The following is a 59421-nucleotide window of genomic DNA, read 5'->3' as shown; positions in this document are numbered from 1 at the left end:
AGGTTATTTGCTACGAGTTTGATACTGTCGGGAAGCATTCCCCCCCATGCTTCCCCACAGCGATGGGGTGCACCTGTGTGCCTTCTGGGGTTTCCCTGGCTTTTCTCCGATCTTTCTCAAACCTGCTTAGCTCTGAAGTTTTGGGAAAGATCACTGAAAAGCCTGGGTGGCTGCCATGTGGGTGGGGAAATCCGGATCTTCCTGGTTCCCATCTCCTGCTGGTAGCCAGGGCGGACCAGGCAACCGTAGGGTTGCCAGGTCCCTCTTAGCCACCGATGGGAGGTTTTTGGGGTGGAGCCGGAGGTGGGGGGGTTTGGGGAGAGGGACTTCAATGCCATAGAGTCCAGTTGCCAAAGCGGCCGTTTTCTCCAGGGGAACTAATCTCCATCAGCTGGAGATCCGTTGTAATAGCAGGAGATCTCCAGCTAGTACCTGGAGGTTGGCAACCCTACCAAGGTCCTGCCCGCACAGCAGCCATTTATCCCACAGTAGCCATTTCCTCTCCCTACTGCAAAGGTTTTGTTTTAATCGGCAATGTAATAGCATTATAGCGATATACTGCTATATCAAAATATGTATCAGGTTCCCTGCATTCCCAGTTTTAATTGGGTTTAAAAAGTAATTCTCTAGCCCAAGGGCCCCCAACCTTTTTGAGCGGCACAGGTACACTTGCCAGCTCTGGGTTTGGAAATACTTGGAGATTTGGGGGGGTGGGGTTTGTGGAGGGGAGGGCCTTCAATGCCATAGAGTCCAATGGTCAAAGCAGCCATTTTCTCCAGGGGAACCGATCTCTATCGGCTGGCGATCAGTTGTAATAGCAGGAGATCTCCAGCTGGGACCTGGAGGTTCAAACTGCAAAAAAGGCTAGGTACTTTAGTAATTACTTGGAGGTTGGCAACCCTACTCCAGGTAGTGGCTGGAGATCTCCTGCTATTACAACTGATCTCCAGCCGATAGAGATCAGCTCACCTGGAGAAAATGGCCGCTTTGGCAATTGGACTCTATGGCATTGAAGTCCCTCCCCTCCCCAAACCCCACCCTCCTTAGGCTTCCGGGCCATTTCTGTGTCCTTTGCCCTCTTCTCTCCTTACTGCCTTTCCTGCCCCAAGGCCTGTACAAATGCTCTCTCCCCGTCATACCTAACACTCACTTCCCGCACAGAACTTGCACAAAAGGATCCACCTTCTGGTACCAACAGATCCACACGCAGCGAGTGGAAGATTCATGCATTCCCAGGCCTCACAGAGCTCCAGTGAGTGGAAGGGAGAGACAGATATTGTATCGCAGGCAAGACCCTGTTTTTAACCATGCGTGCATACACACATGTGCGCGCATGAGCGCGCACGCACAAACCTACACAGAGGACTTTTTAAATTCATCCGTGCTACTGAGTGCATTGTGAGGAGTCTTTTTTTCTAACAACATGGTTTTCCTCAAAGTTATGCTTTCCTCTTTGTATTGTTTTTGTTTTGGGGAAAAAAGCCTATTTTCTATATTTGTGTATGTTTACGTCCTGATCTTTCTTATGCATTTACTGCTAAGGGTGGCTGGGTTGGGTTTCTAGCGGGATATTGCCTGAGGGGTAAAATTCCGTCATCCAAACGCGTCCTGCATTTTGGCATACGTTTAGACATTTCAATGCATACCTTCTCCGGGGTTGCCGAAGGATAGGGTTACCAGGTCCCTCTTTGCACTGGCGGGAGGGTTTGGAGAAAGGAGGGGCTTCAATGCCACTGAGTCCAATGGCCAAAGCAGCCATATTCTCCAGGGGAACTGATCTCTATCGGCTGGAGACCAGTTGTAATAGCAGGAGATCTCCAGTTAGCACCTGGAGGTTGGCAACCCTATGGCCAGAAAAGGCATGCATAATCAAAAGGAATCCCCGAAGCAGTTGGAGTCGCCAGCGTTCTTGTTCACAGAGGCCTTTTATGCAGGGACGTTTCTCCGCGGTCACCCCTGCAGAGCGGGATGTCCTGATCTTATTTATGACTAGGATTGCCAGGTCCCTCTTCGCCACCGGCAGGAGGTTCTGGGGGCGGAGCCTGAGGAAGGTGGGGTTTGGGGAGGCGCTTCAGTGCCATAGAGTCCAATGGCCCAAGCAGCCATTTTCTCCAGGTGAACTGATCTCTATCGGCTGGAGGTCAGTCGTAATAGCAGGAGATCTCCAGCTAGTACCTGGAGGTTGTTAACAAAGCAAAATAACACTACAGCCACAAATCCCTTAGTTGCTGGTAAATATTTATACCACAATCAGTGTACATGCAATACACAACATATAGAAGGAGTGACTCGCAGTTAACGCAATAGCAATTTCAACTCACAGTTGAAGCAGCAAAATACTTTGAATAGCATCAGACTGTGTATTCTAAATTGTCCTCCAGATCCCAAAAAAACAACTATGGGTTTCTGGTAAAAAATCCCGTTTCGCTCCAGCTTCATCAAAATTGGAAACCCTGAGACGATGAGAAAGCTTGAAGCGTACTCATTTTCAAGCGTCAGGTATATGCCTTCTACATAGAAGCGGATGGCTGGCAACCCTATTTATGACAGCCCACTCCCAAACTCCTGATGGCCCCTCCTCTTGGGGAGAGTATGGACCGTGGGGCGGGGCGGGGACCACCCAGAGTTTCCAGCCAGAAAAACAGCCCCACAGCACCCCCTGGTGGGAGCAAGGGAAGAGCAGGACCATGACAACATGCGGCTCCCGGTCACTGTAGAAAAGGGGTCCCCACGGTGGCGATTTTTTTGCTCTGCGCCGTCTGACACAGGCTATTTGCCCTGGGTTCTCCGCAGCATTGTGGGGCAACACACTGGGGGTGGGTGGTGGCGCCAGCGCTCCAAGCCATTCTCCAGGGACATGCTCTGCTGATATCGTACTGCCCTTGTACAGCTCTATGGTGAGACCACACTTGGAATACTGTGTACAGCTCTGGTCACCACAACTCAAAAAGGATGTTGCAGAGCTTGGGAAGGTGCAGAAAAGAGCCACCAAAATGATCGGGGGGGGGCTAGAGCAACGGCCCTGTGAGGAGCGGTAAAAACGCTTAGGGCTGCTTAGCTTGGAAAGAAGGTGGTTAGGGGAGACATGATAGAGGTTTATAAAATTATGCATGGTTTGGAGAGAGTGGACAGGGATAGGTTTTTCTCCCTCTCCCGTAATACTAGAACGCGAGGTCATCTATTGAAGCTGGAGGGTGACAGATTCAAAACAGATAAAAGGAAGTATTTTTTCACACAACGCATAGTTAAATTGTGGAACACCCTGCCCCAGGATGTGATGGCTGCCAACTTGGGAGGCTTTAAGAGGGGAGTGGACATATTCATGGAGGAAAGGGGTATTCATGGCTACTAGTCCAAATGGATACTGGTCATGATGCACCCCTATTATCTGCAGGATCAGAGGAGCAGGTCCATCATATTAGATGCAGTGGATCACAGGCAGGATAAATGTTGCTGCAGCCGTCTTGTTTGGGGGCTTCCTGGAGGCACCAGGTTGGCCGCTGTGTGAACAGACTGCTGGACTTGATGGGCCTGGGTCTGATCCAGCAGGGCTTTTCTTATGTTCTTATGAGGTGGTCCATCCAAGTCCATAGAAAGGGGGGTTCTAATGATGAGAAATCTCAGAGACGGATTAAAAAAAAAATAGCTCCAGAAACGGTTTCGCCACGAAGCGGGGAGGGGGAAAAGGTGCACTCGTTTTGTTATAACACATAGCAAGATGCTTCAATACCACGCCGCAAACGATGAGAGCCAAAGCTGCAGCTCAGCAAGCTCTGAAGCAGAGAAGTCTCCGGAAGGGATCCTGGCCTCTTAGTTGGTTACACAGTAGGATAGCTTGCTTGGTTGGCCACGCCGCAATGATTGCCAGCCCCCTTCACCAATCGCATGTAACCTTGCTCGCCCCAATTTTCTGACCAGCTGTAGGAGAGTTAATAGAAAAAGAGAGAGTGAGCATCTATGTATTTATTTAGGAACAGAGGAAGCCGCCTCGGACCGAATCAGACCCTCGGTCCACCCTGCTCAGCACTGTCAACAGAAAACATCCAAATCGCAATATATTAGGTGCTGTGAAACACAGGCAGGATGGTGCTGCTGCAGCCGTCTAGTTTGTGGGCTTCCTGGAGGCACCTGGTTGGCCGCTGTGTGAACAGACTGCTGGACTTGATGGACCTTGATCTGATCCAGCATGGCCTTCCTTATGCTCTTATGGAGGAGAGGGCTTTCCAAGGCTACTGGCCAAAATGGATACTAGTTATGATGCACATCTATTCTCTCCAGGATCAGAGGAGCAGGCCTATTATATTGGGTGCTGTGGAACACAGGCAGGATAAATGCTGCTGCAGCCGTCTTGTTTGGGGGCTTCCAGGAGGTACCTGGTTGGCCGCTGTGTGAACGGACTGCTGGACTTGATGGACCTGGGTCTGATCCAGCAGGGCTTTTCTTATATTCTTATGCAAGATGTCATAGTACTGCTGTACACTGCATTGGTCAGGGTGCACCTGGAGTATTGTGTGCAGTTCTGGGGGCCTCCCTTCCAAAAGGATGTGAACAGAATGGAGCAGGTACAGAGGAAAGCAACGAGGATGATGCGGGGCCTGGAGACCGAGCCCTGCAAGGAAAGGCGGAGGGAGCTGGGAATGTTCAGTCTGGAGAAGAGGAGGTTGAGGGGGGACATGATTGCTCTCTTTAAGTCTTTGAAGGGCTGTCGCTTAGAGGATGGCAGGGAGCTGTTCCCATTGGCAGCAGAGGATCATAGGACTCACAATAATGGGTTTAAATTGCGGGCAGAAAGGTACCGGCTGGATTGATTAATTCTGAAATTATTTTAGGTAGTTATATTTTATGCTTTTATCGTATGGTTATTATACCATGTTGTCAGCCCTCTGAGCCAGGCCTTGGCCGGGGATAGAGGGAGGGAATTCAGTTTCAACCAGATTTGTCACCAAACTGTCAAGTGGATAGCCTGAGAGCAACCCTTGTTGAGCTGTTAACCGCAATACCGTTTTTGGCCAGCTGCACTGGTGGTGCCAAAGAGCAGCAGAAAAGCGAACAAGCTGTTCCCTCATAGAATCATTGAATCATAGAGTTGGAAGGGACCACCAGGGTCATCTAGTCCAACCCTCTGCACAATGCAGGAAATTCACAACTACCTCCCCCCACACACCCCCACTGACCCCTACTCCATGCCCAGAAGATGGCCAAGATGCCCTCCCTCTCATGATCTGCACAAGGTCAAAGAACCAGCATTGACCGACAGATGGCCATCTAGCCTCTGCTTCAAAACCTCCAGGGAAGGAGAGCCCACCACCTCCCGAGGAAGCCTGTTCCACTGAGGAACCCCTCTAACTGTTATACAATTCTTCCTAATGTCTAGATGAAACTCTTTTGATTTAATTTCAAACCGTTGGTTCTGGACCCACCTTCTAGGGCAACAGAAAACAACTCGGCCCCCTCCTCTCTACGACAGCCCTTCAAGTACTTGAGGATGGTCATCCTATCCCCTCTCAGTCTTCTCCTCTCCAGGCTAAACACACCCAGCTCCTTCAACCTTTCTTCATAGGACTTGGTCTCCAAACCCCCTCACCATCTTTGTTGCCTTCCTCTGGACACGGTCTAGCTTGTCTACATCTTCTTAAATTGCGGTGCCCGAAACTGAACACAGTACTCTTGGTGAGGTCTAACCAGAGCAGAGTCATGTAGATAGCCTGGGAGCAATCCGTTTTTGGCCAGCTGCACCGGCGGTGCCAAAGAGCAGCAGAAAAGCGAATGAGCAGCTCCCTCCTCTGGCTTGTATCTGTGCTGCCCACAAAGTCTGCGTCTCGCCCACCTTTTTTCTCAGGACTCCCTGCCGCCACCCAGCCCGTGCCCCTCTCTCATCATCACCTGTTCTTCAGGATCCAGTACTCCTTCCCATCTTCCTGAGACGTGCCGTAGCCAACTGCCAACATGGCGTGGTTCACGACGTTGCTGCAGAAGATGCTAGAAAATATTCCTGGACGAAAGGAGAAGTTTGGGGACAGTGAAGAAAATGATATGAGCCCCCTTTAATACACCCAGACCCTCCTAACAATATTACCACCGCAAACGGCAAGAGAAGACACAACTCCTGCATTGAGAATTCAGTGTTGAAGGTCAAAGTGAATACATCCACTTTGGGGGATCGCTGCATCGAGGGTCAATACAGGGGGACGTGAAATAGCCCTCCCAGTCCAAAGCACTACAGCGATCTGCCTGCTGCCTCTACCACTGTTTGGGATTAAATAAATCAAAAGAGTTTCCCTCTGAACAGTAGGAAGAATTTTCTATCAGCTAGAGCGGTTCCTCGGTGGAACAGGCTTCCTCGGGAGGTGGTGAGCTCTCCTTCCTGGAGGTTTTTAAGCAGAGGCTAGATGGCCATCTGTCAGCAATGCTGATTCTATGACCTCAGGCAAATCATGAGAGGGAGGGCATCTTGGGCATCTTCTGGGCACGGAGTAGGGGTCACTGGGGGTGTGGGGGGGAGGTAGTTGTGAATTTCCTGCATTGTGCAGGGAGTTGGACTAGATGACCCCTCCTGGTGGTCCCACTCCCTTCCAACTCTATGATCTATAGCAGTAGAAAAGAGCAAGAGTCCAGTAGCACCTTAAAGACTAACAGGGAGGTGTGTTTGTAAGCAGAGGCAGGGAGGTGTGTTTGTAAGCAGAGGCAAGATGGCCATCTGTCAGCAATGCTGATTCTGTGAGCTTAGGCAGGTCATGAGAGGGAGGGAATCTTGGCCAACTTCTGGGCATGGAGTAAGGGTCACTGGGGGTGTGCGGGGGTGGGAGGTAGTTGTTAATTTCCTGCATTGTGCAAGGGGTTGGACTAGATGACCCTGGTGGTCCCCTTCCAACTCTACGATTCTATTATTGCTTTTATTGATCAAAATTCATAGTGTTTTTGTTCATGTCCGGCCGTGGAACTTCTCAGAATTGAAAAGGAGGGCTATCTAACTTGCAATCAGATAAAAAGACTTATCAACTCAAGCGCAGTGCTGAAAAGATCGTCCACGTGCTCAGCCAAAGCCCGCCCAGAGATGGAATCATCGGGTGACCAAAAGAGCAGCAACTGACTTGCTCTGACTGCTTTTGCTTTATTTTGTGTGTGGCCGACATCGCTTGCTTTGATACAGAAAGGGGTAAAGTTGGTTGAGGAGGCCAGCGGGGGAGTTTAGAAGGAAGCGCAGTGGGTGAATCCTCATTAGGGTTGCTAGTTCTAGGATGGGAAATACCTGGAGATTTTGGGGGTGGGGTTTAGGGAGGGGAGGGTCATCAGTGGGGTATAATGTCATAGAGTCCACCTTACAAAGCGGCCATTTTTCTCCAGGTGACCTGATCTCTGTCGCCTGAAGATCAGTTGTAATAGCAGGAGATCTCCAGCCACTACCTGGAGGTTATGGCAACAGCAAATGGTCAGCCTGCTGTAACGTGTGTTGAAATGAATAACAGCAGAAAATTGCCCAACTTTTTAAATATCCTAAAGTGTAATAACTTACAAAATAGTGTACATCAGTCCAACTAATGAAGTCCACATTGGTATATTGTTATCAACCAACCGACTATTTTGCAAACAGGAAGTTGGTTGGTTGATAACGATATACCAATGTGGACTTCATTAGTTGGACTGATTTAGATATATATATATATGATGTTATGGGATTGTTTATTTGTATTGGTTAGTGATGTACACTATTTTGTAAGTTACTACCTGGAGGTTGGCAACGCTAATCCTCCTCCTTTGAACTCTGGGTTTCATGTACATTTTCAGGAATTCATAGTAATATATCCGGTCTAACCTTATCTCGCAATGCATCATTCCAATAAAATAAAATAAAATGAAGAGTGACATTTTACAAAATGATTTTCAATAGGTCAACCTTTCCCTGATTTGCCCAAATTATATTCACCATCAAATCATTTTATCTTCTATACAATACATTGCATTTGAGGGGGGGAGAATGTCTCTACCCAATATAAAGAGAGTTCACTTTTAGCCACAGGTGGAAAATTAGGACTTCTAAATGGATGCCCTAAACGAGTCATTTATAGGGTTGCCAGCTCCGGGTTGGGGAATACCAGAAGATTTTGAGGGCAGAGCCCAAGGAGGGGGGGGTTTGGGGAGGGGAGGGACTTCAATGCCATAAAGTCCACCTTCCAAAGTGGCCATTTTCTCCAGGGGAACTGATCTCTGTCACCTGGAAATCAGTTGTAATAGCAGGAGATCTCCAGCCACAACCTGGAGGCTGGCAACCCTACCCCTGTCCCAAGCCATGTAGGGTTCTAAAGGACAAAAATCAATGCCAGGAATTGGGCCCGGGAGCTGATTGGTGGCCAGTGTAATTGCTCCTGGTAGCTGGCCTCGACCTGCAGTCTACCTGCAGCGTTCAGCACTAGCTGCAGCTTCCAAACACTCTTCAAGGGTAGCCCCAAGTAGAGCACATCGCAGTAATCTGGTCTAGATGTAACTAAGGCATGGATCACTGTGGATCTGTCTGAACCTGGAGCGGCCGCAGCTGACGCCCCAGCCAAAGCTGGGCAAATGCACTCTCAGTAGGGTTGCCTGGTTCCTCTTTATCACCGGTGGAAGGTTTGTGGGGCGGAGCCTGAGGAGGGCGGGGTTTGAAGAAGGGAGGGGCTTCAATGCCACAAAGTCCAATGGCCATAGCGGCCAGTTTCTCCAGGTGAACTGCTCTCTATCCGCTGGAGAGCTATTGTAATAGCAGGAGATCTCCAGCTAGTACCTGGAGGTTGGCAACCCTAACTCTCAGCCACCCAGTTTTCTACATTAACTGCTGTTGTCAAGCAGCACTCCCAAGCTGCGAACCTGACTTTTCAAGGGGAGCACAACCCCTTCTCTGGACAGTGGCAGCGGAAATACTGGGTACAATAGGGTTGCCAACCTCCAGGTACTAGCTGGAGATCTCCTGGTATTACAACTGCTATTACAACTGATCTCCAGCCAATAGAGATCAGGTCCCCTGGAGAAAATGGCCACTTTGGCCATTGGACTCTATGGCATTGAAGTCCCTCCCCTCCCCAAACCACACCCTCCCCAAAACCTCCCGCCAGTTGTGAAGAGGGTCCTGGCAACCCTAGGATACAAACACCCCCCAGGTGGCTCCTTCTTCCTACCATTGGGAGGAGTGTCCTCTGGAGATAATGTGGCCGAAGACTTCCCAAACCGGACCTCCCCGAAGGCATCTTACCAGACTTGTAGAAATGGAAGAAGAAGCTATGGGCATCCACGGCGACCGAAACTGGGCCGGTCGTGGCCACAGCTTGTTCCAGGGCCGCTTCGCTCCCCCGCTGAACCTCCACCTGAGAAGTGCAGTTAGCAGCTCTTTCTTGGGGGTTGTAACGGCAGTTGAATCCCTCCTGCGTGGCCAGAACAAACGAGGGTTTGATTTTTTTTAGATACCTGTGCACTTAATTTTATGGGGTGTTTTTTTTTTTGGCTCGAAGAGGCTGTAAAAACTGGCAGGAATACTTGCGTGTTACAATCAAGAACATCTTTTTTTTAGAATTCCCATACAATGCTTTTCAAAAACAGCCCCATCGTCTGTCCCTGGTTCGGATTATAGAATCATATAAGTTGGAAGGGACCACCGGGGTCATCCAGTCCAACCCCCTGCACAATGCAGGAAGTTCACAACTACCTCCCCCCACACACCCCCAGTGACCAGAAGATGGCCTAGGTGCCCTCCCTCTTATGATCTGCACAAGGTCACAGAATCAGCATTGCTGACAGATGGCCATTTAGCCTCTGCTTAAAAACCTCCAGGGAAGGAGAGCTCACCACCTCAAGAGGAAGCCTGTTCCACTGAGGAACCACTCGAACTGTTAGAAAGTTCTTCCCAATGTCTAGATGGAAACTCTTTTGATTTAATTCCAACCCGTTGGTTCTGGTCCGACCTTCTGGGACAACAGAGAACAACACGGCACCCTCCTCTCTATGACAGCCCTTCAAGTTCTTGAAGATGGTGATCAAATCCCCTCTCAGTCTTCTCCTCTTCAGGCTAAACATACCCAGCTCCTTCAACCTTTCCTCATAGGACTTGTGCAGACCCCTCACCATCTGATTACAACTGATCTCCAGCTGATAGAGATCAGTTCAAATGGAGAAAATGGCCACTTTGGCAACTGTACTCTATGGCTTTGAAGTCCACTCCACTCCCCTCCCCAAACCCCACCCTCCCCAGGCTCTGCCCCAAAAACCTCCTGCCGGTGGCGGAGAGGGACATGGCAACCTTAAACATTGTGGACGAACAACTTTAAAAACAAGGAAGTGGCGATCCTCAAGCCGCTGCCATCGGTGCCTGATATGCTTCTGGACATGTGTGGACACGCAAGCATGTTACCTTCTCCAAGTAAGGGTACGCGTCCTCAGAGTTGATGCCCCCATTCTCCCGCACGTACTCAAAGGCCCGTGTGATGTACCCTCCGTGGCAGCCATGGTTCCCCAGCTTCCCGGAGCAGTCGATGAGGTTCTGTTCGCTGAGTGAGACCAGCTTGCCCGTCTTGTTGAAGAGCAACCCTTCCAGAGCTCCGGTGGCGCTGAAAGCCCAGCATGCCCCGCAGTGACCCTGCGAGGACAAAAAAAACCCCCACTGGATCGGGCCCACCGGCCATCAAATTCACCTTCTGTTCCACGCAGAAGCCAGTCCAGTGCCCTGAAAGGCTCACAAGCAGAGGCCAAAGGAGCTGGCATTCAGAGGTATACTGCCTCTGGAAATGGAGGCTCTGTTTAGCTACAGAGAGCCAGCGTGGTGTAGTGGTTAAGAGTGGTGGTTTGGAGCAGTGGAGTCTGATCTGGAGAACCGGGTTTGATTCCCCACTCCTCCACATGAGCGGTGGAGGCTAATCTGGTGAACTGGATTTGTTTTCCCCACTCCTACACACAAAGCCAGCTGGGTGACCTTGGACTAGTCACAGTTCTCTTAGAGCTGTCTCAGCCCCACCTACCTCACAGGGTGTCTGTTGTGGGGAGGGGAAGGGAAGGCAATTGTAAGCCGGTTTGAGTCTCCCTTAAGTGGTAGAGAAAGTTGGCATATAAAAACCAACTCCTCCTCCTCCTCCTCTACTACTACTACTACTACTACTACTACTACCACCATGGCTAATAGTAGGGCTGCCAACGTCCAGGCAGTTACAAAGAAATCTAACCCACATAGATGGACATGCAGTGACCACAGCTCAATGATATTATGCCATATATATTCTCAAGTAAATCCTACAAAATCACATACTATAGATCAGTTCATACCAAAGAATCTCAACACAGTCCAAAATAATACTCTCTAAATGTAGGTTAGACTACATAATAGTCCCATTCAGTCCATATTTTCATTCCATAGGAGTACATAGGTGTATTCAAAATAAACAATTCCTCATTCCATGGGAGTGCATTGATGTATTCCAGAAGAAGGAAGACGGTTCCCTCGAGTTACTCCGTTTCGATGTCCTTCATCCGTTCCAATTCATAAGGCTCCCCTTAGTCTTTAACATTCATTTCCCAGTTTGCAGTGTACTGCATCCTTAACGTTTGCTTGTTCCCCGCAGGGATACTGGTTCACGGCTACCAGGCAATAGAGATCAGTTCACCTGGAGAAAATGGCTACTCTGGAAGGTGGACTCTATGGCATTATGAGGGCAGGGTTTGGGGAGGGGAGAAACTTCAGTGGGGTACAATGCCATAGAGTCCACCCTCTAAAGCAGCCATTTTCTCCAGGTGAACTGTCACCTGGAGAACAGTTGCAATCCTAGGAAATCTCCAGCCACCACCTGGAGGTTGTCAACCCTAATAATTTTAACCATCAATGAATCCCAATTTGGCCGTTGGTTCTTCCGCCGCTTTTCTCACCTGATTTTTCACTGGGGTAACGTAACCTTTTTTGCGCCAGTCCACTTCTTTGGGGTTCTCCAGAGAGGCTGATTCTCGGAACAAGGACGGGTTCCCACCGTGGTGCTCAACAGGGCCAGGAGGATAGAAACCATTCAGCATCTGGTTAAACTCTTCCTCCGTCTAGGGAGAAAAACAAGAGTTACCAAACCTCACTGTTCTCAGAGAGTACTAGTAGGGTTGCCAACCTCCAGGTAGTAGCTGGAGATCTCCTGCTATTACAACGGATCTCCAGCCGATAGAGATCAGTTCGCCTGGAGAAAACGGCTGCTTTGGCAATTGGACTCTATGGCATTGAAGTCCCTCCCCTCCCCAAACCTCACCCTCCTCAGGCTCTGCCCCAAAAACCTCCCGCCGGTGGCGAAGAGGGACCTGGCAACTCTATTCACAAGCAACCAAAATGCCTGGGAAGGGCCCCTCCCATTGAACTCTCAATACAGTTGTGAACTCACAAGCAAGCTGTCAGACCCCCCCCCCCATTCCTTTGGCCTTGGCCCCTTCCCCTCCCTTCCCCTCCATTTCAATACTGGTCACCACACTGGCCTACCTAACAAGGCTGCTGTGAGATTGTCTGCTTTGGAGAGGAAATTGCTGCTTTGGAGGGTAGACTCCATGGTACCTACTCTGCTGAGGACCCTCCTCTTCCCAAACTCCAGGCATTGCCCAAACCAGAACTGGCAACCCTAACTCAGACCCAGAGCCCATTTCATATGCTGAAACCTCTGCCTGGTTCAATGCCATAGAGTCCAATTGCCAAAGTGGCCATTTTCTTCAAATGAACTGATCTCTGTCGGCTGGAGATCAGTTGTAATAGCAGATCTCTAGCTAGTACCTGGAAGTTAGCTAGGATAAAGATAGTACGAGGCTCTCAGGTAACTGCAAAAACATATATTGACAAGTGAGACAATGAGCATGCAAACACGTGTCAAAGGAAACTTAACAAAGACACTAAGAACGGACCATTTTGTAATTGGTCCGTTCTTAATGTCTTTGTTAAGTTTCCTTTGACACGTGTTTGCATGCTCATTGTCTCACTTGTCAATATATGTTTTTGCAGTTACCTGAGAGCCTCGTACTATCTTTATCCTAGCTAACGTCTATATTAGTACTTGTGCAACTTTGTTTCAGTACCTGGAGGTTGGCAACCCTACAATTGGGCTCAATGGCATTGCAGTCCCTCCCCTCCCCAAACCCCACCCTCCTCAGGCTCTGCCCCAAAAACCTCCTGCTGGTGGCGAAGAGGGACCTGATCAACCCTATTGATCAGCCACCCTAGCAATCTTCTCCTGCCCACCCCTGCTACAGCACACAGTCTCTCCCAGCCTTGGGTAATGAGGTTTCTTCACTGCACCGTCACCAATAAGCTGCCGGGTCTTGCCTCATTCTCCCCTGGGTTCCTCTTTCCTGCCTGTTCTTGCCCCCTGGAGCCTCCGCCTCTTCATTTATACTGGAATACTGTGTCCAGTTTTGGGCTCCACAATTTAAGAAGGATGTTGACAAGTTGGAGTGTGTCCAGAGGAGGGCGACCAGAATGGTCAGAGGTCTGGAATCCATGCCCTATGAGGAGAGATTTAGGGAGTGGGGTTTGTTTAGTTTGGAGAAGAGAAGGTTGAGGGGAGACATGATAGCCATGTTTAGATATTTGAAGGGATGTCATGTTGATGAGGGAACTCGCTTGTTCTCTGTTGCTCCAGAGACTAGGGCACGGAGTAATGGATTTAAACTAAGAGAAAAGCAATTCCACCTAAACATTAGGAAGAACTTCCTGACGGTGAGGGCTGTTCGATGGTGTAATGCGCTGCCTCGGAGGGTGGTGGAGTCCCCGTCTTTGGAGGTCTTTAAGCAGAGGCTGGATGGCCATCTGTCAGGAGTGCTTTGATTGTGGGATCCTGCATGGTGGGGGGAGGGTTGGGGTCACTGGGGATGTGGGGAGGAGGTAGTTGTGAATTCCCTGCATTGGGCAGGGGGTTGAACTAGATGACCTTGGTGGTCCCTTCCAACGCTAGGATTCCATGGGCGAAAACGCACGGTCGCTTTATCCTCCTTTAATCCCTGTTTCAGCCAGGATTCAGCCTGGATCGAACGCATGCGTTTCGCTTAATGTGCGTTCGATCCTGGCTAAAACAGGGATTAAAGGAGGATAAAGTGACCATGCATTTTCACCCTTTGATTTCCCCACTGTTTCCAGGTCCTTCACTACTCTCACCCCCCTTGCCTGCAAGGTTTTGATCCTAGGCAAACGGACACGCTTCCCCTTCCCCTGCAGACGTTGGACTGCAAGGGGGGTGCCGGTGGCTCCGCCGCCATGTGATCTAAAGAGATGGGGGAAGAGGACGGTTACCAAATCGCCCAAGTGGTTCATTGCTAGCCGGTAGCTGTGCTTGCCCAGGGAAGCCTCCAGGTTATGAAGTTGGATCCTTCGCAAGTTCTTCTCCCAGACGGCCCTCCGGAAGACCTCTTCCTCCTGCAAAAGGGGACACGGTGCCAGCGAGAGACAGACAGCTCCCAAGAATCCCTCCCCAAATCCCTGAAGCATCTCTGCAGAACCACTGTTAGCAAACAGAATGCTGGGGTAGATAGATCTTTGTGTGACCCAGTGAACCAGTCGTGTTTGGAGAGGGGCTGTGGCTTAGTGGCAGAGCCTCTGCTTGGCATGCAGAAGGTCCCAGGTTCAGTCCCCGGCATCGCCAATTAAAAGGACCAGACAGTAGGCGATGCGAAAGACCTCAGCCTGAGGACCTGGGGAACGGCTGCCAGTCTGGGTAGACAATACCGGCCTTGATGGACAGGGTTGCCAACCTCCAGGTACTAGCCGGAGATTTCCTGCTGTTACAACTGATCTCCAGCCGATAGAGATCAGTTCACCTGGATAAAATGGCCGCTTTGGCAATTGGACTCTATGGCATTGAAGTCCCTCCCCTCCCCAAACCCTTCCCTCCTCAGGCTCTGCCCCAAAAACCTCCCCTCGGTGGCAAAGAGGGACCTGGCAACGCTATTGATGGACCAAGAGGCTGGCTCAATATAAGGCCACTTCCATGTGTGTTTTAAAAATTTAAATAAAGGTAAAAAGCACTCTGCGCATGCATTGAGTCTTTTTTTTTTTAAGTCTCAAAGAAAAGAAGCAGTTGTTGGGCATACAAGGAAGCAAACTCACCTCGAGATATTCTTTGGCGTGAAGTCCCTTCCACCCTTTCCAGGCTTCCTCCAGGGCCTGATCCTGAGCAACGGAGAAGGTCCTCAGGAAGACCAGTGAGGCCACGGTCACCACCCAGATTGGGGGCATGTCCTTGCCTAAGTGGCTAAAAGCATCCACGTGAGACCTTGAGGCCAAGGAGATTCCTAGCTGGACCCGTCTCCTCGTATTAGACTAACAAAATTTCTGACAATGAGCTAGGGTTGCCAACTGCCAGGTAGTAGCAGGAGATCTCCTGCTAATTCAACTGGTCTCCAGCTGATAGAGATCGGTTCCCCTGGAGAAAAATTGCCGTTTTGGCAATTGAACTCTATGGCATTTAAGTCCCTCCCCTCCCCAAACCCCACCCTCCTCAGGCTCTGCCCGCAAAATCTCCCGCCGGTGGGGAACAGGGACCCGGCAACCCTAAGTATGAGCTTTCGTGAGCCACAACTCCCTTCTTCAGCTGTGGCTCACGGAAGCTCACACCGTGCCAGAAATTTTGTTAGCCTTTAAGGTGCTACTGGACTCTTGCTCTTTTCTACTGCGAGTGACAGACTAACACGGCTACCCATCGTGATCTATCTCATAAGATATCCGGGGAAAGCATCACGTAACTGTGTATAATAATTATTATTAGCAGCAGGATTTTTGGAAAGGATTGCTTTAATTTCAGGATCTGGTCTGTTTCATTTGCAGTGTGCTTTGCTCTACAACGGGGACACCCAAAGCAGCTTACATTGCCCTCCTCTCTATTTATCCCCAAGTTTTGGAACTAACTCATTCAGGAATGAGAGATTTGTAGGCAAGAAGGTAGTCCCGAAGTGTTGGTCTGCGGTAGGACAGCTGGATTGGAGTCCAGAAACACGGAGACATCAACCCGACATTAAAAATCACAACAGTCAAAAACCAGCGGGGGAACATTTTAATCTTTCAAGATATTAGGGGTTACCGCACTTTGTATTCCCAGCGATGTATTAAGAGTTTGAAAACGTTATTAAAAACATCGCTTTAAAAGGGTTTTTGGATACCACGGCTTATAAATGGTTGGAAGACGTCTTCACAGCTAAAGGGGCCAAACCAAGTGCGAACAGTATTTTTTATAACGTTTTCAAACTCTTAATACATCGGTGGGAATACATAGAAAGTGCGAACAGTATTTTTTATAACGTCTTCAAACTCTTAATACATCACTGGGAATACAAGTGCGGTTAACCCCCCTTCCGTTGCTGTCAGCAGTCCTCAACGGAGCTTCAAGAGGAGATTACGTGAGATTGCCTCGAACCTGGATGGCCCAGGTGAGCCTGATCTCGTCAGATCTCGGAAGCCAAGCAGGGTCGGCCCTTGGCTAGTACTTGGATGGGAAACCACCAAAGAAGTCTAGGGTTGCTACGCAGAGGCAGGCAATGGCAAACAACCCCAGAACATCTCTTGCCCTGACCTGGATGGCCCAGGCTAGCCCGATCTCGTCAGATCTCGGACGTTAAGCAGTATCGGCCCTGGTTAGTACTTGGACGGGAGACCACCAAGGAAGTCCAGGGATGCTACACAGAGGCAGGCAATGGCAAAGCCCCTCTGTTCATCTGCCCTGACCTGGATATCTTAAGCTAGCCTGATCTCGTCAGATCTCGGAAGCTAAGCAGGGTCGGCCCTGGTTAGTACTTGGATGGGAGACCACCAAGGAAGTCCGGGGTTGCTATGCAGAGGTAGGCAATGAACAAACCCACTTTCTTGCCTTGAAAACCCCCATGAGGGGTCGCAACTTGATGGTACTTTCCCCCACCACCTGTGCCTTATGCAAATAATTTCTCAAAATGCAAAAGTGCACTGTATCTGCCCTCTGCACCATGTTTGTATGAATTGTCCCATTTTTTCCTCATCAAAAGGGAAGCTTTCACCTCCCACATATGTACAATCAGCAGCTTCCAACACACACCCCTACCTCTTTCAGGAGAAAGGCTGACAAGAAAAGTCTCCGCCGTTTGCAGGTTTCCCGTGTCTGTGCGACCGGAAAGTCAACAGCCCTTTTTGACGGCCCCCAAAGTGCAACTTCCTTCCCCCGATCCCCACAGCCGGTTGAGTTTACCCAACTTGACTTCCTGAAGCGGACAAAAAACCAAGATAAAAACGACACAGCCCTGTAGACCCTTTATGGCGGAGGCTGGTCCGGAGCCTCTGCAGCAGCAACAAAATGCTGCAGAATTCTGTTACAAGCGGCAGACTTGGACTACGAAACTCAGCTTCATTGTTTAAACAAAATGCAACTAGTCCTTATGACTGAAAAGGACCCACAAAGCTGCCTCATACTGAATTAGGCCCTTGGTCCGTCAAAGTCAGTATTGTCTACTCAGACTGGCAGCAGCTCTCCAGGGGCTCAGGCAGAGAAGGGTCTTTCACATCACCTACTTGCCTAATCCCTTTAAATGGAGATGCCGGGGATTGAACCTGCCCCCTTCTGCATATCAAGCAGATGCTCTACCACTGAGCCACAGATGGGGGCAGGGGCAGAGGATTCCTCGCCTCACCTGGATTTGGCCCACCTATGAATTTTTTAAGGACGAAACAGCCTTCCCAGAATAAGTACTATTTAAAGATTGATGGTTTCTTCAAAAGTGCTTCAAAAGGGCAACGGGTGATTTAAGGAACTAAGTTAAGGAGACTGTTAATGGCAAAGCAGATTAAAAACCCCAATTCATGAACAATTAAGAATTCCAAGTTGTCCTTTTTGAGATGACTTTGTTCTAAAACCACACATCTATTTATGCATCTCAGATTCCAGTTTTCAAAGCACAACCTGTGCATTAAGGAATCTTCTGTACTTTATCGCCAAAATTTCACATACTGTGGATTCCTGTGATCCAGTTCTGCAAATAACTTTTAGAAATCTCCCCGGCAAATTCACATTTACAAAGAGGAGTTAGAATGCCGCTCACCGGGGACGGGGTGTGTGGGGATCCAGAATAAAAACAATGCAAGGAGGAAAAATGGGCTACACCGTGACTCCCAAAAGAGGTCTCTTTTTTACTTTTGCTAATTTAGAAGCATAAGATCCCCAAACCTTTCTACTCTTTATACTGTTTATACAACAGAGGCATAACACCCAGATCGTAAGATGTCATAGTCCTGCTGTTCACCGCGTCGGTCAGGCCACACCTGGAGCAGTTCTGGAGGCCTCCCTTCCAAAAGGATGTGGGCAGAACGGAGTGGGTGCAGAGGAGAGCGACAAGGATGATCCGGGGCCTGGAGACCAAGCCCTGTGAGGAAAGGCTGAGGGACTTGGAAATGTCCAGTCTGGAGGAGGTTGAGTGGGGTCATGATCTTAAGTATTCGAAGGGCTATCCCTTAGAGGAGGTCAGGAAGCTGTTCCTGTTGGCAGCAAAGGAGAGGACTCACAATAATGGGTTTACCTTGCAAGCGGAAAGGTACCAGCTGGATATTAGGAAAAATGATTTTACTGTAAGAGTTGTTCGACGGTGGAATCAGCTACCTGGGGAGGTGGTGAGCTCCCCCCCCCCTCACTGGCAGTCTTTAAGCAGAGGCTGGACAAGCACTTGTCAGGGATGCTCTAGGGCTAGGCTGATCCTGCATTGAGCAGGGGGTTGGACTAGATGGCCTCTATGGCCCCTTCCAACTCTATGATTCTAAACTCTTCTCACACCAAGGATTAATATGTCTCATGCTGCCCATACATTCTGCTAGTGGTGGCACTAGAGTGTCAGAGAAAGGCTTCTTACACTGATGAGAAGCACTGTTTGCAGAGTAGATACACAATATGAATGCAATGAACACGTGTGTGCATACGCACACAAATTATTCATTTGGCAACAGCTGTTCGCAGTCAGCTTTTGGTGTAGTTGTTTCAACGGCCCATCCTGCCCCGGCTTCTGAGCAAGAGGTGATCAAGCAAAGAGCTAAAAAAAGAGAGTTTCTGGCTTTTAAAACGAAGGACTGATCTCACAACGGGTCAGGAAAAGCTTCTGATAGTAGAGCATTACCTGTATCTCCAGGTTGTAGGCAGATTTTATCGCCCAGAGCAGAGGTCAAGGTGGGAAACGGCCAACTGTGCAATCTAGGGCTTTTTCTTTCTTTTTGGATACCACCCCAAACAAATCCTTAAAAAGATAATAGGGAGAGGGAGGAGTCAAGGTGTCTACAAAAATGAGGCGAGAAACCCACAGCAGAGCCATGAGATTTTGGGCAAGGCAGAAGATGAGCCCCATCCATCAGTTCACACACAGGCAATTAATATTAAGCAGTTACATGATCCACCGCCACCAGAAAGCCCTGGATACTGCCAACAGAAGATGAGCTGGTTTTTATACCCCGCTTTCCTTTACCTTTAAGGAGTCTCAAAGCGGCTTACAATCACCTTCCCTTCCTCTCCCCACAACAGGCACCTTGTGAGGTAGGTGGGGCTGAGAATGGTCAGAGAGAACTGTTACTAGCCCAAGGTCACCCAGTAGGCTTCATGTGGAGGAGTGGGGAATCGAACCCGTTTCGCCAGAGTCCGCCACTCATGTTCATGGAGGGCTATCCATGGCTACTAGTGAAAATGGATACTAGTCATGATGCACACCTATTCTCTCCAGGATCAGAGGAGCAGGCCTATTAGATTAGGTGCTATGAAATGCAGGCAGGTTAATGCTGCTGCAGCGGTCTTGTTTGTGGGCTTCCTAGAGGCACCTGGTTGGCCGCTGTGTGAACAGACTGCTGGACTTGGTGGGCCCGGGTCTGATCCAGCAGGGCTTTTCTCACTGCCCCAGGATGCGATGATTGCCAACTTGGAAGGCTTTAAGAGGGGAGTAGACATGTTCATGGAGGGGGGAGCAGCCCGCCCTGCTCGGCAGAGCACAAACATCTAGCATCGCTGTGTGGAAGCAAAGCGGAGAGTTTCTTTTCTGGGGTGGGTGGGTGGAAGGAGAAGGCGTAGATGGCAGGACCCACTAGCCTAAAGTGCTTAGCAGCCCTTTCCCCCCTGCAATGTGTTCTGATTCTGCTGGTACGCAGAGCTGAGAATTTACTTAAAGCGCCCTAGCAGCCTCACCCCACCAGCAAGGCGTTTGCACGTTTTCCTCTGCTCTTATGTTCTTATATTCATGAAGGAGAGGGGTATTCATGGCTGTTAGTTAGAATGGATACTAGTCATGCTGCTTACCTATTCCCTCTAGTATCAGAGGAGCATGCCTATTATTTTGGGTGCTGTGGAACACAGGCAGGATGGTGCTGCTGCACTTGTCTTGTTAGTGGCTTCCTAGAGGCACCTGGTTGGCCACTGTGGGAACAGACTGCTGGACTTGATGGGCCTGGGCAGGGCCTTATGTTCTTATGAGAATAGAGAGGGCTATCCATGGCTACTTGTTAAAATGGCTGCAAGTCATGGTGCATTTCTGTTCTCTCCAGTATCAGAGGAGCAGGCCTATTATATTAGGTGCTGCGTAACGCAGGCAGGACAATGCTGCTGCAGTCGTCTTGTTTGGGGGCTTCCTAGAGGCACCCACTTGGCCACCGTGTGAACAGACTGCTGGACTTGATGGGCCTGGGTCTGATCCAGCATGGCCTTTCTTATGTTCTTAACCAGAAGCAGGGCATGAAGAAGTTAAAGCTTCTCCTGGTTACCCTCACCACCCAGTATTTAGAGGTACACTTCCTCCCAACTTGGAGATTCCATTTTGCTATCACAGCTAAGAGCCACGCGTGGCCTTCCCTGATGCAACAGAGGCACAGAAAAACCCCGGCAAAAAGATCTCTGTGGAAGAAGACGGAAACCCTCCCAAGAGCGCAGTTGGTTGCTTTGAGATGCGGGCAAGACGAGGCCCCAGCAGGCAAGAGGGGGGCGACGGAGGGCCGGTTTCCAATATTTTAATGAGTCACTACATCTTACACTCATAATTATAAAAGAATAAGAATCCATAAAAATATTTTCTTTTCATCATACGCACTTAAGATACTCGGGCGAGTCGTGTTTGTGGTTCGTCTTTTAGGCAAGTGGATGTCTCTCCTCGGTTTCGACGATGCCTCCCTCCGCCCCCCGCCCCCCCCGCCCTCCGGAGAAGAAGGAAGGCTGCAAGCCAGCCGGCAGGGAGGGTCTCCCCTGAGGTGCGAGAATGTGGCAAAAAACCCCCCCCCCGCCCTTAACAACAGCCGATGCTGACCGAGTAGGACCCCCGGAGACTGGGGGTGGGAGGGGGAGAGACAGAAAAGGAGCCACGTGTTTCGCCCCGCATCGGATGGGCGAGGGGATAACAGTCGCTGACCTGCAGAGAACTGGAGCGATAGCTGGGTTTGGAGCTCACGCCTGAAAGCTCAGCACGGGGAGGCAGGGAGAAGTGACCGGGGGGTGGGGGGGTGGGGGGGTGGGGAGAAGGTTGTGGGACGGATACAGGACTGAGAAGAGAGGACTGACTTGGGGGGCAGCAAGAGGCATAGTTGCATCCATTCATCTTGCAACACAAACAAACCGGGCGCCGCTGCAGCCCTGGGTCGGGCGAGCGCCGCGGCGGTGCCACCTTTCCAGGAGCTGTCGCCTGACCCAAACTGGAGGGAGGAGGGGGGGGTCTCAGAGAAGGATCCCCAAACGTCAGCACCTCACGCTCCTCAACGGAGCCGCCCCGCAACCCCAGAGTTCCTCGTTTTCGAGCACGTCTCAGGGAGGGAGCGAATAAGCCCCGAGACGCGGCCGGAGACGCACCGCCAACGTCCGTCCTTGGGCGCGCGTGCCCCTCTCGCTTTCCGTCTTTTGCTGCTGTGTTCTCCCCCCCCTTCTTGGCAGCTGGGGGGGGGGGCTCTTCCGCCTCCAGAAATGCAAGAAAAGGAAACGGAAACCTTTGCAAGGAGGAGGGTGGGATACAATGAAAGGGAAGAGGGTGGGATACAATGAAAGGCAGAAGAGACGAGAAGGAGAGGGGGAGGAGAGAGAGACACGTACAAAGAACAGCAGCGGGGGGGGGGGAGTCTGTCATTAGTCTTAGCACACACGAAAAAGTAGCAGCAAAACAACAGAGAAATTTTAAAAAAAACCCTAAGAGAGGAGCTGAAGGAACAAGGGGAGTGAGCTGTGGTGGCCACTTTCCTCTTCCAACTCCGGACACGCCTGGCACAGGAGATGCGCACGCGGCAGAAGGCGACTTGTGCTCTGGGTTCGAAGGCTGGCGAGTGGGGGGACCAGGAACGGAGGAGGGAGTGGCCGGCATCCGCGAGGGGCTGCGGCAGGACTCTGCCCTCAGAGGTATTCTTGGAGAAAGTGCAGCAGCGTGATTTCGTAATGCTCCCCCGACTCGGGGCAGCGAATACTGTGTCGCTCGTTGGGGTAGATCTGCGCACGGAGAGAAAGGGAGAGTTGAAGGCGCCCAAGTCCTGGCACGACAAGATCATGGAGTTGGAAGGGACCACCAAGGACATCTAGTCCAACCCCCGGCACAATGCAGGAAATTCACAACTACCTCCCCCCACAACACACCCCCAGTGACCCCTACTCCATGCCCAGAAAATGGCCAAGATGCCCTCCCTCTCATCATCTGCCTCAGGTCATAGAATCAGCATTGACCGACAGATGGCCATCTAGCCTCTGCTTGAAAACCTCCAGGGAAGGAGAGCTCACCACCTCCCGAGGAAGCCTGTTCCACTGGGGAACCGCTCTAACAGTTAGAAAGTTCTTCCTAATGTCTAGACGTAAACTCTTTTATTTTAATTTCAACCTGTTGGGGCAACAGAAAACCACTCGGCACCCTCCTCCATACGACAGCCCTTCAAGTACTTGAAGATGGTTATCATATCACCTCTCAGTCTTCTCCTCTCTGGACTAAACACACCCAGCTCCTTCAACCTTTCCTCATAGGACTTGGTCTCCAGACCCCTAACCATCTTCGTTGCCCTCCTCTGGACACGTTCCAGCTTGTCTACGTCCTTCCCAAATTGCGGTGCCCAAAACTGAACGCAAAACTCTAGGTGAGGACTAACCAGAGCAGAGTAAAGCAGAGATCTCCCCCTTCAAACAAGATCTCCATTCTGGCTCCAGGGCTGTATTGGCACGGCGCCGGGCTACCGGATTCAACTTCCTATAGTGTCTAATTTTTAAACATGCATGATTCTCAATTTCACCCCTACAGATTTATTCTTGACCAGAAGCCAGAGAAGGGGATGAGTGTGTGTGTGTGTGTGTGGGGGGGGTTACATGGTTCCTTTCCATGACCAGCAAAACTCACTCATTCCCCGTTGCTGCCGTTCATCCCCCTGATCCATCTGTGTAACTTCTGAGCAGTCAGAGATTCCAGGTTTTAACTAGTTTGTAAATTCTCAGTTCTACACGCTATACCCATCCGCTCATGATTTAAAAAAAAAAATCGCCGCATTTAAATTCCTTTTCTCTGTTCAAATGCTGATTCATATTTTAGTTTATAAGCTTCTTCCCTCCTCCTTCCCTTTCCTCCCCCTTCTAGGTTCTTGAAATTTTTCTGTTATGTCACAAGTTTTCTTAAGTTGTTCAATAAATAGAAGAAGAAGAGTTGGTTTTTTACCCTGGTTTTCTCTACCTTTTAAGGAGAATCAAACTGGCTTACAATCTCCTTCCCTTCCTCTCCCCACAACAGACACCTTGTGAGGTAGGTGGGGCTGAGAGAGTTAGGAGAGAACTGTGACTAGCCCAAGGTCAACCAGCAGGCTTCATGTGGAGGAGTGGGGAATCGAACCCAGTTCTCCATTGTAGAGTCCACCGCTCTTAACCACTACACCACACTGGCTTCATTCTGAGTGAATGATTGATCACTTCAAACACACCTTTTCCTGTTGTCCTTCCCTCCGGCCCCAAAAGAAAGGTGCAATTGGAAGGACCCTCCCACTCCCCCGTTTGCCTATGTATTTATTTATTCGACTTTTATCCTGCTCTTTCCCGACAAAAGTCAGGCTTCGAATGGCTAACAATAATATACATAATTCCATAAAAACACAGGACGTACAAAGCCTATATAAAACTTTAACAACCTGGATTGATAATTTCTCCAAAAATACTTTAAAAGACGGCGTCCTAATAATGATCAGGCCTACCTGTAGCTGATAAGGTTTCCCGGCACGGATGAGCTGGGAGATCAGGAAATTGGTGTGGAAAAAGTGCACGTTTTCATCCAGAAACCCGTGGAGAATAAGCAGCCGGTTGGGTCTGGGAAGGAGGGAGAAGAATCAACCACCTGAAGGGCCCAGAAGGGTGACGGGGTGGGCGGGACGGGGCAGAAGGCGGCATGTTTCGTTGGAGTCAGGCAACCAAAGATTTGGGGAGATAACTAGCTTCAGGCAAAACACACACGAGTCTGCCTTATACTGAGTCAGACCACGGGTGCATCAAGGGTCAGTATTGTCTACTCAGGCTGGCAGCAGCTTCACGGCAGGGTCTCAGGCAGAGACCTTTCACAACACTTCCTACCTGGTCCCTTTAACTGGAGATGGCCGGGGATTGAACCCGGGACCTTTGCACAGCAAAGCGGAGGCTCTTTCACAGAGCCACAGCCCCTCCCCACGACCAATAAAGTCACAGCCCCATAGAAACAGGAGAAAAGAGCACATCCGGTTCTCCCATGTCAGGCGGGTTAATCCGAAGACTGGGCTAAGATCCCCCCCACCTCTCGTGGCTGAAGGGGGATTTGAACCCAGGGCTCCCTGGACCCTCGCCTAATCGCTACACCCTGCTGGTTAGGGTAAGGGCTGTGGCTCAGTGGCAGAGCATCTGCTTGGCATGCAGAAGGTCTCAGGTTCAATCCCCAGCATCTCCAGTTAAAGGGACTAGGCAAGTAGGTGATGTGAAAGACCTCTCTGCCTGAGAGCTGCTGCCGGTCTGAGTAGACAATACTGACTTTGATGGACCAAGGGTCTGATTCAGTACAAGGCAGCTTCATGTGTTCATGTCTTCAATGGGAAAGGCCTTTTTGTCTGAAACCCTGGACAGCTGACAGCTGGAGCAGACAATATTGACTTTGGTTCTTGTAAGTTATCTGGGCTGTGTAACCGTGGTCTTGGTATTTTCTTTCCTGATGTTTCGCCAGCAGCTGTGGCAGGCATCTTCAGAGGAGTAACACTGAAGGACAGTGTCTCTCAGTGTCAAGTGTGTAGGAAGACTTGACACTGAAAGACACTGTCCTTCAGTGTTACTCCTCTGAAGATGCCTGCCACAGCTGCTGGCGAAACGTCAGGAAAGAAAATACCAAGACCACAGTTACACAGCCCGGATAACCTACAAGAACCAATGAACTCTGACAGTGAAAGCCTTCGACAATACTGACTTTGATGGACTGAGGGTTTGATTCAGTATACGTATATGAACACACATGAAGCAGCCTCATACTGAATCAGACCCTCGGTCCATCCAAGTCAGTACTGTCTTCTCAGACAGGCAGCAGCTCTCCAGGGTCTCATGCAGCGGTCTTTCACATCCCCTACTTGCCTGGCCTCTTTAACTGGAGATGCTGGGGATTGAACCTGGGACCTTCTGCATGCCAAGCAGAGGCTCACTACTGAGCCACAGATGGACTCTATAGCACTGTACCCTATTGAAGTCCCTTCCCAAATTCCACCCACCACAGGCTCCACCCCCAAAATCTCCACATATTTCCCAACCTGGAGTTGAAACATGAACACAAGAAGCTGAATCAGATCCTGGGTCCGTCAAGGTCAATATTGTCTGCACAGGGTCTCAGGCAGAGGTCTTTCCCATCACCTCCTTGCCTAGTCCCTATAACTGGAGATGCCGGGGACTGAACCTGGGACCTTCTGCACGCCAAGCAGATGCTTTACCACTGAGCCACGGCCCCTCTCCATGGCTCTCCAGGGTCTCAGGCAGAGGTCTTTCCCATCACCTCCTTGCCTAGTCCCTTTAACTGGAGATGCCGGGGACTGAACCGGAGACTTTCTGCACGCCAAGCAGATGCTCTGCCATTGAGCCACAGCTCCTCCCCAAAGGAGTATAAGGCAGCTTCACACGCTCTGCCAGGCGTCTAGCCGACCCCCTGCTACGGGTTTTAAGAGGCGATTCCAAGAACTGAACTTGGCCACCACTGTGAAGTCCACGGGCTACTGCCAGGAAGGCAGCGAACATCCCAGAATACTCACTCGTTGGGGAGCTCGTCGACATGCAGTGCCACTGAGCCCGCCTCATAGCCTTGCTGGTTGTTCTCCGGGACGTCCATGTACCTCTCCGTGTAGCCGGTGTCGTACGCCATCCAGACCGTGACGGGAGCCCCTGCTATAGCAACCTGCGGGGGTGGTTGAAGAAAGAAAGAGGCTACCGTTGCAGTTAGGGTTGGAGACATTCGACGCTAACGGGGAAAATGCCAGGGGCCTTTGAATTGGCAACAGAACAACAAAAAAAAGGGGGGGGGGAACTCAACCAAATATGTAGGCAGAGCTTAAGAACATAAGAAAGGCCCTGCTGGATCAGACCCAGGCCCATCAAGTCCAGCAATCTGTTCGCACAGTGGCCAACCAGGGGCCTCTAGGAAGCCCACAAACAAGACGGCTGCAGCAGCACCATCCTGCCTGTGTTCCACAGCACCTAATATAATAGGCATGCTCCTCTGACCCTAGAGAGAATACGTATGTATCATGACTAGAATCCATTTTTACTAGTAGCCATGAATATCCCTATCCTCCATGAATATGTCCACACCCCTATTCAAGCTTTCCAGGTTGGCAGCCATCACCACATCCAGGGGCAGGGAGTTCCACAATTTAACTATGCATTGTGTGAAAAAATACTTCCTTTTATCTGTTTTGAATCTGTCACCCTCCAGCTTCAACAGATGATCTCGCAATCTAGTATTATGGGAGAGGGAGAAAAACTTCTCCCTGTCCACTCTCTCCATACCATGCATAATTTTATAGACCTCTATCATGTCTCCCCTTAGCCGCCTTTTTTCCAAGCTAAACAGCTCTAAACTTCAAAGGTTGAGCTACAAACTGATCACTTGTAGCTACCCCAAAGTTTTACAAATTTTACAATTAAAGAAAGCTGATAGGAAGAAAATAGATTCCTTTGAAATCTGGTGTCTGAGGAGAGGGTTACGGATACCGTGGACGGCCAAAAAAACCAAATCAGTGGGTTCTAGATCAAATCAAGCCTGAACTGATCCTAGAAGCTAAAATGACTAAACTGAGGCTGTCGTACTTTGGACACATCATGAAAAGACAAGAGTCCCTGGCAAAGACAATCATGCTAGGAAAAGTTGAGGGAAGCAGGAAAAGAAGACGACCCTACAAGAGATGGATTGACTCTACAAAGGAAGCCACGGCCCTCAATTTGCAAGATCTGAGCAAGGCTGTCAAAGATAGGACATTCTGGAGGACGCTGATTCATAGGGTCGCCATGAGTCAGAAGCGACTTGACTTCACTTAACACACATACAGTAACATCAAAGGTTAATTTTTTTGCGTTTTTTGCGTTTGCTCATTATTTGTATGCTGTAACACATGTTTGTAATTTAACTGAATCCTTGATGTCACTACTATTTTGTAAAACTTTGGAGTAGCTACAAGTGATTAGATAAACACCTTGTAGCCTCTGGCACTTTGCACATTTTTTTCCTGTCTCCTATCAGAGGTTTCTCACCCCTTTTTTTCTCTGAGCTACAAACTATATCACAAAATAATTACATTTACTGCTAGGTGTACTCCGCAAAACTGTTAAAAACACAAGGCCTGGAATACAGGCTACACATAAAAATCAGTTATAAAATTCTTACGCACAGTTGAACTGGCAACTGGGGTATACATGATGCCCAGGTGAACTCAGGCAGATCATGAGAGGGAGGGCAGGAAGGGTTGCATCCGTGTTTGGCTCATGGCTTTTTCTTCTTGGAGCGGTGGAGTATGATCTGGAGAACCGGGTTCGATTCCCCACTCCTCCACATGAGTGGCGGAGGCTAATCTGGTGAACTGGATTTGTTTCCCCACTCCTACACACAAAGCCAGCTGGGTGACCTTGGGCAAGTCACAGTTCTCTTAGAGCTCTCTCAGCCCTACCTACCTCACAGGGTGTCTGTTGTGGGGAGGGGAAGGGGAAGTGACTGTACGCCGGTTTGATTTTCCCTTAAGTGGCAGAGAAAGTCGGCATATAAAAGCCAACTCTTCTTCTTTCTTACATGCCATGGGGAAATGCCAATTGCCACTTTGTGGTCAGGAAGGAATTTTCCTCCAGGTCAGATTGGCCCAAGGGATCCTGGAGGGGTTTTTTTGGCCATCTTCTGGGCAAGGAGCAGGGGGTCACTAGGTTTGTGTGTGGGGGTGGGGGTGGGAGGTAGCTGTGAATTTCCTGCATTAGATCAGGGCTTCTTAAACTGTTTCCACTCGCGACCCCTTTTTGCCCGAGAAATTTTTAAGTGACCCCGGGGTATATAGGTATATAAAATAGGTATACAAATCAACCACTGACTGATAATAAATCATAAGGAAATGTATTTTTTAAAAAAATTCTTTGGTACACATATAATTTTACCAAATTTTTCGCGACCCCCACGTTCAGTTATGCGACCGGGTTGTGACCCACAGTTTAAGAAGCTTTGGATTAGATGACCCTGGTGGTCCCTTCCAACTCTTTGATTCCAGGATAATGATGTGTAAAGCTATGCTGTTTCATTTAAACAAACAACCACCCCAGATTTCTCTTCCTTGCTAAATTTCTGGCTACCATCCCAAACCTGTGGCTTCGGTTAGGGGCAGAAATTACAGCAACCAAGAAGAGGAAGAAGAAGAAGAAGAGTTGGGTTTTATATGCCGACTTTCTCTACCACTTAAGACTCAAACTGGCTTACAATCACCGTCCTTCCCCCTCCCCACAACAGACACCCTTTGAGGTAGGTGAAGCTGAGAGAATGTGACTTTCCTAAGGTAACCCAGCTGGCTTCGTGTGTAAGAGTGGAGAAACAAATCCAGTTCACCAGATTAGCCTCCGCTGCTCATGTGGAGGAGTGGGGAATCAAACCCGTTTCTCCAGATCAGACTCCACCACTCCAAACCACCGCTCTTAACCACTACACCCCGCTGGCTCCCCAACTCAAGGACTCAAATAAAACTCCAGCTCTTTAGCACACATGAGCAGTGTCTCAGTGGAACAGGCTTCCTCGGGAGGTGGCGGGCTCTCCTCCTTTGGAGGTTTTTAAGCAGAGGCTAGACAGCCATCTGCCAGCAATGCTGATTCTGTGAACTTAGGCAGGTCATGAGAGGGAAGGCAGGAAGGGGTGCGTAGGTGCTTGGCTTTCGTGGCCCTTTCTTACATGCCCAGGGTAGTGCCGATCGCCAAATGGGGTCAGGAAGTAATTTTCCTCCAGGCCAGACTGCCCAGGGATCCTGGAGAGTTTTTTTCCCTCATCTTCTGGGCATGGAGTAGGGGTCACAGGGAGTGCGTGGGGGGGGGGGGAGGTAGTTGTGAATTTCCTGCATTGTGCAGGGGTTGGACTAGATGACCCTGGAGGTCCCTTCCAACTCTATGATTCTATGAGGTGCTGGTTATGACCCTTATCGCCCTTCCATCTAGACATTAGGAAGAATTTTCTAACAGTTAGAGCAGTTCCTCAGTGGAACAGGCTTCCTCGGGAGGTGGTGAGCTTTCCTTCCCTGGAGGTTTTTAAGAAGAGGTTAGATGGCCATTTGTCAGCAATGCTGATTCTGTGACCTTAGGCAGATGATGAGAGTGGCCATCTTCTGGTCACTGGGGGTGTGTGGGGGGAGGTAGCTGTGGATATCCTGCATTGTGCAGGGGGTTGGACTAGATGACCCCTGGTGATCCCTTCCAACTCTATAATTCTATGATTCATGACCTGGGACAGGCATATTTGAACAACTGTCTCCTTCCACGTACCCCTGCACACCGACTACAATCATCAGGCAGCCACCCGTTGGCTATTCCACCTCTTACGGTGGCTTATCTGGCATCGACCAGAGCCGGGGCCTTTTCCATCATGGCTCCAGCTCTGTGCAATGTGCTCCCTGAAGATCTTCTGGCAGCACGGCAAGGCCTGCTTGTTTTCCAGCGACTTTGAGGTGTGAACTGGCAGGCATCTTTTCAGGGAGGGAGGGGAGAGATTTGGGGTTTGCCGTTTTATTTTTGGCTTTAGCTGGGGATACTTTTAACTATTATTGTAAGCAGCCTTGAATCAAGAAGAAATGCAGGATATAAATGCTTTAATAAAGAAAGAAATAAAATTGGGCACTATTCACATTGTCTGATCTGCCATTCTTTGCTAATTCTCATAACTGGTTTTACAGTTTCCAATAGTGTGAGAGAACAATCACGACTTTGCTTTGCGGGGCCACGTGACTGACCTGTAGGGTTGGCAGCTCTGGGTCGGGAAATACCTGGAGATTTTGGGGGTGGGGCCTGAGGAAGGCAGGGTTTGGGGAGAGACCTCAGTGGGGTATAATGCCATAGAGTCCACCTTCCAAAGCAGCCATTTTCTCCAGGTGAACTGATCTGCCTGGATATCAGTTGTAATAGCAACCCTACCACATGGGTAAAGACTAACGTGATCGTGGGCTCTTCAGCAGATGCAAAGCAAACCTCCAACTTGCCTTGAAGACGTGGGGCTTACAAATGAGCCCCATCAGGGACAGGAATCCCCCGTACGACCAGCCGTGGATGGCGACGCGGCTGAGGTCGATAAACCCGTATTTCTCTGCGACGTAATGTAAACCTTCCACTTGGTCCTCGATCTCCACCTGACCCTGGGAGAAGACGGGGGGGGGGAGGAGGAGGAGACATCTGAATCACTCGCTCCATTTGGGTGCCCACGTTCCCCTCCCCTCCCGGCGGTCGCAGGGCCTCGCGTCTGAGTGAGGGGGAAGCCCCTCTACTGATTAACAGGCCTGATTTGAAACAAGCCCAACCACATTATTTAGCAGAAATGCACATTACTTGTTTGACACCATTAATGATCTGCTAATCTTCCTTTTTTAATTATTTATTTTTTAATATATAATTTTTATTTTTATTATAAAGGAAAAGGGAACATACATGTCTGCATGGTCTGCAGAAGTCAGGACATTTACTCAACACAGAAATATAGTTTACAGAGATATCAAAATATTATCGATTCTAGACTTCTAACATCAGTTATTTTACCGCATTGTGTTAAACCTTTACATGTTAGTATAAATTGCAAAAATATATCCATCTTACTGTATAACCTACACAAATCATTTTCTCTACATTAAGATATGATTTAAAAAAATAATTCTAACCTATGCTCTATTCTAACTTCTATTCTCTCCTATCGTTAAACCTTTACGTATTGATAATAAAGTTTCCATTTTCCCAAAAACAGCTCGTGGTGTTGATCTTTATTTACTAAATTGGTCATTTTGGCCACGATTGCGTATTCAGACAGTTTCTCCTTCCACTCTTCTATATCTGGAATTAATGCTGACTTCCATTTCCTTGCTAATACAATTGTGGCAGCAATTGCGGCATATTCTCTAGCTTGCACTGGCAATTCTGATGGGGTAATGCCCAACAGCATACTCTTGGGAGTCTAAAGGAAATTTTAATTGAAACAGTTTTGAAACTCGTGGATGCTAATCTTTGTAAGGCCATCCACAAATTCAGAGCAATATGGACCCCCTCAGGACTGAACATGGACACACTGGTTTTCTGCCCCTGAAAAGGCCATGCTGGATCAGACCAAGGTCCATCAAGCCCAGCAGTCTGTTCACACAGTGGCCAACCAGGTGCCTCTAGGAAGCCACCAAACAAGATGACTGCAGCAGCACCATCCTGCCTGTGTTCCACAGTACCTAATATATTCGGCATGCTCCTCTGATCCTGGAGAGAATAGGTATGCATCATGGCTAGTATCTATTTTAACTAGTAGCCATGAATAGCCCTCTCCTCCATGAACATGTCCATTTCCCTCTTAAAGCCTTTCAAGTTGGCAGCCATCGCCATATCCTGGGCCAGGGAGTTCCAAAATTTAACTCTGTGTTGCGTGAAGAAATACTTCCTTTTATCAGTTTTGAATCTCCCACCCTCCAGCTTCAGCAAATGACCCCGTGTTCTGGTATTATGAGAGAGGGAGCCACCAGTAAACTGGGATTAGATGTTCTTATGTATGGAAAGACGTGCCAGATCAAGGACTTACCATCTGGTTCTTCAGCGCCCCTTCGAATTTAAGGCCTCTCTGGCAAGATCCCCGCCCGTCAATCACCACCACGGCATAGCCAAGGGACGCCAGTGTGTTGAGTCGCAGGTACTTGATGCCTTTGAAGGAGTTATTCACTAACTGGACCTACACAGTGGGGGGGGGAGGGGGAGAGAGGAAGAGCGTACACGTTCCAATGGAGGTTTAACACCAGTTGGCAGCCCGAGACCTACTGATGTGCAATCATGTGGCAGGAAGTGATATCATCTCTCATAAGGTCATGTGACAAGGAGGAGAGGATCCGGAATCCCCGGACCTGCCTGTGCTAAAGGAGGAGCCCGCCTGCTTTACCAGGTTGACACTCACATGAACCATGCGAAACCACTACAGCCCAGCCCCGGCACTCTACCTGAGGTCCTCCGTACACGAAGAGCACAGCGGGATGCTTCTTCCCGGGCTGGAGGTTGTGGGGCTTGTACACCATCCCGTAGAGCTCGACGTCTGACTGGGTGCGGAAGTGAAAAATCTCAGGGGGGATGTAATCGGCAGGGCAGCCTGCAAAAAATCCCCCCGAGAGGGAGAAGGGGGCGGGGAGGGAGAGAAGAGAGAACCTTCCTAGAATATTTATTTCACTTACTAAAAAGAAAATTAAGAAGAAGAAGAAGAGTTGGCTTTTATACCCCGCTTTTTCTCTACCTTTAATCAGCCTCAAACCGGCTTACAATCACCTTCCCTTCCTCTCCCCACAACAGACACCCTGTGAGGTAGGTGGGGCTGAGAATTCACAGAGAACTGTGACTAGCCCAAGGTCACCCACTCTAGTCATCAGATGTCTGGCAAAGGAAGCTTTCACTTTCGAGAGAAAAAGCTGACTTTCTCTACCACTTAAGGAAGAATCAAACGGGCTTACAATCACCTTCTCTTCCCCTTCCCACAACAGACATCTTGTGAGGGAGTTGGGGCTGAGTGAGTTCGGAGAGAACTGTGACTAACCCAGGGTCACCCCGCTGACTTCATGTGGAGGAGTGGGGAAACAAATCCAGTTCACCAGATTAGCTTCCACTGCTGATGTGGAGGAGTGGGGAATCGAACCCGGTTTCCTAGATCCGAGTCCACTGCTCCAAACCACCGCTCTTAACCACCACACCACACTGGCTCTAAGTGACAAAAAAACTCTGGAGTGGAGGAAGGGGGACCCATTTTGCAGACGACTCTGCATATTTGCAGTGTTTTCTCTCTTCCTTTCTCATGGGGTGTGAAAAGGGGATAAAAATGTCCCAAATCCAGGGCAGCCATGATTCCCCCCAACCACCACCACAGCCATTCCCCAGTACTGTTTACCAGTGGCTGTGCCAACAACTCTGTCGGTGTCGATGTCATCTCCTCCCCCATCAAACCTCCCCCACCCCGGTCTGCCTCTTCCTGTAAACGGTGAGACGGACACGTAGCTTATGAGATTTGGCAACGTGATGATGTCGGCTCTATTTGCCCTCAACGACACCGGCGAAGTATAGCAAAATCATATCGGCTGTGAGACTCGTTTCCCCGTCTCTAAGAAGAGATAGATTTGGAAAAAAGGAAAGGGTCGAGCCAATATGAGAGAGGAGCCAGGGAACGGTCAAGGGCCGCTGCACTCCCCCAAACCCCCCTTTGGAATGACAATTCTCAGCTCAATTCTCGTTTTTGGCACGACCTCTGAGAAATTCAATGCAAGTGGGGAACGAGAGCAAGAGCGAGAGCAAGCGAGACAGCACGAGAGAGGGTGAGAGAGACTCACTGGCTGGCTCCATCATACTGGCCCAGAACTTCGGCTGCTTGTGGAGGGGGTCGTCCTCCGGCCCGCCGAGCTTGTAAACGTGCACACACGGGGGAGTGCTGACGCTGCTGTAGTGGCTGATGAACATGTCGAAATTCTGCGGGGGAAGACCAGCCGGCTTAGCGGGGGAGGGTGTTAATCCACCCCGGGGGTGGCTCTGAGCCACTGGAGGAGATCTAACCTTCCTCCAAGGAGCCTTCCTCCACCTTAGCCGTCTCTTCCTCCCATGGAAGATGCTCTTGAGCAGAGGGATGCTCTTAGGCGCCATCGACTGAGGATGTTTTTTTATCCCGCCTTTCCTCCAAGGAGCCCAGGGCACCTCAAGGGGTTTCCCCTTCCCCTTTTATCCACAAAAGAGCCATAGGAAGTCAGTCGGCTTGAGAACGAGCAACTGGCCATCACCCAGCAAGCTTCAAGACAGTGTGGTCTCCCAGATCTTAGTCCAACCTTCTGACCGCTGTGACCCACTCCGGCGCTAAAAGGCGACCTCCTGCCACCTAACGACAGGATGCTACTGAGATGCCCTCTTGCCGTTCACCATTTCTATCCCAGGTAGTTCCCTTTACCCCACCCATCACCAAAAATCATCTCGAGATTTGCCAGTACAACACCTGTGCTGCTTTTGCTCTACACCAGGGGTGTCAAACATACGGCCTGTGGGCTGGATTCTGGCCCCTTGAGAGTTCTTATCCGGCCTGCGAGCCAGCCACCTCCCCCGCTCCGGGCTGGTGAGGCATGGCCCGGCCCGGCCAAGTGACATTTATGTCATATCCGGTCCTCGTAACAAATGTGTTCGACACCCCTGCTCTACACCTTACAAGTAACCCGTGAACGCCAATTAGCACTGGAGGCAGAGCTGCATTACTGTTGGTTTTTTGGAAGAACTGCTACTGCTTACTCCTCTATCCCAGCAAACCCTGGGTCCTACCTGCTTTGCATACAGCCCCAACTGACCTTATAAAGAAGGCTGACCTTATAAAGAAGGCCTCTAGGAAGAGGTCGCGGGAAACGGGAAAACTTGCTCACTGCGTTGGGGCTTTTCCAGTGGTCCTACTAAAAGCTACTTCACTGGTTTTATGTTCATACATAAAGGCCCCTCTACACCAATAACACTACAAGAAGAAAGCCGTCTGGGATAACGCATGACAGCTAGGCCTCCATGGCCCAAGAAAGGGAAGGGAAAATTCTAGCCTTCATGATACTACAGAAAAACCACCATCATTTTTTTGCTACTAGGACCCAATCATAATAAAAACAAGTGAACATTTAAAAGCACTCCACGAACACCACAGGAGCACTTCCTGTACATTATCTTCTGGTAACGGGGAAGGGAACGTCAACAGTTTTTTGGGTTTGTAATGAGGTCTCAAGGGCTGGAATTCCCTGGTAGAAGAATGATGGTTCTAGATCAGTGGTTCCCAAACTTTTTTTGACCAGGGACCACTAGGACTTTTTTGTTCGGTGCAGGGACCCCAAGGTTCAAAATAAAAATTCAGAGAATTTGAAAATAAACTTTAATCATAACTGTTAGTTAAACATTAAACTTAGAATAATATTTGAATATATATTTTTATAATAGAGAACTTTTAATTGAAAATATTAATTTATTATGGGTTTATAACTTTGTTTCGCGGACCTTAATTTAGTTCTCGCGGACCCCTGGGGGTCCACGGACCCCCGGTTGGAAACCAGTGTTCTAGATGAAAGGACTGGGTCTCTGCGGCCCAATTGGTTAGCGTGTTCGGCTGTTAACCGAAAGGTTGGTGGTTCGAGCCCACCCAGGGATGCTCTGGTTCCTTCTGGGGAGGGGCCGTGGCTCAGTGGCAGAGCCTCTACTTGGCATGCAGAAGGTCCCAGGTTCAATCCCTCACATCTCCAGTTAAAGGGACTCGGCAAGTAGATGATGTGAAGGACCTCTGCCTGAGACCCTGGAGAGCCGCTGCCGGTCTGAGTAGACAGTACTGACTTTAATGGACCAAGGGTCTGATTCAGTATAAGGCAGCTTCATGTGAAAGACCTGTTACATGTTTCATGTTACAAATGTTATCACTTACATAGATAGAAACTATTGGTTATCAATGTAGTCGATCCCCTGGTTGGATTTTTTTAAAGTATCTGAGCCCGTTTTTCTGGCTAACTAGAAATGGATTTGCCTTAATCCCCCAATAAAGGTTTTAAAAATTAAAAAAAGGAAAAGGAAGGACAGACCTGGCTCATGGAACAGCTGTGAGAGAAACCCAGAGAGGTGAGCCGTACGATCTCCCCGGGGGTCTCATAGCTGACTGCGTAGAGGTGATGTTCCAGAGGGGTGTCCTTCGTGCCCTGGAAGTACACCAGCTTCGTTTCTTCGTTCACCCAGATCTGCAACGAAGAACTGGTGTTAGATCCTGGCGCGACAGGCAAGCGCCCACCGGGACGCACGCACGGGCTTGTTGGGGGAAAAGGGGTGGCACAGTGTTGGGCAAAGAATGAAGATGTTCTCTACTGCCAAAAGGAGTCTTGAAGAGATGCAGGAAGACGGAATGCTGAGGTGAGCAGAACAGCAGCGGACAACTCCTCCCTACACTTTGGAAGGATCAATCTGTGGACAATCGATGCTTTGGATCTGTTTGTACGTGCTGGCGGCTGGCTTTTGTTTATTGGCGGGGGTGGAAAGCGCCGTCAAGTTGCAGCTGACATATGGCGACTCAGGACAGTTTTCAAGGCAAGAGATGTTCAGAGGTGGTTTGGCCATCGCCTGCCTCTGCGTAGCGACCCTGGACTTCCCTGGTGGTCTCCCATCCAAGCACTAACCAGGGCTGACCCTGCTTAGCTTCCGAGATCTAATGAGATCCGGCTAGCCTGGGTTTGTGGGTCATTACAACAGGTGAAAATAGGGCTTACGCCTCAACGTTATAAGTACACGTTCAGTCTATGTAAAATGTAAAAGAGGCCTAAAGTTGGTCAAGAGAGCTCAAATAATAACCGCCATAACATTCAGCACCCCAAAACCGTGGACAGCCGCCAGAAAGCAAAACAACTGGTCCTATTAACACACAGAGGACTGGCAGGACTAGTACCAATGCCCTTTGGAGAGCTGTTCTTCAGATCGGCTTGTTTCTGATGTTTCTGGGGTTTATTTTAAATTAGGATTTTGCTTTTTTAAACTCAGAAATTAACTTTTAATTTTACTGTTTAATATTGTCTATGTGTGGTTTTTTTAATGATGTTCCCCGCCCTGAGCCTGGCTTTGGCTTGGGAGGGCTGGCGACAAATCACAAAAACAAAAAAATAAATAATAAAGGTTGCTGCCATGTGGCTTTGGGAAGGACAGGATAAGAATATTCCACACAAAAGACACTCCAAGCAAACGTGGCGGGTTAACTCTGACCACACACAGCCTTCGCTATCTCATACCTTGGATCCGTGCCTGGCCAGAACTTCCCATTCACCACTAGTTAGGGCGACCTCTTCCTTGATCGGGCATTGGAAGTCCCCTGGAAAAAGGAGAAGGAGAGTGACCTAGAGGCCAAATTATGGGCAGCTTCGCAGGAGCACCCCAGGTGACTTGGACGGCAGGAAGAGGGGCGATCTCGCGGCTCACCTTTGCTTGGGACGTAGGGCCGGGTCCAGTCGTAGCCGTCCCTCTTGAGGACGGCTGTGACCCTGTACAGATGGCAGAACCCGGTCTTGCATTCGTTGGCGCGGATGAAGCAGAGCTCGTCTTCCTTCCCCTCAGGCTGGCAGAAAGCGTAAAAGATGTCGTGGACCTACCAAGGAGAAGGGGAAGAAGAAGAGTTGGTTTTTATACCCCAATTTTCTCTACCTTTCTTTTAAGGAGACTCAAACCAGCTTGCAATCACCTTCCCTTCCTCTCCCTGCAACAGACTCCTTGGGAGGTAGGTGAGGCTGAGAAAGTTCGGAGAGAACTGTGACTAGCCCAAGGTCACCAGGCTGGCTTCATGTGGAGGAGCGGGGAATCGAACCCGGTTCTCCAGATTAGAGTCTGCTGCTCACGTGGAGCAGTGGGGAATCGAACCTGGTTCTCCAGGTTAGAGTCTGCCGCTAATGTGGAAGAGTGGGGAATCAAATCTGGTTCTCCAGATTAGAGTCTGCTGCTTATGTGGAGGAGTGGGGAATCAAACCGGTTCTCCAGATTAGAGTCTGCTGCTCATGTGGGGGAGCGGGGAATCAAACCCGGTTCTCCAGATTAGAGTCTGCCGTTCATGTGGAGGAGTGGGGAAATCGAACCCGGTTCTCCAGATTAGAGTCCGCAGCTCATGTGCAGGAGTGGAGAATCAATCCTGGTTCTCCATATTAGAGTCCGCAGCTCATGTGGAGGAGTGGGGAATCAAACCTGGTTCTCCAGATTAGAGTCTGCCGCTCATGTGGAGAGTGGGGAATCGAATCAGGTTCTCCAGATTAGAGTCTGCTGCTCATGTGGAGGAGTGGGGAATCAATCCTGGTTCTCCAGATTAGAGTCAGCCGCTCGTGTGGAGGAGTGGGGAATCGAACCTAGTTCTCCAGATTAGAGTCCACCACTGTTAACCACTACAACCACGCTGGATAAAGGATCTGCAAGGGCAGTTTTCTCTTCCCCCAGCTAGGCCCTTACATTGATCCACACGTCGGTGACCTCCTCGTAGACAATGAAGGGCTGGACGTTCTCAGGCACGGCTTTGGCGAGTTCCAGGCGCTGCTCCTCGCTTTCTGGGACAGCGATGAAGAGCGCGGGGGGGAGGAGGACCAGCTGGAGCTGCTGCTGGGGTCTGTCCAGGAACATGGCCCAGGCGCTGAGTGAAAGGGGATGGGGGGAGGAGAGAGAAGAAGAAGAAAGAGGAGTTGGTTTTTATAAGCTGACTTTCTCTACCGCTTAAGGCAGAATCAAAACGGCTTACAATCACCTTCCCTTCCCCTCCCCACAACAGACACTGTGAAGTAGGTGGGGCTGAGAGAGCTGTGACAAGCCCAAGGTCACCCAGCTGCCTTCATGCGTAGGAGTGGGGAAACAAATCAAGTTCACCAGATTATCCTCTGCAGCTCATGTGGAGGAGTGGGGAATCCAACCTGGTTCTCCGGATCAGACTCCACCGCTCCAAACCACTGTTCTTAACCACTACACTACGCTGTCTTTCGCTGAGCGAAAGGGGGCGGGGGGAAGAGAGACAAAAAGCAAGCATAACTGAGGCTTCTTTCTTCCTCCATTATTCCATCTGCCCTGACCCCAGGCTCCATCAGAGTGAGACAGAAAATCTAAGCGTTGGTTCAAGTGGGGGGGAAGATGCAGTGGAGGGTGGGTATTGACAAACTTCTCCATCCCAACTCGGCGGTTTCGTGCTCGCATGTCCCTTGAAAGTTCTCTTCTGAAGAACGGCAACTTTCAGATCAATAACAGCCTCCAAGGAGACAGAAATGTTCCCTCACTGGCGCTTCACGGACACTGGGGGCTCAAATGCGCATGCGTGCACATGCACAGGCCGCAGAAAATGTACTTACTATTTCCCATCCCGGGTCCATCCAGCCCGCGCGATGTACTCCACCTGTGGGAACATCGTGGCAAACGGATGTACCAGCTCCTTGTCTTGGGCGCAGACGATCTACAAAAATAGAAAAATATATTTTTTGAAGAGTATAAGCAGGCCAGTGTGCACTTCCACTGTAAGAAACAAACCAACACTGAAGACAGGGCATGCCCGGGAAAACTTAAAAGTCTCAGCCAAAAAATGCTGTTAACGTGTGCATCTTTTCCCCCAATAAGTTCCACATTTGACATTGTTTCTTCTAGTTCGATTAGAGAGGAGGGAAGACGCAACCCCACCCCAACTCCTCTATAACTCATTCAACCAAACCTCCGGCTTCAGAGAAGCACACACACCCCACCCCCAGTCCCGAGGGCTAGAAACTTGAGTTTGTCAAAACAAGGTAAAATTCGCCAAGCTCCTCAGGGAAAACCTCCCTGGTGACTATAAAAACCAAAGGGAACAAAACAACCAAGGCCAATACTTGAAAGTAACAAAAAAATTTGGGCTTTGTAATATTTTTATATTTACACTGCGAGCCCGCCTTGAGTTCCACAAGGGAGAAATGTCTGAAATGAACAATTAAAAACTGTCTGAATGCTGGAAGAATATGCACCATGAACTTCAAAAGATGTTCCAACAAACATTTCTGCTACATCCAAAGAATATGCTCTTAGGCATTGTACCATTAGAATTACCTTCGCAACTTAAGATTTATTTAGATATGCTACAACAGCTGCGAGAACAGTTCTAGCAAGGAAATGGAAGCAGGCACTCCTTCCAGATAAGGAAGAATGGAAAGAAAAGCTATTGGAATACGCAATTATGGCCAAAGTGACCAACACGGCAAACAGTGATAAGAATTACGAGCAGTTGAATGAAAAATGGAAATTATTTCATCAATATGTTGAGGTTTAACAATAATAAAGATAAGAGCGTAGACGTCAACTGCGTACAGTGATCATTGGGTTATGAGACCTTGATTAACTTTATATCTGGAAGATTGTTTTTGACTGTGTGGCCATAATATGTATGTATGATAAGGTTATTAGTTTTATGTGGTATTTTGCGGTATTATCTGCAATGTTAAAGCTTTTTCGTTTGTGTATGTGTTGAATAAGCATGGCAATGTAATACGTTTTGATTCTATTTTTATTCTTTTTTTCTCATATCTGTAATGCTGAAATCTCTTTCCCCCCTTTGTATTCCCCTTTATATGAAAAAAATAAAAAAATATATATTTTTAGAAGTATCTGAATGCTACGGCTACTTAAAAAAAAACATGCAAAGTGAGACTGCTCGACTGGGCTAACACCGCTGCACGCCTTCCTCTAGAGCACTGGTTCCCAACCGGTGGTCCGCGGACCACCAGGGGTCCGCGAGAACTAAACCAGGGGTCCACGAAACAAATTTATAAAGTAAACCCATAATAAAATAATATTTACGCGGGTGCGGACAGATTGCATGATCCCGCGCGCGGAGTGAGAGTGCGAAGGAGGGAAGGAAGGGAGCAGAGGGGATCCGGGCGCTGCCAGTGCGCGAGCGCCAAAAGACAGTGGCGGAGTCCGACGCCCGGTTGGCCGGTCGGCGGCGAGCAGCATGCGTGTGGCGGCGGCGACCCGGGCGCGCATGGTGAGTGGCTTCTGGGAGTCCGGGGGCTCTGGTGAGCGACCCGCCACCTGTTGAACGGGGCAGGGGGCGAAGGGGGAGGGCGGCCGCCCCATCAGAGCAAAAATGCACCCCCAGGTCCTACCCCAGCTCCCGGGCTCCTTTCGATGGGAGGCACTGTGAGTGCGGCACCACTTTCCGTGGCACCAGTCCGCGTCGGTCTACCGGGGCAGGAGCGCCACCTCTCCCTTCTCCTCCTCTTCCTGGGAGCCTTTCTCTGCTCCTCTGTTTCGAACTGTTGCATGGTAGGGCATGCATATCTCCCCCACCCCCTTGTTGGGATTTGTACTTGGGAATCATGTTTACGGCAGACAATAAGAAAAGACTTTTTATTTTTTTTAATCGAAGGGCGGCGTTGGTTGCAGCTGTTCATAAAACAAAACAAAAAAATACATTAAAAGGTTGTGGAAACCCTTTTTTCCAGTTGTGTGGTAAAAGGTGCTAATGTTGTAAAAACCTGGTATGCGGTGGATACAAACGAGAGGCATCAAGTGTCCAAAAAATCTTGCAGCTTAAAAAGAAGAAATGCATTTCCATATTAATGAAAGTAGCCTGTGTAGCTCTGTACGTGTAGCTCTGAGCAACAGTATTAGCCCCAGAATTGCCCAGCTTGTAAAAAGGATGCAAGCTCAAAAATCACATTGATTTTCAATTAAAAGTTCTCTATTATAACAAATATATTCAAATAGTATTCTAAGTTTAATCTTTAACTAACAGTTATGATTAAAGTTTATTTTTCAAATTCTCTGAATTTTTATTTTGAACCTTGGGGTCCCTGCACCGAACAAAAAAGTCCTAGTGGTCCCTGGTCAAAAAAAGGTTGGGAACCACTGCTCTAGAGCAACAGGCAAGGCAGGCTCCGGGAACCAGAGAAAGGTTTAATTGGGTTAAGTGGTTTTTATCAGTTTATTGTTACATTTTATTGATTTTTAAAGGTGTAATGTTATACAGGTTTTTATGTAAATTATGATGGAGTGTTTTAATGATCGTTAGCTGCTCTGATCCCGGCCTTGGCAGGGAAAGAGAGCGGGGTATAAATCTAATAAAATAAAAAATAAGGCACTGCCCGTAACCAAGCAGAGTGACAGGGTTAATCTTGGCAAGCAGAATGAGGTGACTTCTGCACTAGGCCAAGATCCATACCTACCTTCCCTTGGCTGTCGATCTGAAATTCTGCCAGCTTCAACGAGATCTTGGGGTTCTTGCTGCCTGAAAAAGAGGATAGAAGAAGAGTTGGTTTTCTACCCCAATTTTCTTTAAGGAGTCTCAAAACGGCCTACTATTGCCTTCCCTTCCTCTCCCCACCACAGACAACCTGTGAGGTAGGCGGGGCTGAGAAAGTTCGGACTGGCCCAAGGTCACCCACCAGTCTTCATATGTAGTTGTGGGGAAATAGACCCAGTTCTCCAGATTAGAACCCACCGCTCTTAACCGCTACACCACGCTGGCTCTCAGTTTCTCAGACTATTGCTGGCTGTCCCTCCCAACCCCTATAAAGCCATATCGTGAAAGAGGGAGCACAGAATACCAGGAGTAATTATTAGGTTAAGAGGGGGAAAACAATTACAATTTGCTGGGACCGGATAAATCTCCTTTGGGGGCTGAATCAGGCGAGTTCCCAGAAGAATCAAACCCACCCGCCCCGCAAGCTAGTGACACGCCTTTCAACCTCACCCTGCCACTAACCTGTTCTGGGATACCGGTACGAGTCCGTCTTCCGTTCTTCCAGGGCAGGAGAAGGAACGTGAATGATCTCCACTTCCGACTCGTCCACCTCCTCGTACAAGATCCGTAACGTTGTCCATCCCTCAGGGCCTAGACGACACAGGAGAATGTGGTACTGATTTATCCCACCCTTCCTCCAAGGAACTTGGGGGTGAAAAGATGTGGTTCTTTGTTCCTCGTTTCTATGTTCACAACCACCCTGGGAGGTAGGCGAGTCTGAGAGAGAGAAAGTGAGCCAAGGTCTCCTAGGCAGCTTCAGTCAAGAAGAAGAGTTGTTTTTTTATATGCCGACTTTCTCTACCACTTAAGGCAGAATCAAACTGGCCTACAATCACCTTCTCTTCCCCTCCCCACAACAGACACCCTGTGAGGTAGGTGGGACTGAGAGAGCTCTAAGAGAGCTGTGACTGGCCCAAGGTCACCCAGCAGGCTTCATGTGGAGGAGTGGGGAAACAAACCCGGTTCTCCAGATTGGAGACCACTATTCTTAACCACATCATCACACTGGCTCTCAAATGCTCCAACATCACCGATACTGTCTGGCACCAGGTCCAGTCTTTTCTTAATCACTTCATGCGTCATACCAGTCCTCTTTCTTTTTTTTAAAGCTTCCCTTGCCTCCTTCACACAATTGCCCTTTACGTCACTCTCTGCTGCTCCAGCCCAACAATGTATCAGGCAAGTCATGCTCTCCTCTTTCCCCACCACTCACACCTTTAATTTAAGGAAAGAGACTGAAGCCTCGAAGAAACACCTCGCATGAGAAGACGACCCCAGAGCTTAAAATTCCCCCATGGACATCCGTTCCGCCCAGAAGATGACAGTTTCTTTTTGTAGTTTCCCAAACGTTTTGAGTCATGGAGCACTTTTCAGGAGAGAAATGCATCATGTAACACTAATTTTCACCGAGTGCCTATATACTAAACTGAATGACAGTAGTATTTTTCTTTCCAATCTCTTCATGGAGGACTAAGAGATGTTTCACGGAGCACCAAGAGCTCCACGGAGCACAGTTTGGGAACCTCTGCTAAAGAGTATTCCTGCAGACAGCTATGACACCAAACCACCCAGAAGTGACTTCAGGCCAGACTTCAGAACGTGGTGACGGTCAGCTCCGTTGCTTGAGCCAATTCTATAAAGCAGGGGCGTTGAACTCAATTTTGACGAGGGCCGGATATGACATAAATGTCACTCGGCTGAACTGGGCCATGCCTCGCCAGCCCAGATCGAGAGTGGGGGGTGGGGTGGCTGCTTCGTGGGCCAAATAAGAGCTCTCAAGGGGCCGGATCCAGTCCTTATATTTGACACCCCTGCTATAAGGGATACTCGGTGCCTTGGGCTTGGTTTCCATGAACTGTGTGTGCTCCGGCCTTAGGAATTTCTTCAGAGGCAGAAGGGGCCAAGGGCCTAATCAGTTGGTACATATGCCTGGTCTCGCCTGGTCAGGTCATAGAATCATAGAGTTGGAAGGGACCACCAGGGTCATCTAGTCCAACCCCCTGCACAATGCAGGAAACTAACAACTACCTCCCCCCACATCCCCAGTGACCCCAACCCTCCCCCCCCCGCCATGCAGGATCCCACAATCAAAGCACTCCCGACAGATGGCCATCTAGCCTCTGCTTAAAGACCTCCAAAGAGGGGGACTCCACCACCCTCCAAGGCAGTGCATTCCACCATCAAACAGCCCTCACTGTCAGAAAGTTCTTCCTAATGTTTAGGTGGAATCGCTTTTCTCTTAGTTAAATCCATTACTCCGTGTCCTAGTCTCTGGAGCAACTGAGAACAAACTAGTTCCCTCTAGCTTGACATCCCTTCAAATATTTAAACATGGCTATCATGTCTCCCGTCAACCTTCTCTTCTCCAAACTAAACAAACCCAACTCCTTAAGTCTCTCCTCATAAGGCATGGATTCCAGACCTCTGATCATTCTGGTCACCCTCCTCTGGACATGCTCCAACTTGTCAACATCCTTCTTAAATTGTGGAGCCCAAAACTGGTCACAGTATTCCAAGTGAGGTCTGACCAATGCAGAATACAGTGGTAGTATTACTTCCCTTGATCTAGACACAATACTCCTATTGATGCAGCCCAGAATTGCATTGGCCTGCTTAGCCGTCATATCACACTGTTGACTCATGTTCAGTTTGTGGTCCAAACCAAATCTGCCTGCCTGCTGCGCTCAACTGGGACCACGGCGCGTCAGAAGGCCCGGCCCCAACAACCGAAACTCACCTTCTTGGCATGAAGTGGGACACCACCAGTACCCTGTAAACCGATCAAACTCCTCCTGAATGACAAACGTGGCCACGCCGGCCGATTTGGGGTCATCCAACACGCTGGATAAACCTGCCAGAGGAAGGACACGGAGCTGGGATTGTTGACGACACACATGACGCTGACCACGCGGGACCCGAGCACCGCTTGAGGCCCTCTCACCAGATTCACCAGTGGTGCCTTCTCTCCCCCAGTCACACAAAAGTCCCTCTGGTTCCCCCTCCTGAGCACGTAACGTTTCTAATAAAAACTCTCTCGCATAGTTAAATGGTGGAACTCCCTGCCCCAGGATGTGGTGACGGCTGCCAACTTGGATGGCTTTAAAGAGGGGAGTGGACATGTTCATGGAGGAGAAGGCTATCTATGGCTACTAGTCAGAATGAATACTAGTCATGATGCACTCCTATTCTCTCCAGGATCAGAGGAGCAGGCCTGTTATATTAGGAGATGTGGAATGCAGGCAGGATAATGCTGCTGCAGCCGTCTTGTTTGTGGGCTTCCTGGAGGCACCTGGTTGGATGCTGTGTGAACAGACTACTGGACCTGATGGGACTGGGTCTGATCCAGCAGGGCCTTTCTTATGTTCTTATGCCCTTTTCAGACCATATTCCCACGATTGAGAAATGCCGGTCTGAATATCCCACGAACCCCAAGGAGAGCCTGGCCTTACAGGTCCCCTCTGCCTACGATTCCGACACTTCCCACAAATACGGAGCGAGACGCTCGCGTCCCAGGCCGGGCCCTCCACCCACACCAACCCTTCTGCAGACAGGCTTGTGCCCGTTTTGGCACCTGCGCAAGATGACCGCGGGGTACCTTTCTGGCAATATGTTAGCCGGCGCTCTTCGCCCGTCTCGATGTTTGCTACCCAGAGGTCATTGTTGTTGATGAACGAGAAGAAAGCGGGATCGGCCGGACAGATTTTGGGATCCATCCGGGGCCCTGAGCATTGGGTCTTGAGTTCCAACGGCTTCATCGGTGAGACCTGGGCAAGGGGAGAAACGCCAGTGCGTTAAAGAACAGCTGGTTTTTATACCCCGATTTTCTCTATCTTTAAGGAGTCTCAAAGCAGCTTACAATCACCTTCCCCTCCCCTCAACAACCTTGTGAGATAGGTGAGGCTGAGAGAGTTCAGAGAGAACTGTGACTGGCCCAAGGTCACCCGGAAGAAGAGTTGGTTTTTATATGCCGACTTTCCCTACCACTTAAGGAAGAGTCAAACCGGCTTACAATTACCTTCCCTTCCTCTCCCCACAACCTTGTAAGGTAGGTGGGGCTGAGAGAGTTCAGAGAGAACTGTGACTAGTCAAGGTCACCCACCAGGCTGAATGGAGGAGAGGGGAAGTCAAGCCCTGTTCTCCAGATTAGAATCCGCCAATCATGTGGAGGAGTGGGGAATCGAACCCGGTTCTCCAGATTAGACTCTGCCGCTCGTGTGGAGGAGTGGGGAATCAAACCCGGTTCTCCAGATGCACATCTATTCTCTCCAGTATCTGAGGAGCAGGCATATTATATGAGGTGCTGTGGAACACAGGCAGGATAAATGCTGCTGCAGTCGTCTTGTTTGTGGGTTTCCTGGAGGCACCTGGTTGGCCGCTGTGTGAACAGACTGCTGGAATTGACGGGCCTGGGTCTGATCCAGTAGGGCCTTTCTTACGTTCTTATGACCCTTCAGATGTTACCCCGCCGACTCAAGCAGGAAGCAGGCGCAGGGAAACATATCGGCAGGCACCATGCTGGGGGTGGAAGGGATGGACCAAAACAGCCTCGGCCTACTTTTACTCACCATGAAGCCGTTTTTGCCTCCGTCCCGGCAGTGGAAGAGGCTGTTGCTGGCCTGGAAGAGGAAGAGGCCGCTCTCACTGTGGAAGTCGTAGGAGGTGATCCCGAAGACCCCCAGCCTCTTACGCTCCCTCAGCAGCTCCTCCTCCCTGGAGTACATCCCGTGGTGAGGGGTAGCCTGGCAGAAAGGAGGAGAGGTATGCATGAGCAGCAAAAGGAAGGCTTGGCACTGGGAGCGGGGGGGGGGGGAAGGACACGAGTTCGAGTCTTGCCTCAGCTATCAATTTACTTATTTTGTTTACAGAATTTATACCCCACCTTTCTGCCCTTGTCAGGGCCTCCGCAGCAGCTCATGGGCTAAAAGCATACATGCTAAAAAAAACACATCTTAAAAACCACTAAAACCGACAACACACACACCATGAAAGCAATTAAAACCAAGCTAAAATACACATATTCCCCTTATGGTTACGCAAGGCAGAATTTTGAATATACCATACCCAGGCAGGACCTGTCCTTGTTCTTCTGGCGCTATTGATTCATTAGCTCATGCCCTCTTGGAATGCCGCTTTTATGAGGAACTTCGATCACATTATATCTCTCCCCTTTTAACATAGAAATCTAATGCCTCTGTGTCCGATATAATGCCTTTTTAAAACTAAGTGTCAGGGATCCCAAGGCTACATTGTCAGTGGCAAGATTTATTTCAGTCCTCATATCCCTCAAACATTAGGTTTAAAATTACGCTGCTCAAGGTCAATCGCTCAAGGAGCTTCTAAGGGATAAAAGGAAAATACACATACAAAAATGTAAAAACAAAAATTAAAACACCAGAGTAGGAAAGAGGGATCACTAAGGGAATGTCAGATGAATTTAAAAAAAAAATCTTCACCCACTGAAGGAAGATGGCAACGTAAGGGAACCAATGAGTCTCCCCAGGGAAAGAGTTCCAGAGTTTTTGTGCCACAATTGAGAAGACCCTGAACCGGGTCACTATCCACATAATCTCCGAAGACGGCGAAATGGAAGCAAGCATTTGGAAGACGACCATAATGGTTGGGTAGACCTGGATGGCCCAGGCTAGCCTGATCTCGTCAGATCTCAGAAGCTAAGCAGGGTCAGCCCTGGTTAGTATTTGGATGGGAGAACACCAAGGACTACCAGGGTTGCTGTGCAGAGGAAGGCACTGGCAAACCACCTCTGTTAGTCTCTTGCCGTGAAAACCCCCAAAAGGGGTCGCCATAAGTCGGCTGCGACTTGACGGCACTTTACACACACACACACAGATTCATAGAATCATAGAGTTGGGACCACAAGGATCATCTATTCCAGTGGTTCCCAAACTTTTCGGGCCACCGCCCCCTCAGTTCCACAAACTCAACCCCAGCGTTCCCGACCCTATCCTATAAAAAGCATTATTCAAGATAGGGGTTTGCATGACGCACTAGAGAAGAACAATAAAATTTCAAAACAGTAACAATTAATTGCACATCTATTCAGAATCGAATTAAAACTTTTTAGTCGAAATTTATCCAACAGAACTGATGGACTTGACCCAGTGGTACCAGCTCTTCAAAGTCTGGAAAAAAATTCTGATCGTTTCCACCAAACTTGCCAGCATGGTGCCATAGCTTGACCTATTGTGAATGAGAGAACAACACAGTTGAAGGGGACCACCTCTAGCGCCCCCCTGCTGCCTCCTTGCCTCTTACTGCCCCCCTAGGTAACCGCACCGCCCCCAGGGGGTGGTACTCCCACTCTGGAAACCACTGATCTAGTCCAATGCCTTTCTACGCTGCGTAACTCACTTGTTGAATTCCGTGCCCTAAAACGTACGGCCAGTTGCCAGCTTAGAGAGCTCGAAAAGAGAATTAAAGAAATGCAGGGAGGAAAGGTCCATAAAAGGCTATTTACCATCACGGCTAAATGAAACCTCCAGGTGCAGAGGAAGTATACCTCTGCTGCTCAGGTTCAACAGCAGGGAGATGCAATGGTCTCCCTGCCCCTGCCCGCCCAGTAGCATTTCCTTTATCCCTTAGAAGCTCCTTGATCCATTGATCTTGAGCAGCATATATCTAATGTTTGAGGGATATAAGGACTGAAACAAATCTTGACACTGACAAGATCCCAATGTGCCTTGGGATCCCTGTCACTTAGTAAAAAAGGCATTATGTCAGACACAGAGGCATTAGTTTTCTATGTTAAAAGGGGAGAGATATAACGTGATCGAAGTTCCTCATAAAAGTGGCATTCCAAGAGGGCATGAGCTAATGAATCAATAGCGCCAGAAGAGAAAGGACAGGTCCTGTCTAGATATGGTATATTCAAAATTCTGCCCTGCATAACCATAGAGGGGTTACCATTCAGTCTAGCTAAACAGAAGGTTCTAGAAAGACGAGGAGTTGTCAAATAATAAGTATAAGCAGGCAAACCACGTGGTTGCGGTAATCCAAAGAACTGGGATGAACAAATGCGGCAAGCACGAAAAGTAGTGCTGTTATAATCAAGCTCTTAAATGTGCTTTTTAATTTTGGTGAAAACTTCAGTTTTCCCAAGATCTAATAACATATCCTACGAGAAGCCCAACAATGACAATTTCTCATCTAAGATTTTTTGCCATGAGTATTTAAAAGCGTCATGCTTCAGAGAAGCTAGGAGCCCCTCAGTGCTAAAGCGCAGCTTAAGTTGTAGCTTAAAGGCGGCCAACCATGCCCTAGCTTCGAGCCCAGTAGCATTTGGTCAGCCAAAAGAAACCTCCACATGCAGAGGCAGTGTACCTCCAAGCAGCTTAGGTTCAACAGCAGAGAGGTACTATGCTCTCAAAGGCCTTGCTTGTAGGTTTTCAGATAGCATTTGGTGGGCTGTTATGCCAAAAAGGACGCTGGTCTAGAACTGGGGGTCTGACCTGGCAGAGTTACTCTCATGGGGCAGATCAAACCTACCCAGGGAAGGAGTTTCAAAGCCCTGATTCTAAAGGCCTGCATAACTACCCCCCACTGTACCACAAAGTGGGGAAACCCAGAGCAAGGCTTCAGTGGAAAACCTTAACAAACAGGCAGGAACATACTTATGAACCTCCATGGAGAGAGCTGAGGATGTTTTTTCTTTTCTCACCATTCCTGTCTCGACCATGGGGGACAGTCCATGACCCGACGCGCCTCACCTGGAAGTGATCCAGCATCTGCTTCCATGACAACAAGAGCAGGGCTTCCTTCCGTACCTTTTTGGGAATCTCGGAGTAGAGGAGGGAGTTCTCCCTGCTCCCGTATGGCATTCCTGTAGAAGAAGCAAACCACAACAAAAAAAAGATGTGACCTTGCGTTCGAGCGCAACGAGTTTACGATAACGGGAATCCCAGGACCAGAAAGCAACATCAGGGGAAGGCCTCGGCCTCGATCCCCCGTTGTTAGCCCTCTGGAGGAACTGGTTGGCCGCTGCGTGATACAGGAAGCTGGACGAGATGGAACAGTGGCCTCATCCAGCAGGGCTTATATTCTTACGACCTTGGGCCAGTCACACACACTTAGTCTAACCTACTTCGCAGGGCTGTAGTGAGGACAAAACGGAGGAGAGGAACACGTGAACACATGAAGCTGCCTTATACTGAATCAGACCCTTGGTCCATCAAAGTCAGTATTGTCTACTCAGACCGGCGGCAGCTCTCCCGGGTCTCAGGCGGAGGTCATTCACATCACCTACTTGCCTGGTTCATTTAACTGGAGATGCCGGGGATTGAACCTGGGATCTTCTGCATGCTAAGCAGATGCTCTACCACTGAGCCACAGTCCCTCCATGAACACATGAAGCTGCCTTGTACTGAATCAGATCTTTGGTCCATCAAAGTCAGGATTATCTATTCAGACCGGCAGCGGCTCTCCAGGGTGTCAGGCAGAGGTCTTTCACATCACCTACCTGCCTGGTTCCTTTAACTGGAGATGCCGTGGATTGAACCTGGGACGTTCTGCATGCAGATGCTCTACCACTGAGCTCCGGTCCTTCTACTGAATCAGACCCTTGGTCCATCAAAGTCAGTACTTTCTACTCAGACCGGCAGCAGCTCTCCAGGGTCTCAGGCAGAGGTCTTTCACATCACCTACCTGCCTGGTTGTTTTAACTGGAGATGCCAGGGATTGAACCGGGGACCTTCTGCATGCCAGGCAGAGGCTCTACCACTGAGCCACACCCCTCCCTAACAGCACGATGCTAACTGCTTTGTATCCCCATTGGGAATACAGGCGGGGGATGAATGAGGTAAATGCAAAAGAATATTGAAAATCAAATCTGCCCTAGATTCAAAAAGGATGTTAAATATTTTCCCAGAAAATATGCCAAAAATACATAACAAATTATTTAAATATATGGTGACAGCGGCAACAGTGGAGTATGCAAGAAAGTGGAAAGCAGAAGGCTACCTAGATGTAACTGAATGGACAAATAAAGTAGAAGAGGCAAAGGAACAGCCAACCAACACCAGCCTTACCGAGATAATATAAGCGGTGAGAGTGAGGGCTGGACTCCTCAGTCTTCCGGACAAACTGGAAGTCGTGGGGCGCCTTGTTGACGATCATCCCCGTGTACTTGCGGCTGCCATGGATGATGTCGCGCAGCCCCTCCCAAGAGTGCTTCTCCACGTGGAATTGTGACGAGGCCACTTCCTCCATCTCCACGACCTCGGCGCTCTCTAACAACGCGTCCACCGCCGTCATCCTCGGCCTTCCTCTTGAGCTGGTCAAGGAACTAGGCGAAAGGAAGAGAACGATGTTTGGAAGGGCCAAAAGGAACACGAAGAAGAGCTGGTCTTTATACCCCGCTTCTCTCAACCTTTAAGGAGTCTCAAAGCGGCTTATGATCACCTTCCCTTCTCCTCCCCACAACCGACACTGCCCCGCATCCAGGATTCTAACCTCAGGATTGATCAACACATGAACACGTGAAGCTGCCTTGTACTGAATCAGTTCCTCAGGTCCATCAAAGTCAGTATTGTCTACTCAGAGCGGCAGCGGCTCTCCAGGGTCTCAGGCAGGGGGTCTTTCACATCAGCTACCTACCTGGTCCCTTTAACTGGAGGTGCCGGGGATTGAACCTGGGACCTTCTGCATGCCAAGCAGATGCTCTACCACTGAGCCATGGCCTCACGTTGCACACCAGCAAATGTTAATATTGCGCCTTGGCTTGAGCATTTCAGGCTGCATTAAACAGCCAGAGTAGCTAGTTTCTAGACCACTAGCACCTTAGAGACCAACAAGGTTTTTGGGACATCGGCTTTCAATGACCTTCTGTCAGATAGGCTCTCTGCCAGCCCCGGATAAGAAACAAGATGGTTCCCCCCACGGACAAAATGGAGTTTTTGTGCATTCCTCCCCATTTGCACCCGGTCTCCTGCTCAAGATCTGCACCTCAATGAAGACCCGCCCGAGTAATCGCTGATCTGATACCGGGTCCCGCAAGACAGTGCCGGGAGCCTGGGAAGATCAGCCAGTTAACGCATGCATTTATTTCCTGAATGCGTTGTCTTAAGTCTTTACCGGTAGTTAACTTCTGTATTGTTTCTTTGTTTCTAAAACCTAATCAACTCCATTGTATTTACCCTATATATGTACCGATGTTTCCCCATGTCTGTATTCTAGCCTTAAGTCTCTATGACCTGCTGAACTCGCTGTCTTTCTAAAATAAACTTTTAACTCGCTGCAACGTCTGGAGTGAAGTTCTTTTGCAAGAAACGCAATGTGTTGCTGAGGCCTGACAGTAGGCTAGAATCCATCTTTTTATTCGTGTGTGCCTGAAGAAGATGTCTACTCGATCCGACAAACTGTGCCGGACGTACGAGCTGCTCTCCCAGGGAGATCGGCAGGTAACGACCCCTTTCCATGGGGAAAGCCGGGAAGAAGCAGCCCCAAGACGGCGCCCGCTTGTGTCTACCAGAGAGCCGGCATGGACCTGTGTTGTTCGTTTTTGTTTGTATTAAATGGAACTGAAAATAAAAATAAACTATTTGTTCATTAAAAAACAACAAGAATTGCACTGACTCGAATCAAGTCATGAGGAATGACCCCCCCTCAGAATAGAAATTTATATCAGACTCAAGAATCCTCTAGTCAAACTGTTTCATTCTCTTGTCTTTTGGGCATAGCTTCATTAAGCTGCCTTCAACTGAATCAGACCCTTGGTCTATCAAGGTCAGTATTGTCCACTCAGACCGGTAGAAGCTCTCCAGGGTCTCAGGCAGAGGTCTTTCACATCACCTACTTGCCTGGTCCTTTTACCTGGAGATGCTGGGGATTGAACCTGGGACTTTCTGCATGCCAAGCAGACGCTCTACCACTGAGCCACAGCCCCTAGCTTTAAAGGGTAGCTGTGATGCTCTGCAGTGAAAGAGCTAATCCAGCAGCACCTTAGAGACCAACAACATTTTCCAGGTATGAGCTTTCAGATCTGTCGAAGGGAGCTTGGACTCTCAAAAGTGGATATCCTGAAAATCTTGTTCACCTTTTGGAGCTCCCAAAAGACACCTGTGGGAGGGAGCAGCATCCTCTTGGGACAGCTCCACTTGCAGTGATGTTAGCAGAGTGCGTCCCCACACGCATTAAACCGGAGTCATATACAAACTACACAGGCTTTTCCACTTAAATCCTGAGAGTTATTATAAGTACATAAGAAAGGCCATGCTGGATGAGACCAAGGCTCATCAAGTCCAGCAGTCTGTTCATACAACGGCCAACCGGATGCCTCCAGGAAGCCCACAAATAAGACAACTGCAGTAGCATTGTCCTGTCTGCCTTTCACAGCACCTAATATAATAGGCATGCTCCTCTGATCCTGGAGATAATAGGTGTGCATCATGACTAGTATCAGTTTTTACTAGTAGCCATGGATAGACCTCTCCTCTATAAATATGTCCACTCCCTTCTTAAAGCCTTCCAAGTTGGCAGCCTTCTCTAAACTCTAGAGCAGGGAGAAAAGCCATGCTGGCTCAGACCAAGGCCCATCAAATCCAGCAGTCTGTTCCCACACAGCGGCCAACCAGGTGCCTCTAGGAAGCCCACAAAGAAGACAACTGCAGTAGCATCCTGCCTGTGTTCCACAGCATCCAATAGGCCTGCTCCTCAGATACTGGAGAGAACAGGGATGCATCATGACTAGCATCCATTTTGACTAGTAGCCATGGATAGCCCCTATCCTCCCTATCCTATTCTCAAGACTGAAAAAGCTGCACTGAGAAATTCATTTTCCGATCTGTGCTGGGCCCGAAATTTTTAGTCTGGGATGGGGGGAGAGACTGGAGAACGTTGCTGCAGCAGATCACCTCACATTTTTAAAAACCAAGCAAACAATCTGATGAGTTTGTACCTCAAAGGATCCGAAAACACCAGACTGCAAATTTCCCTACAATCTTATGCAGGTGTCCCCCTTCTCTGCTTCACACTGGCTCCTTCCAAAGGCCACGACAGAGAGCTTGTCACAAGGGCGTCAACGCACTGCAAACAGAGCAACTGCAGCTCATCCGTGCATGAGAACCACACAACAACTTAAGTTTCCTGCAAACAACACGTGCTCTGAATGTTAGACTGTCAGTCACCAGGAGGAGAGCCAAGTTGGCCACCCCAAGGCAACAAATTCCCCAGCACCATCCAGGACTTTCAGATCTGGCCCATGGGGTACCATCCAGCAAGAACCCCTCATGCGCAAGCCTCCCTGAAATGTACAGTTTCCGGACATGTCAATGAACCACAGGAAGACTTCTGAACGGATTGTGCAATGCTTTAATCTGGGCCCGATAGGAAGCAAAGAGATTTCCTCAAAATGTCTCTGGTAGGCCCTCGAAACCTGTACTCTGTTAAATTCTTATTTCCAAGTTGTCTTAATATTTGATGCCAAAGATAAGAAAAGGCAGTAGAAGAACGACATTGGGAGGTCCCTCCCCCCACCCTGACTGTGCCAGTCACAGCATAAGCCCCCTATAAATCACAAGGGGGGGGAATGTACAACAAAACACACAAATGGAGTATATTTAGAATATCGTCTCTGCACAAATCTATAGACCCATTTGGTTTGAGAAAAAGTGATCAACCTGTGTCTGAACTGCACCATTTCACACTACAGGTGGGATTCACATAACTGAATGCTCCTCTGTATAAATATCCCCACGCATAGAAAGCTAATGTGCTAAGGAGGAGGCTAGCCTAAACCCTGTTTAGAAGCAAGGGACTTTGTTTTGGCACGGAGGAGCACACAAACTCCCTAGCTGCAGTTTGAACTGGGATGAAATAGACCACCTCAGTGAGAACAAGGCCCTTAATCAAAGTGTAAAATTCAGGGTTACGATACGTCTTGGTCCCAATGGTCTCCAAGTGAGCGTTTGTTTAACCCTTTAAACGTACAATAGTTCCAAAGCCACTCCTTCACCCCCGGTCCCTGCTCAGGTCCAGAAAAGTTACCTTCTCCAACTTCCTGAAGTTTCGTTTTCCAGGCGAGCCCTCTTGACTTTCTGCATCAACTGCTTGGCAAACCTTGGGCAGAATCAGAAACTAGAGGAGGAAAAAGAAACAGAACAGGAGGTGACTTCTTTGGAGCAGGACAGCTGAGACAGCCCAATGCGCGGGGAGGTGCCAGCACGGCTTAAGAATCCGTATCACCCATGGAAGGCCCAGGCATGAATCACTTTCAGAGGGAGGGAAAGGGTACAGGGCAGCCCCTGTTCTTCCACATGGAAGTCTCCCCCTTCTGGTATTACCACAAACTAGTGCACAGCAAGCGAGGCCAAGAAAGCCCGTCCCCAGGAGAGGATGGAGCTCCTTAGGCAAGAAACCAAGGCCCTCGTTACAAATTCTGAGCAGATGGGGGTTGGAAACAGTGGGAGGCAGGGCAGCATTTCACCGGTCCAAGGTAGATCCAAAAGATGGCCCCATCTCAAAGATGCGAGCATGCCTGTCTTGGGAACCAAGCTTAAACGGATCCCACTTCCGTTTGCAAAGAGGGAGCGGAGTTTCATCCCGGCGCCTGACAGGGGACCAATCAGCTGGCTCTGGAGGGCATGCACCAAAATCCTTGAGCCTTCGTTTGAGGACCCCCCAGATTCTTCATAAGCAAGACCCTTACATAGGGTTGCCAGGTCCCTCTTTGCCACCAGCGGGAGGTTTTTGGGGCAGAGCCTGAGGAGGACAGGGTTTGGGGAGGGGACTTCAATGCCATAGAGTCCAATGGCCAAAGCAGCCATTTTCTCCAGGGGAACTGATCTGTCGCCTGGAGATCAGTTGTAATAGCAGGAGATCTCCGGCTAGTACCTGGCGGTTGGCAACCCTACCCTTTTGTGTTCCACCTGTCTGAACCAATACACGCTTGAGTGGGTTAGGGTTGCCAACCTCCAGGTAGTAGCTGGAGATGTCCTGCTGTTACAACTGATCTCCAGCCCAAAGAGATCGGTTCTCCTGTAGATAACGGCCTCTTTGGCAATTGTACTCTATGGCATTGAAGTCCCTCCCCTCCCCAACCCCTGCCCTCCTCATGCTCCACCCCAAAAGAGGGATCTGGCTGGAGTGGGTGGAGTTTCACAGAAGGCAAAGTCAAATCAGGCAGGAGGCAACCAGACAGGAAGGGAAGAAGAAACAAGTGGCACCCCTGAATTATGGGATGGTGGGAGGAGGGACCCCATTCTCACACTCTCCAGCACTTGGGGGGAAACAATTCATTAAGGGGGGGGGGGAACGGCTAAGGAAGACAGCGGCTCACTCACAGCCCAAAACTTGCAAGGGAGCTGGCAGGCGAGTCCCCTCCAAAAACCTCCCCTGCCCTAAAGTGGGACGTGGGCAAAGGCATCGCTTGAATGCCGGAAGGGGCGTGGCCGCAACAGCGCCCATTCATTCTCCCCGGGAGGGCGTGGCCAAGCCATTCCAGAGCCTGAGGGCGGGGCCAACGGTGAGGAGGCGTGCCCCGCGGTCAGAGCTGTGGGCGTGGCCAAGAGACCCCCCACACACACACCTTAGGCCCCCCCAGGGCGTGGCCAGAAGCCCTCCTCCTCTCCCCCTTTGAAAGAGGGCGGGGCCCCCGCCTCCCGAGGGGCGGGGCCCCAAATCCCGAGCCCCGCCCTCCCGCCGATCCTTCACTGACTCACTCGGTAGCGGCTCGGGCCCTCGGCGAGGCTCCTCCGCGTCGGGGAAAGGGGGGAGGGAAAGGGGTCGGGGGTCGCGCGGCGCCGCCTTCACTCCCGCTCCATCTCCTTTTGCGGGAGGCCGAGAAGCTCCCAGCGACGGGGGAGGGGGGGAAGGGAAAACGCCGGCCTCCTTGAGCCTCCCAGCGCGACCTTTGCGCCGGAACCGGAAGCCCGGGCTACTTTTTCCTCTCCTCGCGCAAGGGAAAAGTGGGCGGGGCCTCGCTCTCTCACTCTCTCCCCTAGCGGGTCCGTTGTTCCTGTTCTCGCGAGAGGCGGGGCCGAGTTTCAGGGTGTGTTCGCGCGCGCGCTCCTCTGTCGCTCCAGAGCACGAAAACAGGGCGCGACCATTGATGAGCGCGGGGGGGGGGTTTCTATGACGGTTGGGTGGAACCACTCGCTGGATTGGAACGGGGGTGGTGGTCGGAGGACTAAAAAAGCGCCTGCAGGAAAAAGGGAGGGGAAGGCACAGAAAGGGGGGAGGGGAAGGCATAACCTTATGTAAAAAAATATTTTAAAAAGCACAAACATAAGATACAAACGTATTCATAAAATTATAAAATATAATTTATATAAATTATAAAATATGATAATTTTATGAATATATGGGTATAAATATATAAACACCAGCCTTCATAAAAAAATATCTCTCTATGAGTACCCATATCTAAAACTACATATGTAATAATGCATTTTAAATGTGTGAAAAAAATACAAGGAAAACACTCGGAAGAAACCATTGGCCAAGCGACGGGGAAGAACGCAGGGGAGGGGGAGGAGCGAAGGCGTTGCCGTGGGAACAGGGCGGGCGGGACCATTTGACAATCGAGGGGCCGCTGAGGAGGAACCACGCTTTGAAAGAGGGGGAGCGTTAACCTGAGGGGGGGAGGAAGGAGCCACTGAGTGGAAGAGGGGGGTGGAAACTGCCTTACATTGAAGGAAAGACAGAAGAGGCAAAGATGGAAACGGAACGCCCACTTTTATGACCATAGATTATCTCAGAGGCGACTTCATGTGGAGAAAGGAAGTTATCGGCTTCAAAAACATTGCTAAATTACCCCCTTCGTTGTCAAATAACCCCCCTGCTCTGATGGTGTAATGGTATTGTCCAAATTGCCATACCTTTTTTTTTATAGGAGATAGAAGAACAGCGAGTTTTGTCGCAGCGTTGGTGGTATAGTGGTTAGCATAGCTGCCTTCCAAGCAGTTGACCCGGGTTCGATTCCCGGCCAACGCAGAAAACTTTTACTCTTCTATTAAAATCACAGCCCTCTGCATAATCAAGTACAATTTGAAAAAAGAATGAAACACTTCCTCCCGTTTGCAAAAAGAGTTTATTTATTCACGCAGTCGGTTTTCCCCCTCCCAGAACTAATTTAAGGGAATTATTCTTTAACACATAGCAAACAACATGTTAATAAAACCTCGAAAATGGAGAGGAGGCGTATACGTTTTCCAGATATATAAATGCATAAAAAGAAAGTGTGCGTTGCGGGAGGGGGGAAGAGCAGAATTCAATTTAATGCATTGTATTCTTTATCTCAGCTACAAACTCATTTGCAAAAAAACAAGCAAACTTGCAACAACTTCAAAAGGTCGCTCTTTTAACTCATTACTAAATGAAGAGATGCATATACATGGCTAGGGAACTTTTAGCATATTTGCTTTCGAAAAAAAGAATTGTTTCCGCCCGGGATCGAACCGGGGACCTTTCGCGTGTGAGGCGAACGTGATAACCGCTACACTACGGAAACTTACGTCTCAAAGGTGTTTTCCTGCTGTTTCATATTGCCCATGAGCATGACTTTGTTATTAGTATTATACCTTCTTCCTTAAATTTTTGAAGGCCATTCTTGCCCACTTTCCGCCCCGCCCGGTCACTATGCAGTTTTTCATCTCCCTGCATCCTCATTTCAATCCCTTGGGCTCAATTCAACCACAATTAAAAAAAATGCAGTACTCTAGTAAATGAGAAAGTGCCCCTGGTCATGAGCAAAGTATTTTTCCCCCCACTGTTGCAAAGGACACCATCACCATCCGAACCTGGCAGTAGAGGTCAATGGGAGACAGGGGCAGGATCCTGGCATTTCCCCCACCCCCAACCCCAGTTAACATTTAATAATAAAAATTAAACTCACCTGGGTGAGTTTATGGCAGAGAGGAGACCTGGACCAGAGATTTCCAGCTCAGACTATTGGCTATTAGGCTCAAGCAAGTCAGACTGTAATCTCCTGGGGGCAGAGGCCTGCGTGTTTCAGTTCTTCCCCCTCTTTTTTTGCTGATGTTAGTTTGCAAAGCTCCCTATAGACCAGTG

The 59421-nt window shown here is 49.4% G+C and overlaps 2 protein-coding genes and 3 non-coding genes across 5 annotated transcripts; 2 read left to right on the top strand and 3 right to left on the bottom strand.

The window, feature by feature from the left end:
• Positions 1-3783: 3783 nt before the first annotated feature.
• LOC130472672 (procathepsin L-like) lies at positions 3784-15199 on the bottom strand. The gene is made up of 7 exons (XM_056844073.1): positions 15071-15199; positions 14258-14380; positions 11878-12039; positions 10376-10600; positions 9224-9392; positions 5884-5992; positions 3784-3918 (listed from the first exon to the last, which is right to left on the bottom strand). Exons 1-7 carry the CDS (start codon positions 15197-15199, stop codon positions 3819-3821), a joined length of 1017 nt encoding a protein of 338 aa, XP_056700051.1. The 3' UTR covers positions 3784-3818.
• Positions 15200-22249: 7050 nt separating this feature from the next.
• DPP9 (dipeptidyl peptidase 9) lies at positions 22250-55490 on the bottom strand. Its single transcript, XM_056844069.1, has 20 exons — positions 55399-55490; positions 51444-51700; positions 50127-50239; positions 46968-47141; positions 45998-46166; positions 45140-45253; positions 42865-42993; positions 42326-42387; positions 39488-39588; positions 38607-38784; positions 37596-37761; positions 37409-37488; positions 36221-36373; positions 33974-34109; positions 32606-32751; positions 32197-32343; positions 30632-30784; positions 26180-26322; positions 24128-24239; positions 22250-22400 (listed from the first exon to the last, which is right to left on the bottom strand). The coding sequence occupies exons 1-20, from the start codon at positions 55452-55454 to the stop codon at positions 22308-22310; spliced, it is 2682 nt and encodes an 893-aa protein (XP_056700047.1). The 5' UTR covers positions 55455-55490; the 3' UTR covers positions 22250-22307.
• Positions 35726-35799, top strand: TRNAN-GUU (transfer RNA asparagine (anticodon GUU)). The gene has a single exon. It is a non-coding gene; the product is annotated as a tRNA-Asn (tRNA).
• Positions 55491-58272: 2782 nt separating the features above from the next.
• On the top strand, positions 58273-58344 carry TRNAG-UCC (transfer RNA glycine (anticodon UCC)). Its single transcript has one exon. It is a non-coding gene; the product is annotated as a tRNA-Gly (tRNA).
• Positions 58345-58788: 444 nt separating this feature from the next.
• Positions 58789-58861, bottom strand: TRNAV-CAC (transfer RNA valine (anticodon CAC)). The gene has a single exon. It is a non-coding gene; the product is annotated as a tRNA-Val (tRNA).
• Positions 58862-59421: the final 560 nt, after the last annotated feature.

Source organism: Euleptes europaea, chromosome 2 (assembly GCF_029931775.1).
Source record: "Euleptes europaea isolate rEulEur1 chromosome 2, rEulEur1.hap1, whole genome shotgun sequence".
In the NCBI taxonomy this organism is placed as follows: Eukaryota; Metazoa; Chordata; class Lepidosauria; order Squamata; family Sphaerodactylidae; genus Euleptes; species Euleptes europaea.
The sequence above is the reverse complement of the archived record's forward strand: the minus strand, read 5'-3'. Positions and strand labels throughout refer to the sequence as shown.

Bases quoted from the DNA above. Each gene is read 5' to 3' on its own strand.
- DPP9 (XM_056844069.1), bottom strand. From the start codon at position 55,454: ATGCAGAAAGTCAAGAGGGCTCGCCTGGAAAACGAAACTTCAGGAAGT. The intron at 45,254-45,997 runs GTACCCCGCGGT...TTCCTCTGGCAG, and splicing joins GCTAACATATTGCCAGAAAG to GTTTATCCAGCGTGTTGGAT. The intron at 39,589-42,325 runs GTAGGTATGGAT...CTATTTTTGTAG, and splicing joins AGATCGACAGCCAAGGGAAG to ATCGTCTGCGCCCAAGACAA.
- LOC130472672 (XM_056844073.1), bottom strand. From the start codon at position 15,199: ATGCCCCCAATCTGGGTGGTGACCGTGGCCTCACTGGTCTTCCTGAGG. The intron at 9,393-10,375 runs GTAACATGCTTG...CTGGCCACGCAG, and splicing joins CGTACCCTTACTTGGAGAAG to GAGGGATTCAACTGCCGTTA. The intron at 3,919-5,883 runs GTGATGATGAGA...ACTCTCCTACAG, and splicing joins TACTGGATCCTGAAGAACAG to CTGGTCAGAAAATTGGGGCG.